At 36.4% G+C, this 72,089-nt stretch overlaps 2 protein-coding genes, 1 long non-coding RNA gene and 1 pseudogene across 5 annotated transcripts in view; 1 reads left to right on the top strand and 3 right to left on the bottom strand.

Annotated features, from left to right (window-relative positions):
* Positions 1-28,481: 28,481 nt before the first annotated feature.
* Positions 28,482-29,455, bottom strand: LOC113303505. The gene is made up of 3 exons (XR_003337544.1): positions 29,324-29,455; positions 29,165-29,238; positions 28,482-28,584 (listed from the first exon to the last, which is right to left on the bottom strand). It is a non-coding gene; the product is annotated as an uncharacterized LOC113303505 (long non-coding RNA).
* A 14,463-nt stretch (positions 29,456-43,918) lies between these two features.
* Positions 43,919-51,658, top strand: LOC113301489 (annotated as a pseudogene).
* Positions 49,276-51,040, bottom strand: LOC113301487 (auxin-responsive protein IAA33-like). 3 transcript variants are annotated; one of them, XM_026550262.1, is made up of 3 exons: positions 50,480-51,040; positions 50,230-50,389; positions 49,276-50,094 (listed from the first exon to the last, which is right to left on the bottom strand). In XM_026550262.1, the coding sequence occupies exons 1-3, from the start codon at positions 50,616-50,618 to the stop codon at positions 50,007-50,009; spliced, it is 387 nt and encodes a 128-aa protein (XP_026406047.1). In that variant the 5' UTR covers positions 50,619-51,040; the 3' UTR covers positions 49,276-50,006. The 3 variants fall into 3 exon arrangements, with proteins under 3 accessions (XP_026406047.1, XP_026406045.1, XP_026406046.1); XM_026550260.1 differs by having other exon boundaries at positions 50,230-51,040; XM_026550261.1 differs by having other exon boundaries at positions 50,226-51,032.
* Positions 51,659-70,865: 19,207 nt separating the features above from the next.
* LOC113301486 (protein furry homolog-like) overlaps positions 70,866-72,089 on the bottom strand; it is a 17,188-nt gene continuing 15,964 nt past the window's right edge. Inside the window, 1 exon segment of the mRNA XM_026550259.1 lies at positions 70,866-72,089. This exon segment is cut by the window's right edge and continues 344 nt beyond it. The gene's annotated coding sequence lies outside the window, so the exon portion shown is untranslated.

Here is a 72,089-nt window from a genome sequence, read left to right as displayed (position 1 = left end):
TCTTTCCATGCCAGCACTCTATAAACCCTTCAGAAATTAAAACTACAATGCCGGGATTTATTATAGATCTATTACGAATGCCCTTTTTATTTTGTTCCTAGATAGTCTATTGCATTATAGTTGAAACTTTAAAATAAAACATAGTATTCTTCACGAAACTTTAAATTAAAACATATTAAAAAACATGCGCATTGAGTACTTTTGGTTTAAGATGATCTCATAATCTATTTCCATCCCTTTTCAATAATTACGTTTCCTTTGAGCCTTTCGCGAATATCTTTGAAGACATCGTTTGGGAGTTCGGTGTCAAGGAACATCCTCATTGGTTCATCTTCTCTTTCAACATATTCCTTTCCCTTCATATAACACCCATCAATAGGGTTGCATTGGCCTTTGTGTTTTTCTCTTGATTCCGATAGTTCAACAGCTTTGTCTAACCATTGAAACTCTTCGCACTTTGGGTGATTCAAACACCTTAGAAAGATTCTTCCATTTTCAGCATCATCAGTTTTTGCAATCCACGGCGTGTCATCACAGTTTCTACACTTCGAATAAATAAAAGAACAGTTCATGGCTAGATGAGAAGGTGACTTGCAAATTTGACAACTGCAATGATGACTCTGTAAGAGAAGATTATATTAGTGATACGTCCTAGTAGAGAATATTTTAACTGTCCATATATTGTTAGTAATGTTGAATCTACTTACTTTGCAGGTAGAGCTTGATGGTGGTTTGCACATAGAGCTTGTTGATGAATCTCCCGTCACTTGTGAATATAGAACCGTGGTTGCTTGATCTATTTTTTGAGGCTTTCTTTCTTGAGAGAAGGATTTATGTTATTTGGTTGTCTCTTTCTGTATATTTTTCCAAAGGAATAGGGGGGTATTATATAGAATGACGCTCCAACGGTCTTATTTTTCGAAAAACTAGCCGTTTTTTTTTTTGAAATTTCGAGATGCAGGCATGGTCGCATAAATATACTCACTCCCGGTAGTGATGCTAGCGTTGTATGTTGGTGTTGAAACTATGCTGGCATTCACTGCAGATTATGCCCAATCTATGTAAAAAAAAAATCAAGTACCGTCATGGATATTGAATAGTGATCAATACCGGAAACTAGTGCCGGCATTCTTATCCATATTAACTTCAATGCCGGCATTCATAATTTCAAAAAGACTAGCAATTGTGGTTTTTCTCTATATAAAGAGAGCTAATACTTGAACCAAAACTCGTGTGTTCTTGAGACTCTTATGAAACCCTAAACCCTAAAAGAGTCATATATAGATATCTTAATATAGAACCTACTCCCACATACAACAAATGGCATCGTTTGACTCCGAGGAAGATTTAGCAATCACCCAAGCATGGTACGCCGCAACTCGTCCTAGAGTTATATATAACATTTCGGGGGAGAACATGTGGTTGAAGATTTTTAACAAATTTACTCACGATTATGGGAACCCTAAAGGAAGAACTGCTCAAAAAATCGAGCAACGCCACGACATCATCCTAGATGCGGTGGTTGAGTTTTTAAAAATTAGACAATGGATCGTGCACGCTACCCACAATATATTGTCCCCTCAACAACTCATAAGTATCTTTATGATTAATTCGACACAATCCACTCTTTTCAATTTTTATGTAACCAACTAAGTTTGTGTGTTGTTTTTGTAGCATGAAGCCGTGGAAGAGCGTTACTTACAGGAAAAAAGGGAAGCATTCATGTTTGATGAAAACGTTAACCACATGGTAACCAAAGTCACGGAGTACCACCAGATGGGTGAATCAGAGACGGATTCTTCATAAGAAGATTAATAAAGTTTTGTGGGTAGATATCTATGTAAATCCCCACGAGACTATAACTCGTCCACTTGGATCACCAAGTGGTTCAGAGGCTTGATGCACCTGCTAAGTGCATCCGTGCTTCCTGCAACAATGATTACATTTGAAATAAATTATAGCTCCGGCATACTATTTTAACATAATTCAATGCCGTTAAAATGCCGGCGTAGATCTTATATATATTTCTATGCCAGAATAGAGTGTCAAAATATAATGGTTTCTGTATATAATAAACCTTATTCCGACATTGAGTTTATATAAGACTCCATGCCGGCATGTGATGCAGACATTCTTGTAGTCCTCAGTTCAATACCGTCATTAAACATTCAATGTTCAACGACTATTTTTTAAACCATAAAGAAGTAAAGGAAACTGTCGGCTTGATAAATGGGAAAAGGAGCTGTTGTGTCCTCATCTATTTAAAGCAATGGATACACCCATTGCACTTGATACCTCAAAAAAAAAAAAAAAGTAAGCTCCAACACATATCTCCAATGGAAAATCCATCACCAACTACCGATTTCATTCTTGCCATGGAAAAAGAAAAACTTAAGATGAACAAGCAATCCACTCCGATAGGAAATCAATTATCATCCACCACCAACTCAATTGCCATTATACAAGAAAAACTTAAAAGGAAGGAGGAAACCACCAGGTCAATTGTCGCAATGGAAGAAGAGATACTTAAAAGGAAAAGAGAAGAAGAAGAGGCAGCAATAGAATCAAAATATCGCAAAGAAACTAAGGAAATATACGAACGTGTAAAACAAGAGAAGATAAAAGCGGAAGTTGAGGAAGAAACCGAATGGATTAAAATTTTCTACATAGTATCGGATTTCCCGGAAGATCACCGCCCTTTGGATCTTTTTTTGGGTCTTGTTAGTAGTGATCCTTATATGCCGAAGTTTGAGGACGGTAAGTGCAAGAAACACAAAATGGATTGCGGGGATGAGTTTGTAACGAATCGAACAACTGCCCTCATAAAATTATGTCGCAAATACAACGAGTTTCTCGCAAGATACAGAGGGAATAGGTTTCAAGATCAGGACGCATATACTAAGTAGAGAAAAGAGCGTTTTAGACATTTCGAAACTGCTTTGTTTATTGAATCTCGTTCCAAGAAATGATGTTAGTTGCAATTAGCTTAAGATCTTTCATTTTATGTGTTTAATGTTTTAAAGTTTAATTCCGTATGCGATTAATATGAAGGTCATTTTGGGTCAGTTTGCTTTAACCCTTCCGGCTAGTTCTTTTGGTGTGTATACCGGCTTAGAGTGTTAAACAACAGCAACACCGGCACTGGAACTGGCATGGTAGTCTGATCATAATAAAATGCCGGAATGCTGGACTCAAATTAAACTTATCCTCAGAATTTCGGCATTGAATTGTACCATCTATCCATGCCGGCATTCTGGACTCAAATTAGACTGATCGTCATAATTTCGGCACTGATTTGTACCATCCATCCATGCCGGCATTCTGACGGATAGAAATGTATTTAAGCGACGATGGTTACAAACTCCTTATTCTATTTAAGCGACGGTTACAAACTCCTTTATTCTATTTAAGGGACGGTTATCGAATGGAAAATGTTCTATCTTTCCATCTCTCTTTGTTTTTGCTTCTCGGCTCCTCTAAAAGAACTTCCAAAACCACTTAACTCCTTTATTTTGTTTCATCTTCTATACCAACTTCATTCAATTATTCAAACCCAAAGAATAATGGGTCGTCGTAAGCCTCCTGAAAAACCTATACCTAATCCTGAAGGGTCTATTGATGATGGTGGTAAATCGAAACCAGAAGCGCAACAAGTGCACGAAGCAAGGATAAATCAAGCATCTCTTGAACAAGATGATGATGAGGAAATAACAAATTTGATGTGGTAAGTGATTTCTATGTTGAATTGAAGATTTTTAGGGTTTATACCATGCTAGAAAACACAAATCGATAGTTGCATGTTTAGTCTTTCTACTACAGTAAAAGTAAAATTTGAAATTGCAATATAGTCAATTGAAATTCAGTTACAATTTTGGTTCGCCATAGAATTCAATTTGAATAAATTTGAATACCATGCCGAATTATATGTCTTGTACCACCTTTTATTGCATGGAAATACCGACATAGAAATCGAATTGCATACAATGCCGAAACAAGATGTTTGTGTTTAAAGTAACTTATAATTAACGTTGGAACTAGATTCCGGCTTTGTATATTTAATAAATTTCATGCTGATTTTTATTTCCTTCTTTTGTTAAAACTCTGTACAAAATTCCCCAACTTCCGGCATAGGTTATCTCTAAATTACAACGCCGGCACCGCTGCCGGCAGTGTCGTTATGTTTACCATCCATGCTGGTTTTGATTCCCTTCTTTTGTTACGTCTATGTATAAAATTCCCCAAATACTGGCATTGTTGTTTACTTATTTAGTATGCTGGCACAGTTGCCGGCAGTGATTTTATATTTACCATCCATGCCGGCTTACTGTATATAACTCAGTTGACTCATCATTCGGGAGACTACGGGGGACACAAGCAGCAGTGATGATGATGAGTGGGAAAAATTTGTACATCCTAAACAGGCCCGAGCAGGTGGCTCATCCTCACAAGCATGTGGCTTAGGACAACCTCATGGCGGAGATGAAGCCGCTAAGAAAAAGGAAAAGAAACCCCCAGCCCACCTTCCCAAAACATATGACATGCTTCCAGAGCGCACAGACGGGAAACGGTGGGGTGAAGCGAGAAATCCGCAACTCTTATTTGACTAAAAGCACTCTTGGGCTCGTTGGATCTATTCAACTTATGTAAGACGTTTGCATATTGTTATTATATTATTTATCTATGATCATGTGAATTTAAGATAGTTTGGTGTGTTTTTATAGGAGCACAAGAAATCCTTCCGTGTTAGCCGCCATCAATCAATGGATATATGGCCTTTGGAGTGGGAGTGTGATGTTGTTCAAGCATTAGTCATAGCATCTGGGTTGTATCCCGCGGTTGAAAATTATGTGGCCACTGATCAAGTCACGGCAAATTGCTTCTTGGAGAGGTTTTTCGGTGAAACTGATACCATGCATTTTCCTTTTGGAGAGATTACCATTATCCCTGAAGATGTCCAAAGAATACTAGGTCTAGAGGTTCTTGGGAAATCCGTTAAGGAAGGAGATAACTACAGGGATATATCTTGGACCAAGATATATGGCTAACTAAAAAGTTATTTGGGTGGGACAAGGAAATGACCAAAGCAAATATGTATGTGTCAACGAAATACCTTACAAATATTATCAAACCCGTCAATCTCATACGATTGTTTGGGAATACGAAGGACAAGGAATTGAATCCCAAACAAATTCAGCAAACTTCCGCTGCTTATCTGTTTTTCACCTTGGGCACCGTAATATTCCCTGACGCTAGTGGTAACAGGGTGCATATGAAAAACCTATAATACTTGGATCCCTTGGATAAGGTTCATGAGTATTCATGGGGCACTGCTTTCTTGACACATTTTTTTGCAGAGATGTGTAGAGCTTCTAAGGCGAATGCCCGTCAATTTAATGGGAATTTCACTGTGATTCAGGTATTGTGATCATTCTTTTATATTGTCATTAATTTTTTTAGTTTCCAAATATTTAGTTTCTTATACATTTCACTGGAACGATCTTTCATTGAAAAGGTGTGGTCTTTTGTTTCGTAACTACAAATCGTTGAAGATAATACATGACTAGAAACCGCAACAACCTATAGCTCAGAAATAATTTTTCGACAATAATTCGAAGCCCAATAACAAACGTCGGTTATTCTCCATGAGGCTGGTTTTGGACTCTGTCGCTGCCCAGGATGTTGTTTTTGACCCATATAGGAATGCAGAGGAGTTCACTTTGCAAGGCATGACAATGTTTCATTTTACAACGTCCCGTTATTTCATCCAAAATGATTTTTATGCACAACCCTTGCCGTGTAATGCGCCAACTTGGTTACAAGCAGAAAAATCTTACGGATACATCTTATCATAAATTCTTTCATGTCTTTGGTCAATGCCAAGCAAATAAGAAGCATACTCTGGTAGTTTACGACCCAACTCCCCTTCTCGCATATTGGAGGGAAAGGGAACTACGACAACTTGTGTTGGATAGGGTTGGTTGGGAATTGACGGAAAACGGTTATGATTCCGAACCAGACTTACTTAGAGGCCATTTGAAGTACTCGGATCCTTATATTGTACGCACGTCCACTGATGAAGTGCCTCCACAGCCAGAACCTCCCTCCACCACTCCGTATGAATTAACTGTTCCCGCACTTCAAAAGTCCCTTACTTTGTTGGTACGTAATTGTTGATCACTTCTTATTCTTTTAATATATATCTATCAACTTGTATAAGTATGAATACTAAGTACATGTTGAAAAATATGACAACAACGTCAGCGGCTAGGTAAATTGGGAAAGTTTTTTAACTGCAAGAACAAGAAAGGAGATGTTCTGACCCCTGAAGAAATGCAGACGGTCGAGGAAAATATAGACAACATTGAAAATCCAGAGGCAAAAGACTTGTGGGGCGAAAGGATGAAGAGGGTACATAAGAGCCAAGGACCGAGTGATCGAATATGTTTGTTAATGTTTCTTTTATGGTATTAGTTAGGTCTTGAACAATCTAGTGTTGTTTTATGTTTGTTTTTGTGTCTTGAACAATGTTAAACATTTGTTTATTTGTGTGTCTTGCTAAACCCTTTGCTTGTTTTGGTTTATGTTTTATTTGTTTTCGGTTTAGAACATCTTAACTTTGGACATGGTTTTTTTAAACAATCTAGTGTTGTTATTTGATTTATTATGTTGATAAACCAGTGTCAAATTACCTCTTTTCCGACATATATTGGGAATGCCGTCACTCTGAATTTTCAAGGTCACAGAAATTTCAGATTTTTTCTGACAGTACCGACATGGTCGAAAATAGTAAAAAAAATGCCGGCACTCTGAATTTTCAAAATCACATAAATTACAGAGTTTCAGCATTGAAGTTTTTTTGGCTACCATGACGGTAGTCTGTAATTTCCAGGCCCAAATATTTTTGTCAGAGTACCGGCACGGTTTGTAATTTAATTTCAATGCCGGCACATTTACTAATTTCTCTGGATATTTTTCTGAACTTCCGGCAGTGTTTCAAAAGTTTAGTTCTACGTCGGCACCAGTTTACGGCGTTGTAATATTGAAACATAATCATGCTGGCATTGGCATCAAAATATGATTTATTGTTTACAATTCACACTTCCAACAAAATGTTGCGTATTAGTGAACCACATATACTCAAATTACTCATCATCGCTACCATACATATGAACTTGTATCTTCTCACGGGTAATTGATAGGGACAACGCATCCCAAAATTGGTGATTCTCTTCGTACAATTCATTCATTCCTCCAAGTGATTGGGAGATATATCCTTGTTTTTAGTCAACGGGAAAACAGTGGAAATGGACAGTTTTCCTTGAGTTTCAAAATAATGAAATGATTCCCGTTCACGAATGCCAAAACAACTCTTCTCTTCTTTAGAGATCCTTCGCACTTTTGCCACTTTGGTGTATATGTTGCTTGGACGGTGGGGGTAAAATAATGAACAACATAGTTAAATGTATCTGCCACTAGATGCTCGCAAACCGCCATTCTTATCCAATATTGAATAGGAAGGAAATTTATCTCGTTCTCGGGCCCTAAGACTCGAGCATACAAACTATCAAACCCTTTTTCATCACCAAGCAATTGCTCATAAAATGTCTTCTTTTTCATAAGTTATTCGGACATCCTATTTCTAGCATATCGGCATGGTGTCATCCCTTTACTAAAAGTCGTCTCAAAGATTCCTAATTGTTCGGTCACGGCATGATAGCCACAATTTCCATCTCCATCGACATCATCCGTGTATATAATATACTCGCGAATAACCTCAGGAAGTTGCTCTACATAAGACTCTATTTTGGTATGGTAATGTCTATAAAGCTGACCTGTTTTGGGATCCTTAAACATATTCATATTATAATTTTTTAGCTTAATTATATCCAATCCATCCTCTGCAATCTCTACACTTCCAATGTCTTCAATATGTGATAGGAGTGGATACTTTCTTGGCCTACCCCTTCGCTTTGGAACTGAAACTACATCAACTTTGGTCGTGCCTATGGAGTTGTCACCATCATGTTGTTGTTGAATATATATAAGTCTCTTACCTTTGCTATAACTTATTTTTGGTGTGGCTTCGGAATTTTCACCTTGATGTACATGACTTGATGTAGGTTCCTTATCCGGCCTTCCCTTTTTGTTTGGCACCGCCATCTCATCAGCTATGGGGGTGCCTTCGGAATGCTCACCTTGTTTTTGTTTGTCACTTGATATTGGTACCTTTGCCGGCCTACCCATTTTCTTTGCAAACGCCGCTCCATCAACTATGGTGTGGCTTCGGAATGCTCACCTTGTTGTTCATTGTCACTTGATGTTGGTACCTTTAGAGTCCTACCCCTTTTCTTTGGAACCTCCGATCCATCGACTCTAGTTGTGGAATATGCATCCTCGGCTTGTTGTTCTTGTTCAACCGATGTGGGTACCTTCCTAGACCTACCCCTTTTCTTTGTAACCTGCGGCATATCGACTCTAGGTATGGCATCCGCTTCCTCGGCTTGTTGTTCTTGCTTCAATCGATGTGGGTACCTTCTTCGGCCTACCCCTTGTCTTTGGAACCTCCGATCCATCGGTTTTTGGTGTGGATACGGAACCTGCCATTTGTTGTTGACTTGATAGCGGTTCCTTCCTCGGCCTACCCTTTTTTTTGGAACCGGCGCATCCGTGAAACTTGCTTCCGAAATCTCACAAGCGGTTGGATCTCGTTTCTTACTTGCCTCGAGTTCACATTCACGTTGACTCATTTATTTTAATTATTTCCTTTGATTTCTCCTTGTTGTTTTGGTTTATGGTCTACCGGGAGGATCTCCCTTTGTCGGCTCTTCACTTTGTGTTGTCCATGGGCGAGTAATTAGCCTTAGTTGGCTCAACAATACTTGTTGGCTAGCCGAGTTGCCACATGAGTAATATTCGAAGAATTCCTTTGCTTCGTTAGTATCCCATGGTGATTTTCCGGGAGCTTCCGTATGGGGAGGGATGAAAGATAGTTGCTTCCAAAACGGATCAATAACCTCAATAGGTATCACTTCTTCATACCTCACAAGCATATGACGACATGGAATCCCCAATGAAGACATGTCGGGACAAATACACACATCTCCCGGTTTGCCGTAGTTTATCTCCTTTTGCATTGCTCTCATCATATGTTTTATTTCCCAATGAGAGACGTTGAATTCTATTCCTCGGAGAAACTTACCATATTGAAGATATGAAGTCATCCTTTTCATTGAGCTTTTCTCAAAAGCCTTCTTGATCCTATCGATACCACTCTTAAAGTATTGCTCCATTGCCTCGATGACCGTAACCACGTCTACTTGGATAGAATCGATGAGATCTTTAAATCTCCCATGAGCGGACTCCGCTATACTAGTTGTTTCATTCACGTAATGTCTATACCGGTTTTTCCATGCACGCACAAACTTTTCCTTGAACTTATCCAACCATTGATTCCGACAATACGAGACGACAGTTGGATAAACTTCGTTCCAATTGGAAATAAACTTGTCCAAATTCTTTTCGTACGTATCCTCGGTAAGAGACCAATAAACTTTATCCCAATCTCTTTGAAATTCCAACCACTTTTTATGATTTTCCTCATGTTTTTTATCCACTCGCTCTTTGATCTTACCTCTTTCATCTTCTTCTTCTTCGGGTGATAGTTTGTTCTTGCGAACGTCTTCCTCTAGTTGAACAATCATTCTCTTCTTAATATCCACCTTAGTGGGTTCAAACAAGGCATGGCAATATTTTACCACATTTTGACGTATATGATATGTACATAGGAAATATTCTGCATCCAAGAAGACATTGGATATTGCATTCATTAGTGCGTCATCTTGATCGGTTATGATGATTATTGGAAGATGATTTTCCCGGAAGAATAATTTCAATTTTCGTAATGCCCAATTATAATTATAATCCCTCTCGTTTTCCATTAAACACCAAGCCAATGTGAATGATACCTTGTCCGATATTTGCCCCACGATGTTGAACAATGGCATATTGTATTTGTTTGTCTTGTAGGTGCAATCCATCATAAGAACGCCATAACATGTATGAGCCAATTTTGCAAGAAAAGGATGCAAAATGAACATTTGAAGGGGCTTGTTGTCCGGCCCTCTTTTAATGATATGCGTGTAGTTGTGATCCCAAACTATCTTCTCAAATTCTTGCATAACGCTCCTCCCTTCCCATTCCACCCTTATAATACTTTCTTGTGCGCTATAAATCGTACTTATAGAAGACACGTTTGTCCGATCCTTTTCCTTGAAGCCTCTGAGAATTTGTCTTGGTTTGATACATGCTTTGGTCAATCTATTTACATCCACCATTTCATGAGGCTTTAGCTTCGTAACTAGGGAGTGACCAACAAAATCTTCCGGATCCGGGTGGTTATGACGGCCGAACCACACCGTATAATCCCATTCCTTGACCTTGTCTCTGAAATAGAATACAAGCTTAAAGGGGAAATTTTCCTTCCTTCTACGAGTCTTGTATACCCTATTAGTCTTTTTTGGATATACATAACCCTTTCTCGTGCGGCTATTATTCTCCTTGTATACCCCACTTCTCTCGCAAGCCATCTCAAAACGAATCTTTGAACCTTGGGTATTCCTCACCAACACACACATTTTCTTAAGAGCCTCCTTTATCCCAAGCAATTGCTTCCATTTTAGATTGTATTCCCTACATAAGGACAACAATGGGAGATTATAAGGTTCATTACAAGAAATCCATTAGTAAAGTTCAAGATACTAGGGGAAAAGTATACTTTGGTAACATACCAAAGGCATTTTATAGTATTCCGACGTATCCCGTCCAAGCGGTCTAGCATTTGTTGGATTAATATATGTCACAACCTAAGGATCGAATGAAAAGAAAATAAATTAGTTCCAAAAAAAAAATATTATGCCGGACCACAGTTCCGGCATGCTCGACCAAGGTCCCAGCATGGTCGAACTGAACCGAAACTGAATACCAAATTTGAAACGCTTTCCGGCATACAAATTTCATTTGAAATCAACGCCGGAAACAGAGGTGCCGGCATGCTCGTTATTTATGGTTCCACGCCGGTACAGAGTTCCGGCGCGGTCGGTAATTAATATACCATACCAGTATTTAGCTTTGGAAGACACTGCTTCCTGTATGTTTTTTTGGAGGTACCGGCATGGTAACGTTAGAATTGAACCATGCCGGTAGCATATTCCGCGGTAGGTAAAAAGTAACTTTTGTACCGGCATGGTGTTTTCAGTTGAATACAATGTCGGCTTGTCTTTCAAAATGGGGGATATTGTTGGCCGACATGGACATAGTATGAATACCATGCCGGTAATGGTACTGACGGCATTGTATTCATACTACGTCCATGTCGGCACCGAGCTATTTCAGCTGCAACAATGGTGGATTCAAAGAGAAAAAAATCAAATTTTAAACAATTGGTATCTTTACCTGAGTATTGGGAGTGCTTGTATATTGAACTAGTTTACTCTCTTGGGTTGGTTCTTCAAGAAACTCTCAATGCTCATAAAAATGATGATCTAAGGGTGTTGGCTCCACAAATACTTGCAATTGTGAGTTGTTGTCACTAGCAGAAGATTGAAGATATGCTTCTTGTTGTAGTTGAGCTAAAGATTCAGCAGCAATTCTCTCTTCACAATCATCCTCCATTTTCACCAAAAAAAGTTCCCTCTCAATTTTTCCCCTCCTTCTACTCTCACCTCACTCACCCAAATACAAATAAAAATACACACTAATCATTTATCAAATACTCTTATGAATTTACTAATTATAATTAAGCACTAAGCCTGATTAGTGAGGGGTAGATTAGGTATTAGGTAAAATACTTAGATAAGGGGTGACCCTGATTTGATATTTAAATCCAATTTTTGTCCTTTTCCTCTATCCCATAATTAATATAAGTATCCCCCAATCATGCGTTCTATATAAAACAGTTTGAAAAGGAAAAATAATTATCTTTAAAGAATAAAATATAGGGAATAAAAGATTGATTGCATATAAATTTAAGGGTAATTTTAGGTGGGACCAAAGCTTATGCTTTTGTAGCTTTTAAAAGCTCATCCTCTTCAGCTTTTAAAAATTGAGAAAAACATGTGTATTCTCAAGCCAGCTAGAGTGTATCACGACTCGAGAAACCTTATGGCAGAGACAAATATGAGAAAAAAATGGAGGTCAAGCTAACTATTGATGTTATAAGACCTCTCAATTTTAGTATTGAGGCTTTGAAACTGAAAAAGCGGGGGTCGAACAACACCACTCAATATTTCGCTTAGCAATCTGTATGGACTAACTCCGATATACTTTATAGAGAATCAACTAGACAGTCATACTCAATCTGGATAAAAGTATCTCAAGGAGTTAGTATCTCTCTCTTGATTTGATTTACTCGATCTAATAGAATCAGCGAGTCTTTAATCAAATACAAGGAATAACTTGGATGGTACCAAAGACCAATATCCAAGGATCAATCAATTTAAATCAACAACCAAAGGTCGGATATTCTAATTGATGATCTACAACGCACAACCTGTATTATTTCAATTATAAAGATAAACAATATAATGCGGAAATAGAAATAACACAGACACCAGAATTTTGTTAACGAGGAAACCGCAAATGCAGAAAAACCCCGGGACCTAATCCAGATTGAACACACTGTATTAAGACGCTACAGACACTAGCCTACTCCAATCTAACTTCGGACTAGACTTTAGTTGAACCCAAATCAGTCTTCCACTGATCTAAGGTACAATTGTACTCCCTACGCCTCTGATCCCAGTAGGATACTGCGCACTTGATTCCCTTAGCTTATCTCACTCCCAACTAAGAGTTGCTACGACCCAAAATCGCAGGCTTTGACAATAAACAAATTTGTCTCTCATAGACAAGTCTATCAAAGGATCAATCTGTCTCACATAGATAAACCCTAAAAGGTTTTGTTCCATATTTTGATAATAATCAAGGTGAACAGGAACCAATTGATAATTCGGTCTTATATTCCCGAAGAACATCCTAGATAAATCAATCACCTCATAACAATCTTAATTGTATGGTAGCGAAACAAGATGTTGTAGAATCACAAACAATGAGACGAAGATGTTTGTGACTACTTTTATATCTTGCATATCGGAGATATTAATCTCAAGCCAATCAATCTGATTGTACTCGTACGATACAAGATGCAAGATCAGATCACATAACTACGATAAAAGTAGTATCGGTCTGGCTTCACAATCCCAATGAAGTATTTAATTCGTTAACCTGGTTTTAGAAGAAGAAAACCAAAGGTTAAACTAGACACGACTCTAGCATGCAAACTAGTATCACACGTAAGGTGTGGGGATTAGTTTTGCAGAGTTGCTAGATGTCCCCTTATATAGTCTTTCAAATCAGGGTTTCGCCTTGGTCACAAAGCAAACAATATCCACCGTTAGATGAAAATATGATTTAGATTCAAGCTAATATTTCTCAACCGTTAGATCGAAAACTTAGGTTGTTATATACAAATGAAATGCACGCTTCTAGGTTTGTTAACCGTACCCAAACGTGTACATTGTTGGTTCAACAATAGTTAACCAAAAGTTTATCCATATGAGAATTTCATACCAACCATATTCTTCTTCACCATAACTAGTTCAAATGACTCAAACAAACTAGTTAGAGAGTTGTTCAATTGCAAGGAAATCTTATGTACTACACAAGACACAATTGAAGCAAAGATGATTTGATTCACTCGAATTGGTTCATGAACTTTATAATCACGGTTTGCAAATTGCATTCCTTAGTCTTTATAAGTTTAAGTTCAGAAATCATCTTCAGATATATAACCTTCTTAAGTTCGCACACTAGGTTCGTGGACTTAAGCAATCAGGCAGAGTTTACAAACTCTAGCAGAAAATATCGGCAAAGAATTTCCGCCGATTCGCGGACTGGGTTCGCGGACTGGCAATCACGCAACAAGTTTGTCAACTCCAACAGAATTTCTCGGGATGAGAAGTTCGGCAGTTCGCGGACTTGGCAACAAGCCATTCTTCCGGTTTCTCTTGATCAACAAAGTTCACAAACTTTGGTTCAAGGGATAGGACTTATGCACATATGTGTTTCCACAACAATACTTATGTCCATCATTGGTTATGTAATCTAAACTATCATTCCAAGCATTGAAACATTCTTAGAGGAAGTTATATAGTTGTTACACCATTTCTCGTCAAAGCAATTTTCAAAGTGATTGAAACATATCATGACTTACGTCACTAGGTAAAGATAAACATGGTCGAAGCGAAACACTTACCAACACATATTTCGAGATATAGATAGGCGAGGTATACTCGGCTCGAAATACCAAATGTGTATAATCTAACTCTATATATAGCATATGACTTTTTGTCTCAAGAAGTAGGAGATAGAGTAGATAGACTTTTGAGTGACAGATAAGTTCAAGTCTTCATATACCTTTTTGTCGAGAAGTTCCACCGGTTCCTTGAGTAGTTCTTCTTCTTGTATGATGAATCGCCATGAAGTCCTTGAGCTCAACTACACTTTCTATCCTAGTCTGAGACTTAGCTATGGTAGACTAGAAATCAAGACTTATAGTTTTGATCACTAACATTGACAAACATGCTTGAGATACCAATGCATGCGAGTTCGACCGAGCAATGCTCTAACAATCTCCCCCTTTGTCAATTTTAGTGACAAAACTATCAATACATATGGAATACAAAAAAGATAAAGAAACTTTAGTAGCTCCTATTCCACATGTCTAATCTTCAACATTCCTCGAAATCTTCGTCACTTCCAAGTACTCCAATGATCCCAAAGGTTGTAAGTTTAGCATCACCGTTGTTGAGGATCCGTAGCAATAAAAATGAGAAAGCATCGGTCTCGATCATTGTTATACAATGTCATAGTATTATTACACGGTGTCAAAGTCCAATTGTATCACAACTTCAACAATAATACTATGGTGATATGTATCACTCCCCTTTAGTCAATACTCCATCTCACATGGAAACCACTCCCCCTTACAAAATGATCCGAAAACCATATGTATTTTTAGTGTGAACTACATATTAATTCTCCCCCTTTTTTTCAATAAAATTGGCAAAGGTACAAGAACGGGATCATAATGAAATTTCCGTAACAGACATTTCATGACTAAAATAAAATACATACCATATAATTTAGATGCAATCATATAGCCGAAGCTAATAGCATTCATCAAGGAGTTTAAAGATACAAGATAACCCCTTTAAAATTCCACAGCCGCACACCCCTCAAGATATGACCATTAAGCACAAGTTCAAAAGAACTCTCCCCCCATTTGATGTCATTCCCAAGGGAACAACAAGAGCGACCTTAATTTCAAAAGAAAAGAATGATTTTTATTGGACACCAAAAACCATGAGAATGATTTTCTATCTCCAAAAACTCGATCAAATTAATCACAAGTAAACCCATGATTAATTTAATCGGAACACGCAATCAAATTAAACACAAAAGTGATCAACTTAATTGATTATGATCGACATAAGAGAACTTATGGAGCATACGACTAACATAACCATCAGAAAATGAATAGGATAGTCGTTCATATACTCAACATAAGAGGAATCTTATGGAGTATGAAAATACTCAACTAGATTAATTACAAGAGAACCCATAATTAATCTAATTGGAATATACAACCAAACTAATTACAAAAGTAATCAATTTAATTGTCATTTGTTTTGCTCGACATAAAAAGACTTATGGAACAATAACTAAATAACCAAACAAGATGATTAATTTAGTTCAAGAATGCTCAACATAAAGTACCTTACGTAACAACCAACAAAGCTAATAAAAAATTAATCAACTTGGTTGTATCGTGCTCAACATAATACACATTACGGAGCCTCGCAGTATTATATAAAATATGGATCAGTGAAGATCAATACTGTGGAATACACAAGGATTCATTCTATCTTCCATCACTATTTGCCTAACGATATTTAATAGACATAATCCTTGAACACAAAAGATTTTAACCTATCTTCTATCAAAGAATTGACATAATAGTCTTAACTTTTGTATTTGTCAAAAGTCTGTTCATTCTTTTATCAATACATGCATATCGACATATGAAAGACTTTACTTTTGACAAGGTATGGGACAATCATAGTTCACGGACGCAAACACACGTATCCCATAAGAGTTGCAATATATGACTTCATAAGGATTAATACTGCAAAGATCATCTTCCAAATAAATTTAGAATTTAAACCAATAAATCTAAAAACATGAAGATGAAAACGTTGGACATAGCTATGTGTAATCACAATAATGGGTATTCCAAACTCTAGTAATCCTTCTCAAAAGAATAATAAATTCTCATAAGAAGTTTCCTAGGTATCAGGACAAACTCGTAATACACATATAAGATGATTTGTCCTTTGAGGGTAGAATCAATCTTTTTCTCCCGGATTTACACCAAGAATAGCTACCAAAGGCGTATAAACAGATTTTCTTAACAAAGAAGAACATACAAAGTCATTAAAGACCATTCTCTACAGTTCACATAAGATGATTGTAAACATTCAATAATCTCATAGTAATGCATACTACTGCATGTTCCCATAGTAATGCATACTACTGCCTGTTCTTGAACTTCCTTCTTTGTGATTCAACAACAACATTCTTGTAAAAGCTACAATGATCATAGAAGAGTAGTACTCTAATAATACACGTGCCAAGTCCAAGAGAAGTGGAACAAGTGCAACGAAACTGAGCAAAACACTCAAAAACAAGAGACAGGACAAATACCGATCTTAACTCATCCAAATAAAATAATTATCATATCCATTTTGAAGATAATTTAAAGAGGAAGAGAATTCAAAAAGAATGAGATCATTCCGAGTTCGGACGAAGAAGTTACGTCCAAAACAAGTTTACCGAATATCGACGTCAAGTATGCATACGAGTTTGCAAACGAATTTTCAAGTCCGCGAACTTAAACCCCTGGATTTTGATTTTAAAATATGTTATGTATACCTGGTAGGTGTACCATGAAGTCCAAACATCCCGAACTACTATTTTCAAACCTAAACGTTTAAGAACCTTAAACACAGATCAAGTTAGGTAGAAAAGAACGATAAGAAAGGTATGTGTACCATTATAAGTTCTCTAAACAAATAAAAGCACAAATCTTTCTCAAGTTTATAGACATACCTTTTTAGATGAATCCAACTGAATTCTACAGCCTTACCGAACATAATCTGTGCGCCCCAATTTCGTGCTTCCCTCATCGTATACATAGCAGGGAATTCCTTAGTGAGGATGCACTTACAACACAATCAAGTTGTGTTGGGGTGAACAATGTCTTGTTCACCACAATTGACCTTTGGATTATCATGAAAGGGATCACTTTTAGAGCCTTTCACATCCAATTCCATTTTTCCAAAAAACCTGTTAAGTTCCAACATCATGGATACTGCCTTCTCCATAGTCATGGAATTTTCTGGAAGATCATTCATTCTCACACTCAAAGCATCATTAGCTTTCTTTGGTACCCACTTTTGAGTGCGTTTAGGAACAACCAGAACCTTCTTCCCATTACTCTCTTCAAGATTTCTCGTAAGAGAATTGGATTGACTATTCTTTTGCAAGTTAGTCTTTCTCCAATTGGGAACATCGGAGCTTGTCTTCGTCTTTACGAAGTTATCCTTTTGATAACCATTACGATTGTGAAAAGTCTTCGTATAACGTTTATAGGAAAATATAGGTTTATCACAACAACGATTCCTTTGCCTAAATGTTGGAAGTTACAACCTGTAATGTTAAGGGGATTAGCCTTAGCATATGATCTTGGTTTCATAACTTCCTGTGATGCCCAAACAAGAACATCATGAAGTTTCTTATTCCTTAGATGAAAACGACATCTCCTTTCCAGGTGACCTTTATTTCTGCAATAGTGGCAAACATAAGGAATATTCTTACCTCGATCTGTATGTGCTGACTTTGGAGGTTGATATTCTTTGCTCTTTCGAACCTTAATTGCCGGTGAAGGTATTTAACTTTTGCCATCGGTGGAAACCTTTTGTTGAGAAGAATCACTAGCCTTGACAAATTTTACCTCTTTGCTAATACTTGGAACATCTATTCCCTTATAGTCCAATCCTCGTGTGTCATGATGATTTTTACTTGCTCCTAGCATAGTGGTTAATTTGCTTGAACTAGTATTGAACTTTTTCAAGTCATCTTCCAACATCTTGATTTTATCAAGAGCAGCCGCTAAATCAGCCTCAAGGCGTTTTTCTCGAGCGAGACAAGCACTTTCTCTGTCATCAAAACTAATATGCTGAGAGTTAAACCTTGCTTCAGATTCTGCAAGTTTTTCTTCCAACAAAAAGTACTTTTGATAAATATTATCACATTCAAGTGACTTCATACGTATGTTTTCCTCAGAATCCTTGAGGATCGATTCGAAAAGTAAACACATGTGTAACTTCTTCTCAATTTCTTGTTTTCTCGAAAGAGAGGAGTCAGAAGAAGTGAGACATGAGAATTTGTAATCTTCTTCATCTTCCACGAATCCAAAAACTTAACATACTCTGAGACTTCCTCATCAACATCTATATCAATATATGAATCACCTTCATCAGAAAGTTCATCCAACTGTTCTTCTAGGAGAGTTTCCCAATCAACAGTTTTTGCATCAAGAGAATGTTTAGATATTGACTTAGATGTGATAGTTCTCTCAGGTGAATACAAGCTTTTAGAATCATCTGGTAATTTCTGAACTGGTACGTTATTAGAGATAGACTCGTCCATAATCAGATCACTACAAACACAGACTTATAAGGTCTTTAACGTGTTTGCTTGCTCTGATACCAATTGGAAAAGCGGGGGTCTAACAACACCACCCAATATTTCGCTTAGAAATATGTATGGACTAACTCCGATATACTTTCTAGAGAATCAACTAGACATTCAGACTCAATCTAGATAAAAGTATCTCAAGGAGTTAATATCTCTCTCTTGATTTGATTTACTCGAGCTAATAGAATCAGCGAGTCTTTAATCAAATACAAGGAATAACTTGGATGGTACCAAAGACCAATATCCAAGGATCAATTAATTTAAATCAACAACCAAAGGTCGGATATTCTAATTGTTGATCTACAACGCACAACCTGTATTATTTCAATTATAAAGATAAACAATATAATGCGGAAATAGAAATAACACAGACACCAGAATTTTGTTAACGAGGAAACCGCAAATGCAGAAAAACCCCGGGACCTACTCCAGACACACACTGTATTAAGCCGCTACAGACACTAGCCTACTCCAATCTAGCTTCGGACTGGACTGTAGTTGAACCCCAATCAGTCTTCCACTGATCCAAGGTACAGTTGTACTCCCTATGCCTCTGATCCCAGCAGGATACTGCGTACTTGATTCCCTTAGCTTATCTCACCCACAACTAAGAGTTGCTACGACCCAAAATCGTAGGCTTTGACAATAAACAAATATGTCTCACATAGACAAGTCTATCAAAGGATCAATCTGTCTCCCACAGATAAACCCTAAAAGGTTTTGTTCCTTCTTTTGATAATAATCAAGGTGAACAGGAACCAATTGATAATCCGGTCTTATATTCCCGAAGAACAGTCTAGATAAATCAATCACCTCACAATAATCTTAATCGTATGGCAGCGAAACAAGATGTTGCGGAATCACAAACAATGAGATGAAGATGTTTGTGACTACTTTTTATATCTTGCCTATCAGAGATATTAATCTCAAGCCAATCAATCTGATTGTACTCGTACGATAGAAGATGCAAGATCAGATCACACAACTACGATAAAAGTAGTATCGGTCTGGCTTCACAATCCCAATGAAGTATTTAAGTCGTTAACCTGGTTTTAGAAGAAGAAAACTAAAGGTTAAAAGGAGACACGACTCTAGCACGCAAACTAGTATCACACGTAAGGTGTGGGGATTAGTTTTGCAGAGTTGCTAGATGTCCCTTTATATAGCTTTTCAAATCAGGGTTTCGCCTTGGTCACAAAGCAAACAATATCCACCGTTAGATGAAAATCTGATTTAGATTCAAGCTAATATTTCTCAACCATTAGATCGAAAACTTAGGTTGTTATATACAAATGAAATGCACGCTTCTAGGTTTTTTTAACCGTACCCAAACGTGTACATTATTGGTTCAACAATAGTAACCAAATTTATCCATATGAGAATTTCATACCAACCATATTCTTCTTCACCATAACTAGTTCAAATGACTCAAATGAACTAGTTAGAGAGTTGTTCAATTGCAAGAAAATCTTATGTACTACACAAGACACAATTGAAGCAACGATTATTTGATTCACTCGAATCGGTTCATGAACTTTATAACCACGGTTTGCAAATTTCATTCCTTAGTCTTTATAAGTTTAAGTTCATAAATCATCTTCAGATATATAACCTTCTTAAGTTCACATACTAGGTTCGCGGACTTAAGCAACCGGGCACAGTTTAAAAACTCCAGCAGAAAATCTCGGCAAAGACTTTCCACCGGTTCGCGGACTGGTACTCACACAACAAGTTTGTCAACTCTAGCATAATTTCTCGGGATGAGAAGTTCGGCAGTTCGCGGACTTGGCAACAAGCCATTCTTCCGGTTTCTCTTGATCAACAAAGTTCGCAAACTTTGGTTCAAGGGATAGGACTTATGCACATATGTGGTTCCACAACAATACTTATGTCCATTATTGGTTATGTAATCTAAACTCTCATTCCAACCATTGAAACATTCTTAGAGGACGTTACAGTTGTTACACCATTTATCGTCAAAGCAAATTTCAAAGTGATTGAAACATATCATGACTTATGTCACTAGGTAAAGATAAACAAGGTTGAAGCAAAACACTTACCAACACATATTTCGAGATATAGATAGGCGAGGTATACTCGGCCCGAAATAACAAATGTGTATAATCTAAGTGTATATATAACATACGATTTTTTGTCTCAAGAAGTCGGAGATAGAGTTGATAGACTTTTGAGTTACAGATAAGTTCAAGTCTTCACATACCTTTTTTTCGAGAAGTTCCACCAGTTTCTTGAGTAGTTCTTCTTCTTTTATGATGAATCGCCATGAAGTCCTTGAACTCAACTACACTTTTTATCCTAGTCCGAGACTTAGCTATAGTAGACTAGAAATCAAGACTTATAGTTTTGATCACTAACATTGAAAAACATGCTTGAGATAACAACGCATGCGAGTTTGACCGAGCAATGCTCTAACAAAAACTACTATTACCACACACTACTTTGAATACTTATGCTCTCAATGGAACCAAATTTTGCAAAGTTAATTCTTGATCACCCCACCAGCTTTGTCCTATCCCTGCAACACCAAGAAACATAAACACCATCCCATATCAACCTACTACACCTATTTATACACCCAGATAAAATGACATGATCAGTGGTAAAGCACTAATTTACATACCCTGTTCTGATAAATATTCTACCATGGAATTTGAGGCAAAACTGAAGCATGCTAAGAAACTTGAACTTGAATACGCTATTACTAGTCTTGGTGCTTCCCACAACAACCCAATCATTTTTGGTACTACTAATTCTCCAACTAATGATATCGCTGACACAACCCCAATCCCATGTGTTATTGTCTGCCAAATCAGAAATAGGAAAATCATTCATGACAAAAAGAACCAAGGCATCTACAATAAAAAAAGCTCCTAATTGTAACGCCCCAAAATTTAGCTACTTAGAAATCCAAGAGACCATCTATATTCTAAGATATTAAGGATCTAAGACAGCTACAGTAGAAACTCTTTTAATTAATGCTCGATTATTTAATAAACTCTCTTAAATAATATTTTTGGTCGGTCCCGAGTCGGGGACAACGTGCCAAATCAATAATTCGCTAAAACTATAAGATAATACATTTTTGATTACCAATGTAGACCCCATATGAAATATAAATTAATAATGTATATATACGTATATTCAATACATTAATGATTTATGAAGACTTTTTGAAAAATGATTTAATTGTCTTCTGTTTTTTGTTTCTAAAATCAATATCGCACTGAATTTCATCTCTAATTTTTCTTATCATTGTAAGAATTTTTGGTTTTGTTTTCTTATAGCTCAGCAAGAAATTATTCAATGTGATTGCCTCTTTAATAGCCTCGTCTCGTGAAGAGGGCTCTATTGTAGAACTTTCATCATCTTCTTCCACATCTTTATCAGTTCTCATAACGCTCTCGATTATTTCTCCATCAGTCATCAACTGTGTAACTTCATTTTCTTTCGGATAATTTAGGACATATTCGACATTCGTTTAATTGCGATAGCCGAACTTCTCGATCAAATTTTGCAAGTCTTGAGTGATTTCACTGTCTATATGTTCATCCAAATTGTCTAAATTTGTGTTATCTGTTGATCGAAGTTTACAATGACGAAAGCATCAATATTTTCTAAACTTGTGATATGAAATTTATCTATATGTTAATAAAATATTAATTAATATATAAATGAATAATTATTATTTTATCGGTTAATTAATATCTCGTTTAATTAATAAATTTTGATGGTCCTGACAGCATTAATTTATAGAGTTTCTACTGGATTTAAGCATTAATTTAGAAGTTCTAAACAAAGATTAACTCAAACCTAAACCCTCTATGAATATATATATACAAGAATGCCTTTCCAATGATACATATACAATAGTGAGTTGGTTTGCAAATAGAACATAAACACAGAATAAACATATCATAAGCTAACCAACTAATGGACTCGACTCCACGAAGCTTCCAAGACTTGAACGGTTATCGTCACGAGCACAACTTGATCCGTCTCTAAAACTGAAAGTGGGAATTGAGTAAGTACATCATCCCTAAAGAGGTGCCCAATATAAATAATAATTAACTTTTAAATAATCACTAGCATGATTTGAAGGCAATGCAGGTTTTTGTTGAAAACTGATAAAACACAGAAAAACAGTAAAGCATATTGAGAAAATATTTATACTGAAAATAAATTGTTACCAACCAATCAGGCACACAACATAGCAATAATATAGTTGAGTGGCACGGCCCTTTGGAGTAGTAAGGTTGACTCTTGCGAATTCTTCAAAGATTATTAAAGCGCCCTTCTCTTAGTCGGAATTAAATTTCTAACCTTACCAGTACCTCACCGATACACGCACCCTATATAGTAAATACTCAAAGAAACAAATGGTGCTAACATCATATCCGACAAAAGAATCTATTATGGAATTTCCTACTCAAACCATGCGTCAGTCCAAAAATCATATATAAGATTCTCATTATCATTCTCTCTAAATATTAAAACACATTATAATAACTTTTTCAGAGAAATTTAGAAGAATAATAAACTTCCATGTATGAGACATGAGTTTCCCTATTGAAATAGGGAATACTATTGCGTGCCCTTCTGCACCTATATACTATTGCGTGCACTTACGCACCAATAGATTTGCTTAAAATAGATATAAACTGGGACACACATCTCATACCAATCAAAAGGAAGCATCCTTCCTTCAATACTAGCAACAAGTAAAGTTTGTAACCACTTTCCAGTCAATGGAAAGAAGCATATATTGAAACTAAGTAACTACTCCCAAAACACATATATTAGTTGTTTCTAAAGAACCAATCTCATCCCAAAATATAAAAGAAAATAGTTTTTATTACATAGATACATATAGTATGCTTACACATATTATATAGTAGCATTCCACACTACATAGATTTGTAAAACAATAATCAGCACAAGAGAGTTCGTTATCGATTCTCACCTCATTTGAGGACAAGCCTCGCCTACCTCGAGATCCTCAATCCACTGGTTCATCCTTTGAACCAATCATTGTTAATAGAGACTGACTGTTAATCATATAATCACTCTAAGAATATAGCCAATAGGCTGACACAATAACCATAATTACAATATTTTACAAGTTCACAGTTGATGCCTAAGTGAAATTACTAATGGTTCTATAACCTGACATTTGGTACCTTTGGCATAAGCCAGTATCTACTTATTTGAATAATTTCAATTTTAATGTCATTAGAAAGCTATTGAAAAACTCTACAACTTTGTGTAGGAACCGAAAGCTAATTCGGACCCTAAGTGTTCCAAAATATCAAAACTAAATTTCTGGCATGACCGGCCCGGCCCATCAAACCGGCCCTGTGACATTCCGTACCTTTTTCTCGGGTTTAAACAAACCCATTAGCGGAATTCCAAATATAGAGTACCAAACACTCCAATACTTGAGTTTCTTTAACACTTTTTAGACTTTTTACGTTGCCAAAATTTTAAGAACTACTAGGAATTTATTTAACCACATGGGTTACCTCATAGTAGTGATGCTAGGTGTATCTAATTATGGCTATGGAAACATTCTATATGGATACACATGTAATCTCACATAAATAGCATGCCTTGCGTGTGTCAATAAGGGAAAAAGAGAAAAAGAAAAAAAAAAGATAAAATTCACAATTGGAGATACTCTCACAAAATGGGGAATATAAAAAAACAAATATAAAATAAACATCATGAAGTAATTAAAGTAGCCCTTATCTAAAATATATTCGGCATTGCATATTGTCACAGGACCATGCCGATTGTGGCTTGAATCACGACCATTATTACCGCTTAACCTTCAGACCAGTGAATCATCAATAGCCTCCATCTTTTTCCTGAATCGAAACACTAGTTCCCCATTAGTATTATATGATCGATTTGAATCCATCGAAACCATAGCAATAAAATTAGAAGTAACAGAAACCTCATAAAAACCTTAAAGAATACTCTGCAATCTCTTATAACTCATCAAAAACCAAACAACTCAAAATTAAAACTAATTTACACAATTAAATCTAATGTGTCAGATTTTTAGCTGAACTTGATGTAATCATCAATAGCCTGCTTTGTTTTTTATCTGAATGTGAACGGACAGCTGAGTATGTTCAGTTTGATTAGATTTCCTCACCAGTGTTTATCGGTTAATCTTAATCTTATTGCTTTAGGTAGGCCAACGGTGAAACATGCAAACTAGTTTGTTTGGTGCATCTTACAGTACTAGAGTACAACATAGGTTTGATTAATTTATAGGAATTAGGTGTTCCTAGCTTGTTAAATTAGTTTGAATCTGCATATTACAATCGTGCCTCGTAAAAGTACAGAACTGCGTAGGAGTAAGTACGACAATAATGAAATTAAGTGTGTTCCTGGTTATACAATTATGTAGAGCATTTCGTCTCCTTATTTTATTTTATTTTATTTTATCATTCACTTGTTTTTTTGCCTGGATTGTATGAAAATTGATGTGCATCATTCTCTTTAACCATAGAACGAGTATATCTGAGGATGCGAAAATGCAAAAAACTGCATCTCATGATGACACAACAGATCACTTTTCGAGGTGATCAATATATATGAACACCTATCTGATGATTGTTTCGGCCAAAAAGTATATGACGATGGCAGGACAGGTCAGTGTGCAGGTGATTGTAACATTCAAAATGAAAGAGATTGCCTTAATTCATTCGAATACGATACTGTCGGTATTGCCTTCATTCTATAAACAAAACCGACAACAACAGTCGGCATTGAAATCATCATTTATCAAAGGCGACAGACCAATCAGTATTGAATTTATCCTAAAAACTATACCGACGGAGACACTGTTAATGAATCTGGAAGTGAACTTTTAGATTTTAACCCTAACAAAACAATCAAAACACAAAATAGTCGGAGAGGAAGAGTGGTCGGAGAGGAAGAGAAGTCTGTAATATAATGAAGGGGATACTTTCTTAGGTTTTCCTTTTCTTTTTAGAAAAAAATACCTCTTAACCAGAATCCAGCTCCATGTAACATTGAGTATCCCGAATTTGTGGAGATATACCCAATTGGAGGTTAAAAAAAAATAAAAAATTATGTTTTGAGGGATTTTTTGGGAGGGATTTTGTCACCCTTCCCTTTTCTGTATTTTTTTTTTCTTTGTACGGTAAATTTCATGGAATTTTGTGAAGGTTTTGGACTTGTTTTTGTAACCATGAAACAACCAAGGATGTGTATCCTTGCTGTTGCTGTAGGAAGTTGAATGATGAAGAAATTGTAGGTGAAGAAATTGATTGAGCTCAATGCAACAAGGAAAAACACACCCTCTCAAGCACAATATATTGCATATTAATTATTTGATAAAAGGCCTGAAAGAGGGAGGGGAAATTCCTTTTTCCTTTTTCTCTGGTTTAATTTCATGCTTCACTAAATCCTTATCTCTAATAGTTGCTGTTCTTTTTTGATTTTGAAGAATGGGTAGTTCTTAATCATCTTGTTACAGAGTTTAGTGATTTGATTTCTTTTGCTCATGACTTTGAAAATGATGAGCTCTTCAATTTAGGTTTGATATGTGTATTTGGGGATTTATATCTCTAACCATGTTTATAATGCGTCATGTTAACTTGTATAGCCGTCTCCAAGTTAGTAGGGGTATAATTAGCTTTTAGTTACCTAGAACATTGAAATCAGCTGCCGACATAATGATTACTTAACTTTATACCCATAATGAATATACGGAGGAATAAAAAAATAATATATAATCACGTCCTTCTCTCTTTGTGTTGCTCTCGGCTCTTCCATTTCGTCGTCTTCTTCCCTGTTTGTCTTCTCTTTCTCCATTTTTATTGTACCTTAAAAGTAAAACACTAATCTTAAGTATTCCGAATGATTTGATTCTTGATGAGTCTTACTCTTACCTTTTCCCAGTTACATCTCTTGTGAGAAACTCCATAACTTCATATGAATTTTTACCAGACATTAAGATACCAGATCAACAACAAAAGTGAAGGAGGAGAGCTACGATGGATATAATCAAGGTGAAGGAGCAGATCAAACGACGCATTAGAAAATGAAGATTTTAGCAACTACGATTTTTGAACAAAATTAATTTGGATGATGATCAAACAGCATGTTATTAATCTGTTTTGGGATAAAGGTGCGGATGAAATTTGATTATAGAAAAGTTAATTTTAAAAAAATTTATGCTTAGACTTTACTGGGTTCAAATTAGTCTCCGCAGAGACTTCACCGGGTTTCAGTCAATCTCCGAGAAAAGAAGGAAAGGGGCAAAAGAAAGGATTAAATGGTGACCGTATAGATTTCAAGTAGGCCCTTGAAATTTTCGTATGATAAAGAAAATCTTGGGAATCTGTAAATATTTAGTTTCAGCTAGTTGTAGAATAAAAAAATATATTTTTGAAAGGGTAACAACGGAAATAAACAAAACAAGTCAGATTCCTAAAAATCTCAAATACCAAAACAAAATTACAAATCCCACTGTCAAAATATATTATTCTATTTTTCCTTAAGGTGTATGCGGGGATACAAGTTAATAAGAGCCGTTTATAATAAGTAAATTAATGAATTGGGAACTAGCCGTTTATAATAAGTAAATTAATGAATTGGGAACTTCGTTTAGATGATGAAAATCGAATTTCAACTTCCTAGTTTTGTTTTTCAAACACACAAAATTGGTCAAAAAGACCAAAACAAAAAATTCATGGGTGAAATAGATTTTTAGGTTTAGATACTGTTTACATAGTCAAAAATTAGAAAAATACTGTTCATTTATCCAAAATGGATATTTGACTCAGAATATTTTTTATTTATTAACCTGAAGAGACAATTATGTCCATATCTTCTACAAATGTTTACTGGGATGGAGAAGAACAAAGAAATCTATAAAAAACAGAGTACAACAACAACAAAAAAACAGAATTAGTTTGCTCTGTTTTGCTCTGTTTTACGAGTTAATTGCAAGCAAAACAGAGTACTCAAACAGAGCAAAAAAACAGAGCACTAAAACAGAGCAAAAAACAGGGCAAAACAGAGCTTGTACAACAAAATACAGAGTACGTAAAACAGAGCTTGTACAACATTCAACCACTGTAACTGCAAATCCTTCCAGCTTCCCTGTAAGCAGTTATAAGACCACCTGCAGTTCACTGCCTTCTCTGCCAGGCCAAGTGCTATCAACAACTCCAGTCAAAATGGCTAAGCCTTTAACACCTTTAAGAACTGCTGAAGGTATTGATCTCACAGGTTTCAATCGAGCAGCCTATCCATTTAAGAGTAATTTAGTAAATTTAAATTGCCATTATTCTCCATTAACCAATACCTTTCACCCCATCAAAGTATACTTATGCTTCACATTTTAACTGCCATGAACCATCGTTTGATGGGGTTATTTGTAGGTCACAGGGTCCACAACTTGACTAAACCTTCAAAAAAGCAGCCCATGGAAAATGCCCAAGGGAGCCCTTTAGGATGATGTAGATCTTTTTCATTCAATAAAATGAAGAGGCAATGTACTGTCTCAACTATCAACACATGTTCAGTATAAACAATTACCTAGGTAAAGACGCATGTTGTCTCTGAAGTGGAGGAGTGCTTCTCTCACCGCTTTTACCATAATGCTCCTCCAAATGAGCAAACTGTCGTTTGAAACGATCAACTCCACTATGTTGGCATAAAATGAGCAAATGGTCAGTTATGATAACTACTCCTCTTGAGATAAAATATTTATTATAAATTATCAAATTTGATAACAAACCGACTAATAGTTTTAATAACTGAAGCAAAACTAATAGATTTGATCAGAAATTGCTTAGTTTGGCAAACCTCAAATATAGGTTATGGAGTGTAAGAATATAGTGTTTCAACAAAGGTCAAAATTCCAATGTACTGCAGGTGAACATGCAAAAACCTCATGATAGGTACCTAAAGATGTAACGATAAAATGAGCATGTTTATCTGCAATTATACTAGAACTGGTTTACCTAGAACCACAATGAGCATTAAGAAAATCAACATGCTTCTGCAAGTTATATCGAGGAAACATGCTAGAACATCTAATTATGTCGACAATTGTTCCAGCAACTGTGATATGAACCAGGATGATCACAATCATGACACGACTAATGTTCACTAATAGACAAAGTAAGAAATAATTGCACAACAAAAATCGTCTTCAAAAAGGGTGTCTCACAAAGAAGGATAATAAACAAAGTTGATCAGAGAATCTAATCACGTGGCGTACCTTGGGTACAGGAAGCTAGTTTGATCTGCACCATTCAGGTATTCCTGAAGCATTTGGGGATGATACTCCAATATCTGTTGATTTTAAGAAAATAGTTATATTACAAAGCATCTATTAAATGAAAGATGTAAAATAATTGAGATCAAGCTGTTCAGATACCTCTCGGTAAATTAATTCTCGTACATCTTCCTTCGACAATTTCGTCCTTTCAAACTCAAACTCAAATTTTGAGATGGGTTGCGTTGATGGTTCACGGTCCACATTTGCCAAACCATGAAAATATGGATCAGCTAATGCATGTGATTACAACCAAGAGTTAAAAAAAAAGAAGCATATAAATAATTTGGATGATACGTTTTTTTCATTCAAGGAATCAACTTTGTTATACATATTGAAATATATCGGTTATAAAATCTGACTTCTTCAGCAGTTTAGTATAAGATGAAACCGTTTTTGATAGACGCATTTATGTGTCTAATATAGCTCATTTGTATATATTGTTAGTGCTCAATTTTGTACTTATTTGGTTATTTTATTTATTTGTAGGTGTTTTTAGAAGAATAAGGATTTGCGGCGAAATTGGCTGAAAATGCGGCGTTTGGACCTCCGTTGATAGAGTACCGGAAGTACCCCAGAAATACCCCGGAGGAACCCCGGAAAAAGTGCGGAAAATGCCCCAGAGGACACTTGCTATACGGATCCTTGATTTTGGATAAGGGGTAACCTAATTACTAAGGGGTGACCCATTTCCAGGCAGCTGCTAAAGGGAGACCAGCCACAGATAAGGGGAGGTCAACTTCTCAAATTTAAAAGCAAATTTTGGCGGGAAAATGCATGCATCGTCTGGCAGATTTTGGTTCGATTATTGGAGGAGTTTTAATGCGATTAAACACCGGAAATCAGTTGGGATAATCCTGTTAGACCTAAACAGACCCTATGCAAGTGATTGGGCTGATCGAATTGGGCTGGAATGTCCGTGAGAAGCGATCAAAGTCCAAACAGAATATGTGTTCTCTGTGAAGTTTTCAAATATATTTAGAGATTCTGGGAGAGTTTTACGTTGAAGTAAAGTGTATCTAGTCTTGTTTAAGGATTAGGAGAATTTTGGAGCGTAAGAAATTTCCAGAAGACGCGTACAAAGCAACAGAAAAGAGATTTCTCTCTCAACTGCACGTGAAGAAAAAAGGGAGATAAACTCGGATTTAATCGAGTTATTTGGACTCTATTGGTATATAAAGGCTGGTGGGAAGTGAGAGAAAGTTTTATCAAGAGTTAGGGGTCGATTGGGAGGCCAGCAGAGAGGCGCAGGAGGAGTTGCAGGAATTGTACCTGCTGCTGCTGCTGCCATTAACAAAGCTCGAAGAACACGAAGAACACACCAGCATAGACAGTCGTTTATCAACAGTGTCAACGACTAGCGTCCGAGGGTCTTAAAACAGCAGCGTCAACAGCAGCCGTGAGGTATCGTTTTTACAGCAGTGGTATTCTATCGTTCTTCTCTGGACGCTTAAAGAGGGTCGTAGTTTCACTGTATTATATTTTTCACTCTTTTAATCATATTTTGAGCATCAAGTATGTATTTTAAGAACATGATTATTATGATTAGCTAAACCCCAATACTGGGATGATGGAGGAAGCTGTTTTTCAGCCATGTGGTTATTTAAATAATTCTTAATTCACTTTTTGCACCGATTTTAATTGATTTATGATTTCAATTAATTACTTGTGATTTTGTTTGATGGAACATGCTTAGTCCTAGGGATTCTTGATGTTCCATGCTTATCATATACAAGTAATATTTTATGGAATCTAATTTGGCAAAGATAGAGTTAATACTTGTTTTATTTTGAGCTATAATCGCCTAGAATTATTTTCTGAGCCACTTGAATATGAAACACATTGGAATCCTGAGTCCTGGTTCCTCTTGATCTTGTGACATATTGTGTATATATTTTTGTTTTAAAAATCTTTTCAAGTCCGAGCATCGAATCCGTATTTACCGCAATCTTAATATTACAACAGTTTTCATCCTAGTTTAAAATGGGTGAAACCAAATTCAACCCAATTTAGTATAGGATGAAAACCAATTGCATGGTAGTTTAAAATGGGTGAAACCAAATTCAACCCAATTTAGTGTAGGATGAAAACCAGTTTCATCCTTGTTTACAATTAGTGATACCTAATTCAAAAATCATAGATTCATCCTACCTATAGATGAAACTGATTTCATCCTATTTTAAAATGAGTGAAAGCAAATTCAACCCAATTTAGTAAAGGATGAAACCCATCCTTGTTTACAATGAGAGAAACTAGTTTCATCCTTGTTTAAACTTAGATGAAAACAACTTCAGCTCAACCCAAAACAGGATGAAACCAGTTTCATCCAAGCCTAATTCAATTAATCTCAAACTAGTTTAAGCAATTCAATCCAAACCATAAACATGGATGAAAAACAATTCAATCAAATTCAAAACAGGATGATACCCGTTTCATCCATGTTTAAGCAATAAGGAAAAATAAAAAGTCTATAATGCATTCATCTCATAGTTTTTGGGTTTAATACAGGATGATACCGGTTTTGTCTATAACAAGATGATACAAGTTTCATAATTATTTAGACATGGATGAAAATCATTTCAACCAAATTCAAATTAATGATAACATTTGGATCCAATTATTTCTGACTTGAAGCTTGTATGTAGAACAAAATCACTTCATAAAGTGTTTATGCAAAATAGCTAGATACATGCATATCTCTGAATCTACATCAAAAAATTCAGTTTTGTAATCAATCTAAACATCCAAAAGACCCTCTAATTTAGCCTTAATCTTTCGCACAATCTCATAGATTGACAAAACAAACTATCAATTCATAATGAATAAATGAAGAACTTGTAATCACTTACCTCGTCAAAGACGAATCAACGAAATTTATCATCACCAGATTCAACATGGAACCATCTTATTCATCTTCATCGATCGATTGCAATTTCTTCACTTCTCTAAAACAAACCCATCCATCGATCCCATCTCAAATTCATCTTCTTTGATTCTTACAGCCAAGAACTGAATAACACCACCACTAAATCAAACCAAATACCACCAGAAAACTTGAACTCTTTTCTCCTCACTGCCATCAACACAATCCATGACAGCAGCTTCAAGTCAGATCCCAAATTCGACACCCACAGCATCGACCACCAACACCATTATTCTCCAATAATCAATATCACACCCTACTTCTCCACAACTTCAATTATTCATCAAATCGCAGTAGCAAACCCTATTTCTTTTAAATCAATCGACATGAATAATATAATTTATCAGATTTAAATTCAAACGCAGATTTATTTTCGGTGAAACGGTGTATAAAGAAGATGAAGACGATGATACTTGTTTTGTTTGGTAACGGAGATGATGGAAAACAAGAAAGATGAGGTGCAGAAGTGATGGAAAACGAGAGCTTTCTTTTGGTTTTTTTAGATCTGATTTATGTTTGAGGAGACGGAGAAGACGAGAAGAAGATATCCCTTCCAAAAGGGTATTAACGTAAACTCCTCTCCATTGGCTATTTGACGCAGGCCGAATCCTAACTGTCTATTTGGCCCAGGAAACACCTAATTTTGGCTATATAGCCCATTTTCTGTTTCAAACATCCAAAACATACTTACTGTTGGAGTTATAAACTGAGATCCAACTGTTGGAGCTATAAACTGAGATCCGACCGTCGGATCTTGCTGAATTTTGGATATGTTGTTCTTAGATGTATCGGGACAACTCGGTTAAAATTTCAGCATGATCGATCTAGGATAAGGGGAAGAAAATGTTGTATTACAGAGAAGCACACAACTTCCTACCTTATGTGACAATCTCTATTGGATTCACTTTTGTATGGCTAAATGGTTCTTATTTCTTCCTTTTGGAATTGGTAACTTACTATCTTTGTTCTATATTTCTCATTTATGTTGCTGCTTGAACCTCTAGAATATACATTGCATACACTTGAAATTTTCATCCTACATATCGGCATGTTTCAACTGTTATGGAAGTGGCACATATGAGTGTTGACTGTTGGAGTGCGCTGTATGCTTAATAACTATATTTTCTTTTAAATTTACTAGTACGGTGCTACGGTATCTCATCCGCTATGGCTTTACGAGAATCTCATTTTTGATCCCTTTTGCATATTTGTATGTGAATGACTCTTCCATTCTGTGGTATCTAATATTTAGAGAGCGTATCGAATGTGGTCAGGCAAATGTGGCAGTTAACTATGTTGTCGTGGGCGTAAGGCGCCGCGTGGCATCAGGTGTAAAATCTCGAGCCGCAGCGTAGAATAATAATTCTCACAGAGGTTTATGTTCTTGACAAAAACAGATAGTAAGGATCTATTTCTTAACATAATTAGTTTTAGGATTTTAAAATATTAATGTATGACTTAATGAAAAAAGAATTTCAAAAGATTTTTGACAATGTTTTTTTTTCTTTTTCGGAATGAAATGCCTAAAAAGGCGACCCCTGGACGCTACTTTTTAAACCATCTCCTTACCCACTATGTGGCGCCCAAGTTCATAATAAAGCCACTGACGCCTAGGGGACGCCATTGACACATAGGCGGTTAATGTTAATTTAACCTTTTAAAATTAAGTCATGAACTCTCGTTAAGTTTTGGTATTCTTATTTCAACATTTTTAGTAGAAGTACTGTATACCAAATTTACTTTGTGATGCACTGTGTACTAAATGGTGTATCGATGTCCATTAACCTTGCTCATTTTCTGTGTACTTAAATGTGGTGTTGGAACTTATTCTTTTCGTCTTGTTCAGAGATTTATGAAAAATTTATTAGCCTCTGGTCAGACGAAGCTCTAGTGTTTCATGGCTAGAAAGGGAATCTATCTAGATGCTTGTTAATTATAATTATTAGCTAGATATGTATATCGTCACCTGGCTTGCATTCTTTTCAAAATTAAGCTGAGAAGGAAAGATCTCTTTCATAATAGCGCAACAGTTGTTAAATTTGAATCATCCTTAAATTACTGGACCTAGCCAAACTAGTTCAGGACAAATGGCGAAGTGGCATTTAGAAATGTGTTCTATAATTTTCATGTATGCTTAGTTACTTTGTGTGCTTGAGTATTCTTAAGCTATAGGTGCTTTAATGTTTAAGAATATATTCGGAGCCATTGACTTCGGGTGCAGTACTTGATTGAATGACCTAGATCATGGAAAAACGTTAGTATCTACTACTGTAGATCTTGTAGTAACCATGCATGTGTACATGAATGTTACATATGTACTTTATGTTTTGTAGTACCAGTACTGAGAAATGAAAGGAGCCTGTCTTTGACTGTCGAAATTTCTCTATGGAATTTATCTATCCAAAGCCTCGATAGGGTACTTAAATTTTTAGTCAAACTAATAGGTGCCATGAAACAAGAGGTACTTAACCTAAGGTCACCCATATGGGTAATGATGAGCACGAAAGTGCGACACATTTTCACTCATAAATACATTAGTTAGGACTCATTTGATCACTAATAAACTTGTTTGTGGGTATTTTTAGGAAATAAATGTTTTTGGAAGAATCGGCTCGAAAAACTGCTAAGGGCACCCCGAAGGACATTTGCTAAGCAGACTCCAATTTTGGCTAAGGGGCACCCAGTTACGAAGGGGCACCTTAATTGCTATTCGCACACCGGACTCGGATAAGGGGCACCCATCTTCTTCTTCGTTTGAATTTGAAATTGGCGGGAATAATTGAGCTTCACGGACCAGAATTAGGGTTTGTAAATTGGAGTTGTTAGAGGGAGACTAAAGTGTTGAAACTTTTTGGATTTTCTTTCCTAAGCCAAACAGGGCTGGTAAGGTCGTTGAAATCAATTCAGTTTGGCTGGTTAGTCGTGTGGAAGAAAAACAGAGAACTTTGAAAACCCGAGACTACTGATGGATTTTCTGGAAGAGTTTCAGTGAGACTCAATCACTGATTTCGATTGGGATGAAATTGAGAGGCCCAAACAATGCTGTCATGGCTGTTCGAACAAGCCTAATTGGGATGGATAATGGTATGGAGGAAAAAGAGAGGGAAGAAACTCGGATTCTTCTGAATTCAAGCCCTGAGGATTTGCCGAGTGTTTTTAGGGATTTTCTCATACATGTTGATTGTGTTGACCCTGTTTCGTCTAAACAGGGAAGGTATGTGGGTTAGTTTCGAAGAAAAAGGAATGAAACGTGCGATAATGAGAAAACATATTGGAAGAGATACACGGGGTTCTGTTGGGGTTGTTTTGGAAATTTTGAGCATGTTTACAGCGTGTTGACTCACTTTTGAACGTTAACCGAGTATAATGGAGTGTGTCTGCAGCAATTGAACGCATGAAGGAGGCAAGAAAGGGAAGAAAATATATTGAGGATATAATCTTTTACTTCCGAATCATGGAGGAATATTTGGAGTGATTGAGCGAGATTTCTTGGTGCTGTTGGCTATATAAAGGGTGCTGGTGTTGCAGAGAAGGGTATCGAGTGAGAGGGGTAAAGAACAGAGGGTTGCAGAGAAGAAGAAGAAGAAGAAGAAGAAGAAGAAGAACAATTGACGTCCACTGACTGTCACAGAGAACTGTCGTTAATAAATAGTACTCGTAACAGTCAGTTTGGCATGCTTAATTTGAATTTACAACAACTCTTGTAACGGTGATTTCTGTAACGATCTTACAGCGTTGCAGATTCATTGTATTATTAGTTTTTTTTTATAAAAACAACATTTGAGCTATGAATTATATTTTTGAGTGTGTTCTTATCATGAGAAGCTAAACCCCGACACTGGATTGACGGAGGAAGACGAATTTCGTACATGGGTGAATTTATTTTATTCTCTATTTGACTTTTGCACTAATTAAAATAGAATTATGATTTTGATTAATTAGTTATCATTTTATTTGATCGGTCATGCTTGCTTAAATGTTTGATGTCCCATGCTTACGATTTATAACTAATATTTTGATAATCTACCTTGGCAAAAATAAGAGTCCATGTCGTTTTATTTATTGAGCGATAATTGTTGAGAATAAATAATTGAGCCCTATGCTATGAATTCGGTGAACTCCTAGTCCTAGTAACTCTCGCTTTTGCTTTCTATTTTCATTAAACCTGTAAATTTAATCTTCACAAGTCTTAGAGTTCGAATCCTATTTACAATAACGACAATAAAAATCTAATCATTTTGGCGCCGCCGAGGCGGATTTGTTTTTAGATTAATTTTTAGGTTTTTTTTATACAATATTTTCATTTCTTTTTAGATTTTTTTTTTCCTTTTTATGCTTTTCTTTTTGTATTTATTTTCAGGGACATTTTGAGGATGATGACTCCTTCTGGGGATACGTCATCTAAGATGACGCTGGCGGAATATAAGCGTAGAAAGTCAAATTATCAGGAAACCTCATCTGAGATGACGTTTGCTGAATATAAGCGTAGGCAACGGTAGTTTCTACTCCACATGTGGTAAGTGAAGAATCACCTTTAACAATATATGAGAAGTATTACAAACACATACCGCCTAGTTTGGAACAAAGATTGAGAGTTCTTGAATGTTAAAGATTATATGTTGATGATGATGAATCTTGTAGTGACTCTCTGTTCCAAACAGAACATATAGATGACCCTGTGGATGATTGTGTGGATGATTTTCCTAATTCCATAGATGAATCCATCCCACAAGATAATTCACCCAACTTAGAGGTTGTTTCTAGACCCCTGGACTTCCAAAAGTTGCCTAATTTAGGGTTAGAATTGCGTGCTTCTAAAGTGTTGTTGGATTACTTTTCATCTAAGTACCCAGAGGACTTGCCTATTCCTGATATCGTGCATGAACCAATTGATATTTCCCCGGTACCAATAGTATCCCCATATTTTGTTATATACTCACTTCCATGTGAAGTAAAAACTAGGTTTGGGGGTAATCCTCTACTTCAGACAGTTTCAATGTCACCATATTTTCATAGCATAATTGTGAAGCTGTCGTTTGTAAATACTGTATTTTGGGTTGATCCCCAAATTTTCAGGCTGTTAATTTTTGGGGATCCATTTCTGTACAGTCCAGTAGGTATATTTATTTTATTTTGGTTTACTTTTTGCATTTCTCATCTTAATATTTGCGTTGGATGACTCAATTACATTGAGGACAATGTAATGTTTAAGTGTGGGGGAGTGGTTAAGTTTTTACTTTCTTGTTTCAGGATTTTTTCTTGCAAATTATGATCAGCTGTAAAAAAAAATAAAAATTGTTGTTAGGGTTATGACCAGCTGTGTAGCGGGTCTTGGATTTTTTTTTTTTTTTTATGATTGTTAGGGTTATGACCAGCTGTGTAGAGGGACTTTTCTCTTTTCTTGCATGTTATGACTAGATGTGTAGCGGGTCTAAAAAATAAAAGAGTTTGTTGTTAGGGTTATGACCAGCTGTGTAGCGGGTCTTGGAATTTTTTTTTATGATTGTTAGGGTTATGACCAGCTGTGTAGCGGGTCTTTTCTCTTTTCTTGCATGTTATGACCAGATGTGTAGCAGGTCTAAAAAAAATAAAAATAAAAATAAAAAAATAATATTTATATGACCAGCTGTGTAGCGGGTCTCTCCCTCTCTCTCTCTCTTATTATATGACCAGCTGTGTAGCGGGTCAATTTTCTGTTTTGCTCGAGGACTAGCAAAATGTAAGTGTGGGGGAATTTGATGAGCACGAAAGTGCGACACATTTTCACTCATAAATACATTAGCTGTGACTCGTTTTATCACTAATAAACTTGTTTGTGGGTATTTTTAGGAAATAAACGTTTTTGGAAGTCGAAAAACTGCTAAGGGCACCCCCGAAGGACATTTGCTAAGCGGACCCCAATTTCGGTTAAGTGGCACCCAGTTACTAAGGAGCACCCTATTTGCTCGCACACCGGACTCGGATAAGGGGCACCCATCTTCTTCTTCGTTTGAATCTGAAATTGGCGGGAATAATTGAGCTTCACGGACCAGAATTAGGGATTGTAAATTGGAGTTGTTAGAGGGAGACTAAAGAGCTGAAACTTTTTGGGTTTTCTTTCCTAAGCCAAACAGGGATGGTAAGGTCGTTGGATTCGATTCAGTTTGGCTGGTTAGTCGTGCGAAAGAAAAACAGGGAACTTTGAAAACCCGAGACTACTGATGGATTTTTTGGAAGAGTTTCAGTGAGACTCAATCACTGATTTCGATTGGGATGAAATTGAGCGGCCCAAAAAATCCTGGTATGGCTGTTCGAACGAGCCTAATTGGGCTGGATAATGGTATGGAGGAAAAACAGAGGGAAGAAACTCGGATTCTTCTGAATTCAAGTCCTGAGGATTTGTCGAGTGTTTTTAAGGATTTTCTCATACATGTTGATTATGTTGACCATGTTTCGTCTAAACAGGGAAGGTATGTGGGTTAGTTTCTAAGAAAAAGGAATGAAAGGTGCGATAATGAGAAAACAGATTGGAAGAGATACACGGGGTTCTGTTGGGGTTGTTTTGGAAAGTTTGAGCATGTTTACAGCGTGTTGACTCACTTTTGAACGTTAACCAAGTATAATGGAGTGTGTCTGCAGCAATTGAGCGCATGAAGGAGGCAAGAAAGGGAAGAAAATATCTCGAGGATATATTCTTTTACTGCCGAGTAATGGAGGAATATTTGGAGTGATTGAGCGAGATTTCTTGGTACTGCTGGCTATATAAAGGGTGCTGGTGTTGCAGAGAAGGGTATCGAGTGAGAGGGGTAAAGAACAGAGGGTTGCAGAGAAGAAGAAGAACAGTTGACGTCCACTGACTGTCGCAGAGAACTGTCGTTAATAAATAATACTCGTAACAGTCAGTTTGGCACGCTTAATTTGAATTTGCAACAACTCTTGTAACGGTGATTTCTGTAACGATCTTACAGCGTTGCAGATTCATTGTATTATTAGTTTTCTTTAATAAAAACACCATTTGAGTTATGAATTATATTTTTGAGTGTGTTCTTATCATGAGAAGCTAAACCCCGACACTGGGTCGACGGAGGAAGACGAATTTCGTACATGGGTGAATTTATTTCATCCTCTATTTGACTTTTGCACTAATTAAAATAGAATTATGATTTGAATTAATTAGTTATCATTTTATTTGATGGGTCATGCTTTCTTAAATGTTTGATGTCCCATGCTTACGATTTATAACTAATATTTTGAGAATCTACCTTGGAAAAAATAAGAGTCCATGTTGTTTTATTTATTGAGCGATAATTGTTGAGAATAAACAATTGAGCCTTATGATATGAATTCGGTGAACTCCTAGTCCCAGTAACCCTCGCTTTTGATTTCTACTTTCATTAAACCTTTAAATTTAATCTTCACAAGTTTTAGAATTCGAATCCTATTTATAACAACGACAATAAAAATCTAATCAGGTAATGGGTGCTAAATAACGTTTCAAGAAATAGACTTGTTTGGTGTTGACCTTGCTTTCACTGTGTTGAATATAGATATGGAGTATGGTTCAGATGTACCTATTGGTATCTTTATTTTCGTAAATGTTGTTTTGGTACATTAATCGGTTTTGCATTTCTTTTAAGTGTGATGTTAACTCGAGTTAGCATTTCTATTTATCCTATATATTGGCTCTCTACATATTGTAACTGAGGTTATATGGTTTCTGAATTTGTTTAAACTATTGCTTGGAATGGGTTTTGTATTCAGGAACTTCACAGGTCCATATTCAATATGTTGTAGTTGGGAGCAGAGTGTACGACATAAGCAACTACTTTGAGCAGAATGGAGTGGTTAACCACAGCATATGGTTTACCCAGCTTTTTATTGGTGTTGGTGTGTACATTAATCGTATACGATAATTAGAAACAATTTCTATGTAACTATTCTGTCGTGTTTGTTGGTGAAAAATGACCTATTGCTTTTGGTGCATATCATATGCCACTGTTCAAGTACAATTGGGTTGCAATGACATGTCTTAGATTATACTTTACAATTATCCTAGACTATATTGCACTATAAATGTGGTTGGTTTAGTCTTGTAATTACATATGGTTACTTATTAAATTATGCACGCGTTGATAGTAAAATTTTCACTTGCTTTTACAATTTGTGATGTATATTTCTAGTTTGTATATTAGTTAAGGTATTATGGACACTTCGGTGATGGTTGTTTATTCTCTTGGTGAAGTCTCCTGTGTATGCATTATCGTGTATTCTACTGTTTATTTTAAGTAGCAGGTATAGGTGTAGGTATAGATATAGACATGGACATCATGCCAGTAATTGATAGCTGGGTATAATTGTTACTATACAATTCAGAATATCCACTGCAAGAAATAATTGCTACCTGAAAAGGTCAGGTAGTTCATATTATTTACCAAGAGATAGTTGTTATAATCGTAAGTAGTTTATACTATTTAAGAAAGGCAAAGTAACGACGAACCACGGTCGTGCTTGATCCCTTCGAGCAACGGAGAGGGTACGCAGGAAGCCGCTATGCGGTTCAGCACAAGTCTACATGGTTGTTCATATCATCTGAAAATGTTGGTTGCTGTTTTGGCAGTTCATACCTTCTGTTCGGGGATGATTGCAACCTTGACATAAGCAACCGGCCTTATAAATTATTGGAGTTGGAAACTGGACTTCTTTCATTTTTGGAAACTGGCCATTGTTAGAATCGGCAACTGGCCGCGTATAAATTATTGGGGTTGGCAATTGGCCATCTCCCATTTTTTGGCAACTGGACATTGTTAGAATCGGCAACTGTCCGCGTATAAATTATTGGGGTTGGAAACTGGCCATTGTTAGAATCAGCAAGTGGCCGTATAAATTATTGGAATTGTCAACTAGCCATATTAATTGTTAGGATTGGCAACTGGCCATATAAGTTTATTATTTTTGGCAATTGGTCGTCTCTCATTTTGACAACTGGTCGTCTCTAGTCTCTCATAATTGCAGAATAAATGCTAAGTGTGCTTGGTTGTAATGCAGTTTGGGTAATCCGAATTCGAATTGCTCAGAAGAATTTGAAGATCTGCTTATTTGAGTGGCGTATCGAAGAGTGCTAAGCGCGCTGAAACCCTGTTCGCTGGAAGTCCAGATTTTCTGATCTGTCACATGCCCGCTAACTCATCCAGATCAACCCATGACCCGATTGAATTGGTCTGACTCGTGTTGAGTCAGTCACTATCACAAACACTTGACATAGTTTTAAGCATGTTTAGTTTTGATACAACTTGTACACAACACAAAGGGTCAAGTTTCAGAGTCTCTAGATTTCTCAATTCTAATTCAAAACTAACACCTGATAGCTATTTAGAAAGGTGGCGGTATCCTCTACAACTTTGTCGTTATCACCGGAAGCCAATTCTGATCCTAACATACCTAGAAAAGTTGATTTAAATACTCACTCGCCGTTGTTTCCAGAATTTCAGTCACAACGGGTATACTTCTAAATTTCATGAAAATTTTTGTATAAATCCAAATCAACCAAACTCAGTTGCTATAAAAAATGAGAGATCCATCTACAAGTTTCATGTTTACCCAGGGACTAATTCATGTTTTAAGATGACCATAATGATGCTCAAACCTAGGGCAGAGACACTCAAACCGCATGAAATCATTATCATCATGATGTTATTCATATCTTAGTTGATTTTATTCTATTTCTAACATCTAAAGACCACCCATATCATAATAACACATTAAAAACTAGCAAAAAGGTTACTTTAGCCAAATAGAACTCATCATGAACACCACCATCATTGTCATCATTAACTTTATTATTATCTTCCATTCTTTCGTCGTCAAAAACTAATGAGCTGTATATGGCTAGTATTACCATAAAATATCTACCTTATTAAACCTCTCTGGTTTTTATTTTTTCTCTCGGACACATATATTCTCTCTATTATCTATTCATCTTATCGGACAATCTCCATGATCAATATTCTTTATCTTTATCTATATTATTCTTAGTCTCCTGTATTCTTTGCATTTCTTCATTAAAATTTATTTTGCACAGTACTACTTACTTAAGGTTTCTCTCATTTAATCTTAACTCTAGCTTCCCATTTCTCAAGAATTTGATGGAAATGATATATCCATCAAATTCTTCTCCTACTCTTTGTTTCTCTAAAGATATAACACCATCTTCTTCCCCTCATGCTAACGCGTGAAGGAGATAAATATAAACCTAAATTTGATTAAATTCAATATATAAGAATTTTCTAACACTTCCATTACACTCCTCATAGGAAGCTATATGTAGATGGGCTTGTAATAACGATGAGTTTTTGTAACTAGCTCTTGAGTAGTCGGGCTCCACTAGTTTCTCATATTTAAACGGTCCAATGCTGAAATCAAACTAGATTAGCTGAAGTGAAACTCTGTATAATCATCTTCAGGTTGTCGTATTGTTTTCATCCGGTGTCCAAATGACGCGTTCAAGTAGTCAATTTTGCATAATTTTTCGAGATCTATCTTTTGGAAATATTGGTTTATCCAAATCATTATATTATTTACTAAAATAATTAATATTCAATTTTTATTTATTAGGTCAATATGCGGCGTGATCGGTAATTGACTAGCCTAATGGCGTTGATGTGCTTGAGGATCTTTACACCTAATCCAAAAGTTGCTGCCAAAAATCATGGAAAGGAGATAGCTAAGGGGTCAAATGCTATCACTCCCTTGGGTATTTTCCCTCCTACTTAACCCTAAAAACATTTCTCATTTGAATCTTTACCAACTTTAACCTAATTCAAAGAGAAAATGGATGTTGACCTCAAAAAGGTAAAGAAAGAAGCATGGAAAAACAAGAAGAAGCCTATCTTTTCAGTTCAAGCAATGATGATTCGCAGGAAAATGGAAATGTTTGATTAGAGCCAATGAGGAAAAAACCACATTATCCGGAAGAAGAACCTGAAACCCTCAAAAGAAACAAACATGTTGTTGATAAAAGGTTGGAAATGCACATAGATGGGGAGAATTCTTTGGATAATAGTATCCTAGGGAGTTCAGCTAATGATATTGGGGTAATATTCATTCACTCTCTTTCTATTAAATTCTTTATCAACATTTTTTACATGATCAACAACATGTTTTTCATAATTTAAGGCTTGATAAGTACGTTATCTTGCAACACAGAAACTATCTGACACACTATGAGGCTACTATTAGAAAAACTATTTTCCATTACCTAATTGTATCATGTTTTTGACAATTTTTCACTACTCTAGCATGGAACTTCCAAGGGCTAGGCACAAGGGTACCAAAAAATATCTTAATGACATGCTAAACAAACTAAGTCATGACTAATCATTTTTTTAAACCAAATTAGAAAACAAAACTTAAGGAAAATCATGTCGGATATTAATGTCCAAAATTATTGGTTTGTGGAACCAAGTGGGGCTAGTGGTACTGTTGATGGCCTAGCATTGATATGAAAAAGCAATTTAACCACTCAGTTTATTGACTTTTATTTGAACCATATCAATGTTATTGTCACCTCTTCTCATAGCCCCTTGAAAAATTTATGATTTTTCTAGATTTCACACCTAGGGGCACCCCATAAATGGGGATTTTTTTTTAGTCGGCGCTGTAAACCATGCCCGACTGTAATAAAAAATATCTCTCAATATGTGGGGTATCCCCAAATATGCTTTTTTTTTTTTTTTTTTCTTTTTCTAAAAGAAAGGCTTTGTTTGCGGAGGACTTGTGTCTCTCTAGCAAAAACAAGATGCTTGGAATCCGATTCCGAACCATTCGGGGAAAAGCAAACCAATCACTCATAAGAACAACTGGTCCAACAACAAAACTCCAGCAAACTCATCTTCTCCGCATCCCATTCCCTCCCTTTAAGAAACCATCCTTTTCTCTCTCCAAACTCAACTATCACAAGATCGTTTCCTTCAAGTGTTACCAATCAACAATGGCTAATCCCTCAAATGAGATCTCAACTAAACCTAATATTACTCACGTCATTTTTGACATGGATGGTCTATTACTTGATACAGAGAAATTTTATACGGAAGTTCAAGAAGTTATCTTAGCTGGTTATGGGAAAACATTCGATTGGTCATTGAAAGCTAAAATGATGGGCATGAAAGCTATTGAAGCAGCTAAAGTGTTTGTTAAAGAGACTGGAATTAGTGACTCATTAACTGCTGAACAATTTCTTGTTAAAAGAGAAGATATGTTGTTGAATCTGTTTCCTACTTCAGAATTAATGCCGGGTATTTTATTTATTTATTTTATTATTTGAATTCCTTTACATTTCTATGAATTGAATTAGATTAAATTGATTTTTGTTTATATTGATGTTAAAATCACTCGTGGGTTTTCAATGGTTCTTGTTTCAATAATTACTGGTTAGAATCGTTTTTCAGTGGTCTTATGTTTGATCTATAAGTACAGTGTAATTCAGGGTGGGGAATACCATTTTAGTTGAAAAAGCTTAGAATTATATGTTGGAATATGTAGGGTGTGACAATGGAGGGTTTGCTGTAAAAATTTAAGTGATCCGAGTAATGCTGTAAAAATTTAAGTGATCCGAGTAATGAAGTTATATTGGTATCTGATTCATAATGTCAAAATTATGTGATGCATAGTAGTGTTTGTTTGAACACTGATAGGTGATAGGTACATAGACATTCTTGATGCGTTTTGATAATCGGTATCATCTATATGTGTATTCTATTATGTCTAGGTTCATGGTGTTTTATGTATCTGTAATTCTTTGTTGATTTCTATTTTGTAGTAGTTATATTCTTTTTGTTGAGAAAGAAAGAGCGTACTTAGATAAGGGAAATGTAGGAAAACCAGATTGGTGTTATTGGAAATCCCATTTCTAGATTCCAATCCAGGAATGCATTCCCAGGATTGTGATTCCGTTCCTGTCATTGAAACTTATCCTTAGGAATGTGGCTTGGAATTGTCATAGAAAATTTGCTAGCGACCATGTTTACCTTGGAAACATAATTTTTGTTACTGTCTTGGCAAAACAACCTAGATACATGCTTTCATGTAACTTTGAATCCCAACTCCAAAATGCTGCATTCATTGGTTATGGAGCTTAGACACAAAATTAATTCTACTACTTCTGAACTTTCCTAAGTGTGAAAATACGAGCACGACTGTATAGCGTAAAAAAAGCTTGTAAAGCTATCAGAAGTAGTAGCAGAGTAGCTGCTAGAAGTGTAAGAAACCGCCATGAGTTGAACACATAATTCTTCATAAATTTTGTCACTCTGACCTTCCAGTTACCATCATAGTATTTCTTTATATCTAGGATCACCTTATCTAACAATGGCACTTTAGTTATTCTCACTGATTTACTCATTCCGTTCCACAGGTTAGCCACCTCTTCATCACTTTCAAGCGGTTCAAAAGGATCCCACTTTCTCTTAGTAATTTTGCATCATCTGCAGTGTCTATAACCCCATTCATTAGTTCAGTATAACGGGTAAAAACTAACGGCCCAGATGCAGTGGATGCTTCATAAGCAACTAAATTTCTTAATATGACCTCACTATTAATGTCCAAACTAACAGCAGGGAGGAAAAGGGTAACCGTTCTCTCATCAAATCTGATGGTTTCAATGTTTCCGTCTGTGGCTGAAAAACGAATGCCCGACTTGAAGAGTTCGGTTACAGATGGGATATTAATCTCCTCAATCAGTGGCGGTTCGTTAAGGTTTTTGGTTGGACCATCACTTTCAGGTTTTATGTTCTTATTTTCTTGATAGAAGAATAAATGCTGGATGGGTAGTTTGAACAAGGAAAAGCAGGGGAGATGAGTGAGGATGGTCCATATGGCTACTAATGTAACGGGTTTAGAAACAGTGGCATTTTGAAGGAAACTGATTATTTTTCTGTTAAGCTTTTTCAGCCACATCCATATCTCATGCATCAATGTTTTTACATTACCAGTCCTGGCAAAGTAAGATTCCTTGTCGCCTTTAGTTGTCGTCGCCCCATTGTCACTTTGATCATTATCAGATTCTTTTGTTATTGCAACTGAAGACAATTCTTCTGGTTTTCTTTGCACGAGCATATAGTATAGACAATCTAGCAAGTGAACACGCCCCGTGACTGAAGCTTGACCATTTGATGAGAAGCAATCGTCATCCTCCAACACAGAATATCATCTGCTGTTTCTAAGGATGAATATTGGACCTCTAAGATCTTTCTGAGTAAGAATAAAGGAATTTGATTTTCGAGCATCATGACATCTCTTAGGATCGCATTATGGGCGGATCTCCTTCCCGAGTAGTCAACCAAATGTAACATCCTAAATGATACTTTTGGTAGGAGTTTACCTTCTTTGATGGCAAAAATTTGAAGAAATTCGAGTAAGAATGAAGCATCAACAGCCATGAGCCATGCTAGAGTTTCGCAGTTAAAATCGATATACTTATGGTAGCATGAACGAATTCTTAGATCGAGTTTTGTCAAGTGACCTTCAACTAGGTGTTGGAATTTAAGCCCATCCATCAGTTGTTTCTGCCTTCTCTTGGCTGCTTCAAGTTTGTATCTTCCCATCTCATATAGCTCAGGTCTCCAATGATGGTAGGGACCAAGGGATATTTGCTGAGGAATGTAAGCGTCTGGTTTGTAGGCCTTAAGGCTTTTGGGGACATTAGAGATGCAAACAGAGATAGTGTTGGTATCCTTGTCATCTTCAATGTCTCCTTCTTCTAGGATTTCTCTTATTTGTATGACCCATTGGTTTAAGTCTAATTTAGGGATTGACATTGATGAAGTTATGGTTGCTTCTGGAACAGGAGGTGACATGTGTGCTAAATGATAAAGAGGAGTAGTTTCATGGGTGCAAAACATTTTTTTTTGTTCTTTACTTGTTTGCTCAAGCTTGAAAGAAGTTAGGAGACTTGAATACTGGTTTAAATGTTATTAAGTGCTAGTTTATCTGTTATGCATGTAGAGGTAAAACTGTAATAGGGTATAATTAATTCTGAAAGTTGGAGTTTTGTTTTGGAAGAACAAAATGCTTTTTAATTTTTTTAATGTTTGGCCATAAAAGTTTTATAAAATAGGTAATTAATTAACATTTACATTTTCCGTTTCACTGATATGTTGTTAGAATACATGTGTTAGCAGATTTCTCTGATTATATCTTTATTGTTAGATTTTTTTTTGTGTCAAATTTGGCGTATTATTTCTCAAGGACTCTATAACATGTTTGCGCCAATGTCAAAATTTGACAATCCTGAATGACTTAAACCTACTGTATAAGCGCCACATAAATTAGATGTTGATAACAAAATAGCTATGTAGTCACTTGACTTAATCTCATATATGCTCTTATTAACCAATTTCTATTTCATTTTTACAGGGGTTAGTCGTCTAGTTAACCATCTTAAAGAACATGGGGTACCAATTGCTGTTGCTACAGGGTAATGTTTGTTTGCCCTTGTTTTCGTTATTTTCTCCTTTATTTGCGTACACAGTTCGATGTTCTGCGGCCTTTGTATGAAAACTGAACTCATGCCTTCTTTGAAATGAGTCGCATGATACTTCAGTAAATGAAACTTTTATTTTTTCAGAAACTGGTTTATCAACTAGACAAATGATAGAAAGAATGTTTCAGAAATCATGAATATTATTGACCCAATTTTCTTGTCTTCTTTTGGCAGTTCTCATAAGAGACATTTCGAACTGAAACACACAAAAACATGGTGAAATATTTTCGAAGATGCATCATATAGTTACGGGGGATGATCCAGAAGTTAAACAAGGCAAGCCAGCCCCAGATGTATTTTTAGCAGCTGCCAGAAGATTTGAGGTACTCCTAATCTGAAATATTAAAAATTTAGATTACAATTCTCTCTTAGGTTAGCAACTGATATTCTGCTGCTTTTTTTGATGGCATTTCTTTAATTTGTTAATTGTCGATTCTGTAAATTGTTCGCAACAATTTTTTCCATGATCCAGGAAAGCCCAGTAGATGTGACAAAGATCCTAGTCTTTGAAGATGCGCCTTCAGGAGTCGCTGCAGCAAAAAGTGCTGGAATGTAAGTAGCTACAAGCTTTATTATTCCGTTCTTATTGAACGTGTTCCAAATTTGATTTTGGTGGGAGCCTGATGCAAAATTCTATTCGTTACGGACAATTGAAAGCTGTGAAACTCAAAGGCTTTACAAAGTTCTTCAAAGTTGTGTGATTTGCTCAATTACCTAAACAATATTGAATTTGCATGTTTACAATTTGCGTGTTTACAATAACTTCAGAAAACATATTATTGGCTTGTGCTGAAATTATGTTGATGGAAGCACTTTGCGCTCTAATATTTCATATCCTATGTAGCAGTAAACATGTAAACTAAGTATGAATCAGACTACTGATCAAGTACGAAAAATTGAGTGTATTCAAGAGATTCTTTGACAGTTGATGTAAACTACTAGAGAGCACAAACTCCCAACCTAATTCCTAATTACTAGTAAAACATTTCTTTGCTTGGTGATTGGGTGGATACCAATCAAAGTCGTTTGGGAGTCTGAATCTTTTCACACTTTTCAAACATGGTTTAAACCCAAAACCAGGAACTTGGTTGAAGTTGCTTCATTTCCGTTTCCGTTTCGAGAACAACCAATTATAATGCTAGGATTTGTTCGCCAACTGCCTGATGTTTCGAGTAGCAGCACTAATCTTGTAGTACTATGTTACAACTCTTATGTCAGACATACGACATATAAGATAAGCTTGGGATTCCCCCTAAATGAACCAGTTCTTTGTAGGAACCCAATAACGCAAAGAAAGAGATTTCCGAGGTGTGCACAGTTTGGGGCAAGGAAATGTTCTTACTTCACAGCTTATCACATTTTGAAACAAAATGAAGTATTTAAATTAAGTAACCCGATTCATTTGGGTTTCAACTTTCTAATGTTATCAGTTTCCTACTGTCATGTGCAGGTATGTAGTAATGGTTCCAGATCCGAGATTGGATGGTTCTTATCAAGCTGCTGCAGATCAAGTTCTAAGTTCCTTGTTGGACTTCAACCCAAGTGATTGGGGTTTGCATCTTTCAAGGATGCCACAAACTAAAGTTGCAGCTACAGTATTTGGTAAGATTTAAGCACTATTTCTACAGGCCATAGTATGATCAAAGACCTTAAATTTGAAATATATTGATTGAATTAGCTGAAAAGGCACTGTCAGTAATTCATCTGCCCTTATGAACAACATTATTTTAGTTGAGTTTAACAATTTTTGGATATTCCTTATACGGGGATGATTGGCATAACACACTTAAACTTGAATTCCATAGTTACAATGTATGTTTTAGGTTTAAATTTGTAATGATTTTCCACAAGAATCTGTCTTTTCATATGTCATCATCCTCGATAACTGTTCGACCAGTGGTCACTTAATATCCTTCTTGGTTCAGCTTAGACTGCACTCCTTAAACCCATTGTTTCTTTTTCAAACCTTGAGTTTGAGAAGTCAAATTCAGATCTAAACGATTATTGATACCAAACTTTTCCTTAGGTAGTCAATAAGCCATGTATGTGACACAATCTGAGGCAATTTAGTATTTATATTGTCTCTGATCCGAGGTAATGAAGTTGAACAAACTTCGTATTAAACTATTTTTATTGTCTCTGATCTGTGTTTGAAATTCATCTGAGTAACCACACTCCAAATTGTGTTCATATGCATAAAACTCTTACATTACAAATTGCTAACCCACTGATGTTAGGTTTTTCGTGTAGGTTTACGTACGTTCCTTGCTTAATTCCATATTATTGTGTCTTCATATGTATAACTAAACATGAAAAGCTAGCAGTGGTCTTAATTAGTACTGTTACAATTAGGATTCTACTCCTCCCCATCTGCCTCTCCTTGATTTTTCTTTAACTGGAATTATCCGAATTCTCTTTGCTAGTCTAACAAAATCCCTGCAAAATTTCAGAAGTGTAATTTAAATTCCTCCAAAACTAAGAAATAGAACTAGTAGTAGTATACTAAAAGCAAGAACTTCAGTATCTTATAATTAAGGAGTTGTTAAAAAAGGATATTAGGTTTGTACTTGCTTCCAATTAAGATCTCCAGCAAGGAGAAGGTCATCTTCCATATCTTCATAAGCAATAAGGTGACCAGGAATGGCATTAGAGAGAGAAAGCAGTTGTTCCTCTTTACTAGTACTATTGTTGTCAATGACGAGTGTTGAAAGATGATGATCTCCTATTACACCTGCATCGACAAACATTTGACGCAGAGCTTTAGCTAGACTATGATAATTTGAATGTTCATCAAGACTTATACGTTGACATATTGAACGACCTTCAAGTACTACGGTCACTTTTGGAATCACTTTCAAAAGAGTTTCATCTTCTTTAATTTGCTGATCGTCGAATTCTACACTATGAAAACCATGAAAGTTTTTAATACGAAGCTGCATATTACTATTACTTAGAAACATAGCTTTTCGATGATGATTATGAGTAATTGCAGAACTGACGGGCCTTGCGTAAAATCCAGAACTCGGGTTAATGTTATTCACGGTTCTGTGATGATGATCATCAGAATTATCTGTATTGAGTTTCGTTTGTAGTATCGAGTTTCTTCTTTTTAGTGAATTTTGTTGTTGTTGTTGATGATGGTTGGAAATATTAATTCAAAATATCGGGAATTAAACCTAATAATTAGGTACTGTTATACGTGTGATTATGGGAGACCTATTATTTGGGATTTCCTATTATTTAGGTAATGTTGAACGTGATTTAATATAGGAAATGGGAGCTAAAGTTTAGGAATTAATTGTTAGTGGGTTAATCAGTGGTTAGTGATTTAGTCTAATGTAAATTCTATTTAAGGATGTTTTTGTTAATGAAAATATGCAGAAGAAGTTTAATCAAAATGTAGTACTGATTTTTCGTGTGTTCAATCTCTCTCTTACTCCTCTATGTGCTATGTTGGGAAAATCCCACAAATGATGAGACTCAAATGAAGTATTATTCATGACCTCGTTTTTCTGATGAATTTTCTTATTTTTGGGATTGGTTGGAAGATTCATGTGGAAGCAAGTTAATTCTAGAAACTGAAGTTTAGACTTTAGAGAGAGACAGGGCAGTTTAGTTAAACTTGTTAGGTCATTATATATAGCCTCAAAATGGCTTGTGACCGTTTGTCCACTGTTTACTTTCTTGACCGTTTGTCCACTGTTTACTTTCTTGAGAGTGTAAAAGATGGTGTCTTTAAACTTTTTTCTTATTTATCGGGAGGTGGACTGGTGGAGGAAAAAAAGGCGTGGTGTAAGTTTCATAGGAGCGGCAAAGGAGTTAAAGGTAGAATTTTTTTCTTTCTTTCTGAGAACTGAATTGAATTGAAAAACGTCCCTAGGCTGGAGAGGCGACCGCGCTACGGTCGGCGAACGTCTCGCGAGTTTGACCAGGTTTGGTCGGGTTTTGTCCTGTCAGTTGTATTTTCATATTCTAATCTTATTTTATTATCTAGATTGGCTTTGGGGAGTTATCCTTGTGACAATGAACAATTGTCTCTTTTTCTTCATAGGTGTGATCAACATAGATCCAGTTTTTCAAAAAAGAAATTTTGAATCGGCATTTGTTTTTCCTGTTCCCGGTGGTATTGAGATGCCCTATATCTGTCTTTCCAGGATAATGGATATCTCCAGAAATTTTTTTCAGTCCAGTTCTTTTTTTTTTTCTTTCTCTTTATTCTCTCCACTCGGACTAATCTCCCTACCATCCATCGTAGAAGAAGTTGTACCAAAATCAGTGTGGTATCCAAAAAATCTTAGCGAATAATCTTGAATAACTTTTCACACAACAGAATAAGAATTGGTTCAACATGACATGTCCTGTCTATTCTTCTTCCCATTAACATGGATCGATGAGATTGCTGAGACAATATTTGAAGAAAAGTTCAGCTGTAACAAATCCACATGGTGATTGATAATCGAATTTCATTAGAACACAGTGAAATAACATGTGGCATAAAGTTGCCATTGATGATATCAATCGAAAGCAAACCAGAAAATCATAAATCATAAAGTTGCCACTAGATTTGCTCAGTAGCTTTTAAATCTCAAATCAAAACCCACGTAATTCTAGATTAAAGTTAGACTTGATTGGATTACCAAATATATTTGCCAACTGTTTTCAGAACAAAGCGCAATCGAGGAGGACAATAGATTGTGCATTATGCTTCAAAGACAAAGATGATATGCCTTTGTAACATTGTAAGATTTTACATACATATTATGGAAAAGATAAGATTACATTTCTCAATATATTTAATTCCCTAGTTTTTAACATTTCTTACACCATTTATAATTTAGGCACTTATTTCAAGGCAGGACAAATTAGAAAAATGTGTAAAATAATTACCAATTTTGTTAAGTATTTAAGAGATTAAACAAAATCCATATTTTAACTAGTAAACTAAAACGTACGATTTATAAACATGGCTCACAATGCAGCTGCAGACTCGGTAGCTAAAGAAGTAAGGATCAAATGACTACAACATGCGTCAAAAACACTTGCAACAACAAGTGCAAAAAGAAAACATTATTTTTAATGTTTTTGATAAAAATGAAATTGTTGACCCGATGTACTATATTTCTTAATTAATATATTATCTTTTTTATAAAAATAAAATAAAATAAAATAAAATAAAATGTAGGAAGTGCTCTACCGAAATGTAGGGTCTCATATGTGACAAACCGGAACTCGGTTTTGCTTATAAGTTTGCAAACCGGTCCGCGTACCATGACTCACCCGATTCACGAACGACTCATGTATTTGTACTTTGTGCATTTACCGACTATGTCGATTGTGTTCAATTGCAGTTAAATTATTTATATGAGATAATCTGCATTTGTTCAATTCTCTAAAACAGTAGACTCATTTGATCACATGATTGTGACTCAAGATTAATGTCTTTGTGTTCATGAAAATGAGTGTTAAGCTTTTAAGTTCAAATCGGCTAGTTTCGGCTAACCATGTTGGACATAGTCTTTGTACACGGTTCGGTTACGGTTACCTAACCAGAGTGTATATCTTGTTTATGTGAATAAGATTCAAAGTTTTCATCTAACGGTGAATAGTGTTTGCTTGGTTCCAAAGCTATCTTAGCTTAAACCTAAAGCAACCTATGCTTTGAAGTCTATACAAAGGGAACTCTTGGCAACTGGGATCTTTGAATCTTGACATTATTTTTTGGTGTGTCCTAGTTGTATCTAGAGTCGTCTTCTCCAGAAACCCTCTTAGGGTTTAGCGACTATCAAAGACTTCATTGGGATTCGTGAAGACGGGTCTAGTTATCTTTTATCTTGATAACTTGAGTATCCTGATCTTGTTCGATTGTTGATTTATCACTTGAACAAGATAGATAGAAATCACAAAGTTCTCTTCGTCTCAACTTTGTGATTCCGCAAGTTTTATACTTGTGAGGTGAATAATAAACTACGATGCACATCGGGTTGCATAAGTTTGGATTTTGAGGATAGCCAGACTGTGTCAAGTTGCTATCGATTCCATCACCTTGATCCTACGTTTGATTTGATCATCCGTTTCGATCATAATCAGGAAATCCATATGCTTAATCTGTGGGAGGAAAATTTGGTTTAAAGTCTACAATTGAGTTGAAGCAACTCTTAGTTGGTTAGACGTCATCTAAGGGAATCAATTGCGTGGACTCCTGATGGGATTCAAGAGGCGTAAGGAGCGCGACTGTACCTGAATCAGTGGGAGACTGAGTTCGGGCTCAACTATATTCCAGACCGAAGTTAATTGGAAGTAGGCTAGTGTCTGTAGAGACTCAATACAGTTTGGTGTTCAATCTTGACTAGATCCCTGTAGATGGTGGATTTTCGACAAAGGCTAAAATCGTAAAACCATGATTGTACATGCTCCTGATCCAGCAATCAAATGAGTATTGAGACTCATGTCTCTCGTCGAAAGCATGAAAGCTCGTGCTGTAAAAATCTCTGACTGAGAATTCTATCTCTCAGAGCACATGTATATGTGCAGTCTCTCAGTTGAGGCAACGACATATCTCATAAATACTGAGCAATTTCAGTAATTACTTCCATATATAATCGAAAAATTAGACGGCTCCTAGACAGCTTGCCTGCTATTATAGAGCCATAACGTCTTCAGGATGTAACAATGTTTTCCCTGACTATATAAAAGAAATATGACGCTTCAACAAGCTCATATCGCTCAATTCATGAATAATTAATGCTCCTAGACGATCGTACTAGTATAGAGTCATCAATTAATTATTCCTAAATTATTAGACTCATTAACTGAATCCCTGGAAAATATTCTACATTATTCATAATGTTTCGTTACTTCAATTCATGGCTCTTCCCAACAGAATTCCATGGGTTAGTAATAAATATTCGATGTACGGGCGTCTGAGCAGCTATCGAGTAAGCCCCGACTAGAATGGTGCAAGTGTATTCAGCAATAATGCGCAAACGAGCACCTGAATGCACGAACAAGCATTCCAAAACACGAAGGAACGATGAACCTATGCAAAATAGGAAGAAAAAAAAAAATAAAATATTGGCAAAGGCGTCAGGGAACTGGGCCCACCGGCCGGCCAGTCACGTCGTGGCCAGTCCCATGCCTAATTTTATATTTTATTATTTTTCCCTGATCTCATGAAAATCCTTTCATTTGAACAAATCTCCTTCATCTCAAGAAAACTCCCCAGCCTCATGGTGTTTCCTCGTATCAAAGAAATAATAAAATTTAGGAAAGGTGTCGCGGGACCGAGCCCACTAGCCGGCTGGCCATGCCCTAGCCGTGGCCGGTTCCATACCTCATGATTCCTTATTATTTTATTATTTCCGTCATCCCATGAAAATTCCCCGATTTCATGATATTTCCCTCAACTCATGAAAAATAATATAAAATTAGGAAAAAGCTCACGGGACGGGCTCATTGGCCGGCCGGCCGGCCACGCCTACACGCTCTTGTATCATTATTTTAATATTATTTGTTTCCCTCATCTCATGGAAACTCCCTCACTTCAAGGAAAATCCTTAGTTTCAACAAACTCCTTGATTGCATGATATTTCCCTAAAGTCATGAAAATATAAAATTAGGAAAAGTGTCATGGGACCATGCTCATTGGCCTGCTGGTCATGTCTTAGCCATAGCCGGTCCCATATTTCATGAATCCCTATTTTATTATTATTATTTCCATAATCTCATGGAAATTCCTTGATCTCATGAAATTCCTCAGTTTTATGGTATTTCGCTCACATCAGGGAAAATACATAAAATTGCATAAAATTGGGAAAGGTGTTGCGGGACCGGGCTTGCTAGATGGCCGGCCATGCCCTAGCCGTGGCCGGTCCCACACATTGCAATTCCCTATTTTATTAATTAGTTTTCATCATCTCATGAAGATTCCCCAGTTTCAGCAAAACCCTGAATCCTTCATATTTTCTCAAAATGTTGCTCAAACGCGCATTATAAAATATCGAAACTCTCAGGACTGAGACAAAGACATTATGGTGACACGGGCATGTATCCTTGACCGACCAAGGCCGGACCCGAGGCTTGCAAAGATCCGGTCCCACGTGTTTTAACAATTTTGACCCAATTTGCTCAATTGCTCATATTGGGTCCAAACTCTTCTCAAACAACTTGGAATTTGCTCAAACGACCATCAAATGGTCCCATGACCACAAAGGGCCGGTCTCATGGCCCCTTGGTCGGTCCCTCATCTCTCCATAATCAGGTTTTACTATCTGACGCTCGCACGAGCACTATTTTAATAAATGATTAAACCAGCATTTAATCATCTTTTCACCAACTGGTCTTTAAGAGACTTTGGTAGTTCACTCATTTGAACATCCGGGCGTTACATGGTCGACTCGTCATCCCATGTAGTCGGTCCCTCCTTCAATGTGGTTGATTTTCAATAAATCATCAATTGATCAAAATTAGGGTTTCGAATCCAGAGCTCTGCAAAAAAAATAATTTCGAGCAGATTCAAACATTAATAATTTTACGTGATCCCGTGATCAACATTTTAATAATTATGCTCGGCTCAGATGCCAGCATCTTAAATTAGCATGTTGCTCGGATGAGCAACATTTGCTGAATATTGGTTCAACTATCAATGTTCAACGATTCAACAACATTTGTTCACCTTAGGTTATCAACATTTATCCGATACCTTTGTCTCAACAGACATGTTCAATTTCATGAGTCTCAGAACATTTGCAAATCACTTTCGATTTAGCGATACAAGGACTCATCGTCCCATAAAGTCAGCAACTGAATCCACAATCACGAGATGTCAATCGTGTCACATGGTGGATAGTAACTAGGGTTTTGGTCTGGCGGTCTACGGCACGTGTGTTCATGCACACGACGAGAATTTTATCAAGTCGTGCAATCATTTGGAGGAGTTAGCAAAGTAGTGGGTGGAAAATTAACCAAGTCTCCGCACGATGAGAAACTGGTTTTAACCACGATTTCCACTTCCCCACTCTTTGACTCCAGCAACTGTCACACTTCATGGGATCAAGGTGTTTACAATTCTAGCAATATAAATAAGTCTATGGATCATGATTGAAGGACAAGAAGATAATCTCTCGTCAAGCAGAAAACACGAGATTAACAACTGAACGTCTGAGAAATTACTCTGAACAGAGCAAATTCAATCAATCAGAACTTATTTTATTTCTTCTCGAAAAATACACAACCCACCTACAATCTTCTATCACCATTGATCTCACACATTTCTCAGCTTCCCTCCTACAGATCGACCCATCCTCTCTTGTGACCGAATTGACTCTAGAACGACCATTGTCTTGGTTTAGGCTGGAGTCCTACAGATTGATCTCTCGAACTAAAAGCACCCCATTCTTGCAGTGCATATGTGTGAGGTTAAACATTTCGCTCGGTTCAAGGAGTCTCCTTCGCACGGTCGTCTCCACAATCCCGTAAAAACCAGCAAATCGTTTTTCCCCATCTACAGATTGGCGACCACATTGGGAGATCATTCTCTCGGTTGCAATCTCACATTTTCACAAGATGGTTGATCTCAGGTATCGCACGATTGCGGATCCTAAGACAAATGATGCTAGCACTAGCAACGACATTAACGATGATATTCCAGAAACCATTCCTGCTTCCAACAATGGCGGTGGTAATGTCACTCCTCCTCAGCCCAACGCCGGGAATCATCCTCTATTCGGTCGACATCCCGAAGAAGTCAGAGAAAATCCTCCTACCATAGGTGATCTCATGAAGGTGCAAGAAACTCTCTCCAGAAATCAGACTGACATGGCTTCCACCCAGAAGGAATTATTCAATTATCTTAAGACTCTTACTGACAAGGTGTCAGAGAAAACTCAAAAAAAGGGAAAAGGAAAAGAAACATCCTCAGATGCTGACTCTGAGGTCGTTCCGTTCATACAGTGGATGACAATGAAGTCCGAAAAGCTGCAGACGATTCATCAGCAAAGGAATCATCAAATTTCGTTACTCGGGAAGATTTGGAACGCCTCCTGGAGAACCATGGAAAAGACAAGACACCACATGTCGGCCACCAACCTCCGTACCATGTTATTACGCAAAGGATTCCACTACCAAAAGGTTATGTCTTTCCAACATTCACCCTTTATGATGGAACAGACAATGCTCGAGAACATGTTTCTCGGTTTCTGGAAGCTTTGGGTGAACATGAATATAACCATGTTGTCCGCCTCAAGGAATTTTCAAAATCTTTGAAAGGCAGAGCATACACCTGGTACAACAACATTGCACCAGGAACTACCAAAAGTTGGGGAGAAATGATTAATTCTTTCTATAGAAAATGTTTCTTCGTTTCAGAGAAAATCACTCTCTCAGACCTCGGAAGGATGTTTCAAAGAAGCAACGAACATCCCAATGATTATGTGAAAAGGTTTAGGATTCAAGCTCTGGACTGTCATGATCCAAATGTCACGGAGCAGCAACTAGTGGACTTGTGCATCAATGGAATGATCCCGGTCTACAGAGCTTTACTGGAAAATCTACGCTTTCAGACCTTCTCAGAACTTCACGAAGCAGCTAAGAGATCGGAAACTACCGCACCCGCTTTACTAGAAAGGACTAAGGCTACAAAAGCTGAGGAACCACGAGAGACTCGAAGTAACAGGCGTCTGATCAACAATAAATACAACCTCCATCCTTCCACAAATGCTGTTGCGGAAGGGAGCAAACGGAAAGCCGAACCGCAACACAAGCCTGCATCTTCAGCTCCTCCAAAGACACCAAAAAAGGGTAATCAAACCCGGGATGCACAAGCTCCAATTCAAAATGCAGATCAAGAGGCACCTGACTTCCCCTTTTCCATCGAAGAGGTGATCGAACTCCTGGATGTCTGGATCCAAGATGGTGCAATCAAGTTACCATATGTCAATTGCAATCGATTTTCAACCTCACCTTGATCATTGATCAGAACAAAAATCACATATAGGCTTATCCGTGGGAGGAAAATTGGTTTAAAGTTTTCAATTGAGTTGAAACAACTCTTAGGCTGTAAAGGACGTCAGCTAAGGGAATTAATTGCGCGGAGTCCTGCTGGGATTCAATAGGCGTAAGGAGCGCGACTATAACTGAATCGCTGTGACGATAGATTCGGTAACAACTACATTCCAATATGAAGTTCTGATAATAGGCTAGAATCTGTAGCGGCTTAATACAGTTTGGTGTTCAAATCTGGACTAGGTCCCGGGGTTTTTCCGCATTTGTGGTTTCCTCATTAACAAAACTTCTGGTGTATGTGTTATTTCTTTCCGCATTATATTGTTTATCTTTATAATTAAAATATCACAGGTGGTACGTAAAATAAATTCAAGTAGATAAGTCCATCACAATTGTTGGATACGACTTGATTGATGTTGGATATTGATCTTTGGAATCGTCTTATCTCATGGAATAATCAGGTTCACGGATTTGTCTCTGTTTACATTCTGATTGTAAGAAAGAAATATAAGCTCTTCATACAATTCCTGATTGAGATTCATTAAGTTGAACTCTCAGAATTGTATTCGAGTTTAGTCCATACATGTTGCCTAAGAAAAAGTTGGTGGTGTATTTTAGTACCCCATGTTTTCAGTGTGCTCGGAAATCAGTTATACATGCTGCATCATTAGTCACTTCTTCCAAGGATACATTTCATGCAGGTTTAGTTATTGGTGGTGGTGGTTTGATGTTGTTGATTGAGTGGCGATTGGTTTATTTAGGTATTGGTGTGAAGATGAGTTATTTTACTTTCAAAGTTTGTAGAACATGGTTTTTCGATTCCTGGAGTAGGAATCTCATTTTGAGGTTGTTGGTTCCCAGTGGATTCAAGTTTCAATAGGGATAGTGATCTGAACTTGCGGGTCTTAGCTGGTGGTTAAGGGGGGTCCAAAGTCGGGGGGTTAGGGAATGAGGAAATATTTTGGTGGATTTTTCCCACTTTTTTTTTTTGTAAGTTCTCAGACCCAGTACAATAGGTGGGTTTGGAGTTGGAATTTGAATTGGTTCCTTTGAGTGTTGGTATGTAACCTTTACAATGAGAATATCATTCTCCCTGATTATCTAAAGGTTAACCTAAGCATCTTTATTGTGAAGATAGTTTGTCAACCGTTGTGGGTACTGGGTATAAATAAATTTTCGAGAGGGATAGGATTTCAGGTAGGAGGGTAAGAAACTAAATTTTGTCTCTATGCTTGTGGGGCCTCGGGTTGTTCTCGATCAGGACATGTTGATTGCAGTGGGCTTTTTCCTTTGTATAGTGTGACCCATTTACCTGTACTTTAGACAATAATATTATAAACATGAACCATAATATTGGGCATACCAAAATATTCCAAGGCATACTGAATGAAGACAAAAAAGGTTGTGAAATAGCAAAATCAGATAACCCCTTAACCCAATTTTTTTTTTAATGGCAAATGATGAATGCCAAATATTGTATAATTTTATCCCTTTTTGTTGGCATTTAACTCATCTTTTGTGCAGTAATTCTACATTTTATCCCATATTCTGTATTTTCATTGTTTTCAAGAATAAATATTTTTCTTACTTAATTTTGCATTTTTAGGTAATAAATAAAGTCTGGATGACTTGCGGAGCGGAAAAGAGCTGAAGAGTGGTGAAAAGCCGGAAGAAATTACGCAAGGAAGCCGCAAAGAATGGAGCGCACGTCCAAAAAGCTAGGAATGGGCTCAAGAAGGAAAAATTGTTCTTAAAGAAGATATGGGCTTGGCATACCCAAGGCCCAAAACCCTTACCCAAACCCATTTTCCATATCCATACCCGCTTCCATTCTCATCCGTTAGATGGGATTACATCGAAATCCTACGGCCGCTCCTTCGTATATCATCAAAATCTGAAGTCTTTGACAAACACCACAGCGCCTAAATTCCAAGCCTTCAGATTAGATTGTAGTTGAATCCAACGATCGCTTCTTTGCCTGCGCATCAAACCCAGATACTTCCGCTTAACACTACAACACCTAACTCCATCTGGTGTCGTCAATTTTGTTGTATCTCATAATCCAACGGTCACCACATACCTCTCCATCGTAGCCGTTAGATTCAATCTATATGGGATCATCCAACGCTCTTTACTTGCTGTTCATCAAAGTTCGCTACACCCGCTCAACACCCGAGTACCCAGAACCCTATACCCTAAACCAAACAGCACCTAATCTCTTCTCCATCGACTCCATCTTCCCTCACCTCCGTCTGCAACAGCCTCACCTCCACCACCTTCTCCCTGCCACAACCACCTCGAGCTCACACACTGCCACCCTATCATCCTACACGCGATTGATAGCTTCCCCCATCCTTCTAGCCCTTTATCCCATCAACTTATTACCTAACCTAAACCCTAGGTTATGGGTTGATGGATTAACGTGTGCTAGAGAGAAATTGAAGGCATGGAGAGGTATAGGAGGACAAATAGAAGCATGGGTCGACATCAAACTGGAGTGGTTGTGTCAAATTGGGTGAGTAATCCCTAACCCTAGCCTCAACTGTTTTGGGGGGGGGGGGGGGGGAGTTTGGGGAAAAATGTGTAGAACTATAAATTGAGCGCTGGGGTGTTGAAGAAAACTGTTCTTGGACTAGCCAAGTAACCACCCAATTTGGGTTAGGTTCACTTCTAATTTCTAATTTCAAATTCCAAATCAATTTAGGGTTCTTGTTTCTAATTTCAGTTTTAAATTTCAATTTTACTTTCAATTTATGTGTGTTGTTTAATTTATATCATTGCATGTTTCAATTCAGTTTTAGTTTAAGTTAGCTTAATTTGCATTTTCAATTCGAAATTAAATTTTAGTCTGTGTTAGTTTAATTTAATTTGTTAATCTATGTTAGTTTACTTTTAGTGTTTCAATTCAGTAATTGTGTTCAAATGCTTTGTTTAATGTTCACTGTTTCAGTTCATGTTTGTTAGTATTGTGCCTGTTTTGTGATTCATGTTTTAGTGCCACTGTTCATGTTAAGTATGTTCACTGTTAGTGGTGGAAGTTTAGGTTAGAATTCTTGTAAGTTGAGCTAATTGAGAAATGGAGGAATTCAGTGCTCATTAGCAAGCTTCTTCTCCTTCTATTCCATTTATGTATGCCCTGGAACATAGGCAGGCTAGAACCTCCACCTAGCTCCATTATGGGGCAAGGATTTAACCAAAAACAGCCACTGCCTAGCATTTTTTCCTGCTCTTCTTTGTTATCTATCTGTTTTTGTGGCTTCTTATCACTGTTTTTATAGCTGTTTTTATAACTGTTGTGTGTCAATGTTAGGCTAGAAGCCTTAGAGCATTGTGTTGATTGAGCAGTGGGGAGAAACTAGTGCTCACTAGTGACTGTGAGCAAGCTGGTTCTCTTCCCACTCTAGTAGTATGCCTAGGCTCACCTTCACCATTTCACCTTCACCATCTCCCCTGCCCTTGGCTTAGGCCTTGGTTTACTTCCATTGTTCTTGTTTAGTTTCATTGCACTGTCACTTTTCCTCATTCCTTCACTGCCACTGTTTTACTTTCACTTATCCTTCATTTTGTTTGCTATTTGCTCCTGCTACTTCAACTACTCCTTGTTCTGCTGCTGCTACTACTTGCTGTTGTTGTGCTGCTGCTGTGCATTGCTTGTGCTGCTGCTGTGCACTGCTTTCTTTTCCTTGGTGCTGCTGCTGCAACTGGGCTGCTTTTTCTTTTCTGTTTTCATTTCACTGTAAATAGCATTGCATTGTAAATAGCATTGTCTTCTCTAGCTTCCTTTGCCTCATTAGAGCCATTGTCTTGGCTTGTTAGCTTACTGCCCTGCCTTGGCCATTGTCTCTTAATTGCATTCTGTTTTGCAAAGGACCAGCTCATTGTAAGGCCAAAGGCCCAGTCCACTGTTGAGTCAACCAAAGCCCACTTCATTACCAAGCTCAGTTCACTTCAAGAATATTGAGCCCAGACCACTTGAGTACAAAGGATCAGTTCACTTCATTGGTACTCAAAACTCATTGGTACCAAAGCCCATAGCCCATTGTTATCACCTTAACTCAAAAGCCCAATAGCAATTTAGAACCCAAAATAGCTAGAAACTACAAAACACACCCAGTCTCTGTGGATCGACCTGTACTTGCACGAGCTACAACTGACGACCGTGCACTTGCGGTATTACTGTAGGCCCGCGTTTTTATTACGCTTAATTTTATACGCTTTTCCGGGCTCACCAGCAAATCTGCCCTTTACGTATTAGTGTTAATAATCTTGATTAGTGATTAAATATTTTGTTTAGTGATTAAAATAATTTTCAGAATTATAAGAGTTGTTTAGATGAAAAATTTGAGGAAAAAAAATCAAAATTTTGGTTTGGTTAAGAAGGAGAGAAAGAGAAAGAGAAAGTGAGAAAATTTTAATTCTTGATTCAATGGAGGATGAGGAGGGTCATATATCATCTAAAAAACCTAGGAAAATGCACATCAACTACACCAATGATTCCCAAACCATTGGAGGATGAAAAGTTTCGACTTACATTTATGAGCCGAACCGATCCCTTTATGAACAGTTCGGCTAACTGAAACTGTTTAGGTATGCGCCGAACATTTGCTAGACACTAGTTCGGCTTGTATAAAATTTTCCTAGAAAGCCGAACCTATTCCTGAGAGTTCTGGAATAAAAAATGTTAATGGTTCGGCTTATATAATGAAAATCGTATCAGCCGAACTGTTCATATACACTTTCAGGCTGAAAATTTGAAGAACCGTTCGGCTTAAAAAACAACAACATTATGCGCCGAACTTAGGTTCGGCTCAAAACGCAACTAAATTATGCGCCGAACCTAGGTTCGGCTCACAACTCACCTAAATTATGCGCCGAACCTTGATCTGAAACCTGGATATTGACAACTAATGAACAGTTCGGCAAGCTGAAAGTGTTATTGTTATGAGCCGAACCAACTAGTTCGGCTTGTTTAAAAATATCATAATGAGCCGAACCTAGTCCTGTGTGATCTGGAAGAAAAATTATGTGAGGTTCGGCTCATAGATGTAAGCCGAACTGTTCATCAATGGGTTGGTTCGGCTCATAGATGTAAGCCGAACCTATTCCTGAGAGTTCAGGAATAAAAAATGTTAATGGTTCAGCTTATATAATGAAAATCGTAGATTTTAACCCATTAAAATCAAGTAGATTTTATCTTCATCTTCAAGAGAATGAAAATACGAAGATAACGCAAAAAGAATGAGGTCATTCCGACATTGGACGAAGAAGTTATGATCAAAACAAGATCGAAAGAATTCAGTTTACAGCGGGAAGTTCGGCTGATAACTCATCAACACGAGTCAGCCGAACTTAAAGCCTATAAATCAATATTTTCTAAGTGTTTAAGGGTGTATAGGTCATTGCATACCCATTAGACACCCCTTATCAATACACCCTGGTTAGGAAAATGGCTTTGTATGCCTATAAAGTTTTTGGTATGCCCAATATTATGGTTCATAAACATGTGCCCCATAAAGTATGCGAGCTACCTAAATGAATCTAAACTTATGGTATGGAGATCGACCCGCCAGTGTGGGGTCCTGCATGTGCATTTCATATGAAACATTATTTTGTAACTCTGTGGTGGTATAGTTACGTACTGCGTCAAATGAAGTTGCACAATATCCAGGGACTATGGATGACGGTCTGTGCGTTTTCTTAATAGTTAAAGCACCCGAAAACATAATTGGAGCATGCAGATTATGGGGAAGTGGGTACCAGATGAGTCGAGATTGATTCATGATAGTAGATAATCGAGTTATAACTAGTTTGATAGCACTATTCTTAGCTTGGATCGGATTCGATGAAACCCTGGAATTTTCAGGAAAATAATGCAGATTTTCATCATGGTTAGTAGTGCATGATTGTTGGGTTGATGATGACACTTTGAATTAAAGTGTTGATGATGATGAAGTAAAGGTATTAAGGTTTTCGGGGTGCGCGTTTTGAGCTTTGATTCGATTATTCAACTGATGGTAGGAGAAATCATGAAACTGGGTACCTTGTAGTGCATGTACACAACTCAAAAAACTATGGAAGTATTCCGCAGTATGTCATGTAAATCCACATCTAAAACATACCAAGTGAAAAAGCGGGGGTCTAACAACCACACCCAATATTTCGTTTGGCAATCTGAATAGACAAATTCCAATATTCTTTCAAGAGAATCAACTAGAAAGTTAGACTCAATCTATAAAAAGTATATCAAATAGTTTTATATCTCTATCTCTTGATTCAATCCGCAGTCAACAAATAGGGATTCACGAGCCCGATTGAATATAAGAGGATTAACTTGAACTGTACCAAAGACCAATGTTTAAGTGTCAATCAATTCACTCAACAACCCTAAGGCCGGATACAAGAACTGATTGATCTTAACGTACAACCTGTGATATTTCTATTATATAAATAAATAAAACAACACAGACACCAGAATTTTGTTAACGAGGAAACCGCAAATTCAGAAAAACCCCGGGACCTAGTCCAGAGTAAACACACACTGATTATAAGCTGTTACACCAATTTCCTACTACCTATTCGGACTAGATGTAATACCTTCTTCAACACTTGTAGAACTCCTAGCAGAATACCGATTCTCTTTAGAAATTCTTCACACAAATCTTCTAGCAGAACCCGAGGCTCTCTTTAGAAGATACCACAACACGATTGATTTTGTTTGCACAAAACACCGGTTTGATTTTCCTTTAGATGTGGATCAAGCTTTTGGAAATCTTGTGTTTGTTTTGATAAAAACACTTACTAGGTAAAAGTAATATCAAAAACAAGCTGATTAGGATTATTATACTCTTCAATAAAGGAAGAGAAACCTAATAACTCTACAACAAGAACAACTAGAATAAATATAGAGATATCTTGTTTAAAACTTCTCAAGAATTTTACGAGATGCCTCAATAGAAGTTTTTCTTTCTAGTATCCGATTTCGACTAACAAGTGTTGGTATACGATCGGAAACTGAAATCTATAAAACCTAGGGTTTATGATCAACAACTCTTGAATGGTTTTATATCAGAAGAGAAAACCTTAGAATAGACAAGAGGTGAAAAACCTAGATTACAAGTTGTATAATCAATCACGAAGATTTAATTCAACCTGGCTTTGTGATCCCCAATACAAAGACTTTATCTCACTCTTGTTCACGAAGAACAGAAGACATGGAAACAACCTGCAAAGCTTACGCCAATTTTCCAAAATGGATGAAAAACGTGTAAACTCACGAACCCTTTATTTATAATGAACAATAGCTTGGAATCTAAGCAAAGCTATTTTCCTTTTTCAAGACTCTCCTAAATATGGGAGTCTTTCCTAAGTTACAAATATTATGCATAAATAATTAATTAGCAAATATTTATTTATGTGATAAATCACATTTACTTAGGCAAGAATTAAAAGTTATCACAAACACTTTAATATGGTAATCAAATATGTTTAGATTGATAGCCATTTTGCTTAGACAAGGAAACATCACCAACTTGACCAAAAATAGCTTTTAGTCACGTAATTGGGCTCAAGTCCATGAACTGTTACAAACAGCCCATGAATTGTTTCCTACTAACGAACTTTAATAAATCACTCATATCTTCATCGTTATAACTCGGAATTGAGTGATTCTTGGCTCGTTGGATTCATAAGCTCATTCACTATAACATGATATTCTTTATAAGGATAAAGGTTATTATCCCCAAGGTCATGAATCAAATAACCTCAAGTATATATACATAAATGTACATTTATCGTCATTGGAATTGTTCCATAGAGTGAGCATTTATCTTGATAGATTAGAAAGGTACAATTGAACAAGAATCCAAATGAAATAAATCACATACCTTTGTTGATGAAGTACTTGTTGATGTCTTCTTGTAGTCTTCAATCTTCAATCTTCATCCTTTAAGGATAGCTTCGATTCAACTTCTTAGACCTAATCTAGTCCGAAACTATCTTTAGTATGATAAATCAAGAATGCATTTGGCAACTAAAATTGACAACTAACTTGATATACCAATGCTAGTGGGTTCAACCGAGAAGTGCTCTAACACCAAGCATGTTAAGATATTCATATAAAAATTGAACGCATGTTAGCTCTTGAACATCAAGGAGAACTACCGGTATGAAAGGTGTCTGTAGATTCATCTCCACTTTTCCTTTTTGGGGGGTTGGTGTTGATGTTAACTTCCTAAACCCCTAAGAGATCTCTAAGAAGGCTCTGATACATATTTTGTACGTCCACCAAAAACACATAAATATGGAGTTGAAGTCAGAAACTAATGTAATGAAACATGCAAGAGGGTTTGCTTTATATTTGCTCCAATCTTCAAAAAGTACTACTTAGGTTAGAGATTACCCGAGTCTAATATATTTAGAATCACATCATTGTTAGTTTATTTTGTAAACGACAATTAGGTATAGTTTCAAAGTGGTGAAATATAAGGGATGCCAGTGTTTTTTCAGTGCTAGTTTTAATCCAAGGTAGGTAAAATTTCCCGCAAGAACTGAGAGACCGAAATAATGGTTTTGGTTTACTTGCATGAGATCGTTCATTCTTTCAGCGAGTTTAAAAAGGGTAGTATCCATATGCTTTTATTTAGATGGTTATGGAAAGTAGTGGGTAACTTTGTACGGGAATCTTCAACAGAAATGAGGTTGTTTGCCTTTTAAGTTAATTTTGTTGTTGTGTGGTGGCCTTTTCCTGTGAAGATTGGATAATGTTGTTGTTTTGATTTTTATTGAAGGTAAGATAATGTTGTTGTTTTGCTTTTTATTGAAGGTAAGATAATGTTATTATTTTGCTTTTTATTGAAGGTAAGTAAGAGGAGAAGATATCGAAATTGTAGGTTGATTCTCGGAAGAAGATAAAGGGGTATTAGAAGTGGTATGCGTGTTTTCACTTGGTAGAAGTGTTTGTTCCACGGAGATAGGGAACTTTTTAGGTGTGATTATAGAAGGTGGAGGTGGTGATGATTCCTTAGTTGTCGATGATGGTAGCAAGCTATGAATGTTGTTCAAATGGATATGAAATTAAATTGGAGACATGAAAGATGATGGATGGATTTATAGAAATTTAATCTACTATCTTCATCTTATTATTTATATTTTATTTATGGTATTTTTAGTTCAAAAATAAATAATTTAATTACTAATTAGGGTAATTTTAGAAGAATCTAGAAGTTTATCTTAAGAGTTTTAATAAGTTTGGAAAGTTTCCTAAAGGTGTATAGATACCCTGGGAAATAAGTATTTTCATATTTTTGTTAAACTTAGGATCTGTTCAAGATCGAAAATTAGTAGATTATTTTGATTAGTAAAATTATATTGTTAAATTGTGTTTAACTTTATTTTGATTTTTATTTATAGTCAGATTCACCCCGACGTATAAACAATTACCTTACCTATAGTTATAACTCTTTAGAGTTGCGAGGTCTGGATGATTGGTTCATAATCGTTATTCGTAAGAATAACTTGAAGTCTGAACAATTCATTTTATTTCTACCGTTCTATCGGTTACTTTGCAAATTTCTACTTCGCTGCAAGAATTTATCATATCTTCTAACGCTTTCGATCTGTAAATGAAACTAAAGGATGGTTTAGAACGACTAAAGGAAAAATCTGCAGACCCCTTTAATAATTATGAACCCACGTTCTCAGACAATAAAGGTCCTTCCATTGAGTCGTCTACTGCAACAACAATGAAGAAGACTGAAAACCCTTATGCAAGACCAATGAATGATATTTGCTACCGATGTAGGCAACCTGGACATCTTCCAAACGAGTGTCCAAAAGGGCATCAAACTTCTCTAGTCGAAGGGGAGGAAAACAAGGTTAATGAACTGCGTTCAAGTGAGGAATCAGTTGTTTATGCTGATGATGTGGAATCTATTCTCCTGGTAATAAAAGTGCTACAATGTGATGGTACAAAAAAAAAGGTACTCCTGGATCCAAAAGTTGATGAAGCTACTCAAAGAAACAATTTTTTTGAATTTTTGAATTCAACGGCATAATTCTAGAAAATGTATGCGACTTTATTATTGATAGAGGGAGTACATAAAATCTTATATCGTGAAAGCTAGTTCGAGAAATAAGTTTACCGACAGAACCGCACCCCCGTTCTTATCGTGTCGGCTAGATTAAAACCGGGTTAGAAACCAGAATTGAATGAGTCTGCAAGATTCCAATTGCTTTTGGAAAAGTGTATCGTGATGTTATTATCTACGAAGTGATAGATATGAATTCATGTCATGTTCTTTTGGGACGACCATGGAAGTATGATGTGGATACTCTATTCCGCGGCAAGTCTAACTCATATGAGTTCTATTGGCAGGGAATAAAGGTGACGCTACTACCAACCAAGCGACAACCAGTTAGAGGGGAAAAAGGAAAGCTTCCAAATAAGTTTCTACACGTCGATGCTACTAGTGATTATGTGGCTGTTAAAGATCATGAAAAACTCGGGGCGAGTTTAGTCGCAGTGGGAGAGTCTAATATGGGACGTATCCAAACACGTCACATTGGCTAGTCGAGTTTCCAAGTATTGCAGGATTTTGCATATCTCTCCCTGTTTAAGTAGGGGTCGAATAAAATGAAAGATAATAGATCATATTAGATATTTATAGATTTGTTAGGATTTTCTAAGTTTAGTAAGAATCTAATTGTTAGGGTTTGGTCGTGCTATAAGTACCAAAGAGTCTGTTCTTTTCAGAGCAGTTTGAGGCTCATTATCTTGATAATATTATTGATTAAGTTTGGTTATAAACCATTATCTATCCTTAACTCTTGGATTAGAATTGTCGTAGCTCCTGGATTGGGGTGAGTTAGTTTTTCTAAGGAGTGGATTTTCCTTGTGTTACTGAAATTTTCTTATTGCTTCCGTTGTCTCATATCAGGTAGATCAACGTCAATCGATGCTATAGCTAATTGAATAACAAAACGAAGTTTGAAAGGAACTGTAAGACTTCATTGGATAAAATTTTACAGCCTCCATCTACATAGAGGAATTTATATTTATGGTATGTTATGCGATATGATCTTTTGTATTCTATGATGATTGTTGAAGAAACACTAATGCTTTAATAAAATAAACCAACTCTAATATTTTTAGTTGAGTTTCACTTATGTTGATCTCTAAAGGAAGAAGAAAGCTCCTGGTTAAGACGCTAAGAAATGTTGCCGATTGTTAAAATTATTTGTTTTGATTTTAGGTAAAGATCAAACATGGTTACCTTTTTCAAATTAAAATGAAATAAAAACTAATTTAATAAATTAGGATAACTGGTTTTTGAGGAGAACCAATAGGATTTCTTTGTTTTGTGCACACCCTTTAAAGGAGTGTGCACAAATTTGCACTCAAGTTTATTTTAAGAGCTTTAATAAGTTTGGAAAGTTTCCTAAAGGTGTGTAAATATCCTGGGAAGTAAGTATTTTCATATTTTTGTTAAACTTGGGATCTGTTCAAAATAAAAAATTAGTAGATTATTTTGATTAGTAAAATTATTTTATTATTGTCAAACTGTGTTTAACTTTATTTTGATTTTTATTTATAGTCAGATTTACTCTGACGCCTAAATAAATTATCTTATCCATAGTTATAACTTTTTAGAGTTGCGAGGTATGGATGATTGGTTCATAATCGTTATTCGTAAGAATAAATTGAAGTCTGAACAATTAATTTTATTTCTACCGTCCTATCGGTTATTTTACAATTTCTACTCCGCTGCAAGAATTTATCATATCTTTTAACGCTTTCGATCTGCATCAAAAGAGTGTAAAGAAAGATTATAGAAAAGGGACCATAGATGAAACCAAATCCCAAACACTTGAGCCAAATTATTATTATTTTCCTGTAAGAATGGTTAAAATGACACTGAGATGATTCTCATTTGGTATTGAGATCAACGCTGAGTAAAGATATAGATGAACAATCTAACTTAATGAGCAAGAACAATTAGGCATACTTTGGGTATTTTGACTTTGGTCAACGAGAGGGCCAGTCTTGAGAATTGACCACACTACTTTGAGTGGCCTGGTTTTATATATATATTTGGGCTGAATCCAGCGAACAGTAACATAATTTCTGGAAGTGCTCCCATGCACGTAAAAAGACCTTCGCCAGTAATAAATATGAGGATAGATAAGTATCTTTCTTGAATTAGTTTTGTCTTATAAATAAACTACGCCACTTTAATGTAGTTAGTTAGTACCAATAGTTTAATTTAATGAAACACACAAAATGAAATAGGGATTGAATTAGTTAGCTGAAATTATTTTCCTAAATTTATTCCATGCATTCAGTTCTTGTGAACCCACACTTTCACTATTGGTATCTTCTTTTAAGTAGAAATAATATCTTCTTTTTATAGGAAGTTAAGAAGATAGTTTGGTGGCATATACTCTAATTTCTTAAAAGGGTTATACGTCCAATTAAGAATGGGTGTAGAAAGTGAAATAAGAAATTTCATCAAGGTATGCCTGATAGTTCTTGCATCACTAACCTATTGTCACTTTATCTCCAAAATCATCCCAAAAGGATTCCAAAGACTATTTTCAATACTTCCCGTTATTTCCATTTTCCTTTATCTCCCACTTTCACTTTCTTCTGTCCATTTTATTGGCATCACCGGTTTCTCAGTTTCATGGGTCGTTAATTTCAAACTTCTCCTCTTTGCATTCAATCATGGTCCTCTATCAAACCCATCACTTGACCCATCATATTTCTCACTCAAACAGTTCATTTCCACTGCTTGTCTTCCTATAAGAATCAAACAAAAAATACAATCAGAAGAAGCTATCCATGGTCAAACCATTAGTAGAAAAAGCAAATTTTCATCAATACTTCTCCTAATGAATTGCTCAATAAAAGTTTTAGTAATGGGTCTACTAATACATGTTTATAGTTACAAACAATACATACACTCCTTCTTTTTATTGTCCCTTTACATTTTGCACTTGTATTTCATCACAGAAGTCTATCTTGTCGTGTCTGCTGCCCTTGCTCTATTTATTCTAGGATTAGATGATCTGGAACCACAATTCATAGATCCATTCATTTCAACATCACTCCAAGATTTCTGGGGTAGAAGATGGAATCTCATGGTTACCAATATTCTATGGCTCACAGTATACTTGCCCATACGATCCTTTTGTACGCATATTTTAGGTAGAAAGTGGGCAACAATACCAGCCATACTATTAACATTTTGGGTCTCAGGGCTAATGCATGAATTGATGGTATATTATGTCACGCGAGTATATCCTTCTTGGGAAGTGACTTGTTTCTTTGTGATACAAGGGATTTGTATAGCTTTGGGAAGTATAGTGAAGAAGACAAATTTGGTATTCTATGATAGGTTTCAATTGCATCCATGGATATCTGGACCTTTGATTTT

This window comes from Papaver somniferum, chromosome 8 (genome assembly GCF_003573695.1).
Source record: "Papaver somniferum cultivar HN1 chromosome 8, ASM357369v1, whole genome shotgun sequence".
Lineage (NCBI taxonomy): Eukaryota > Viridiplantae > Streptophyta > Magnoliopsida > Ranunculales > Papaveraceae > Papaver > Papaver somniferum.
Note: the sequence above shows the minus strand (reverse complement) of the source record. Positions and strands in the feature narration are given on the sequence as shown.

Coding starts and splice junctions, on each gene's coding strand:
- LOC113301487 (XM_026550260.1), bottom strand. CDS start 50,618: ATGTTTCTAAGTAATAGTAATATGCAGCTTCGTATTAAAAACTTTCAT. Junction 50,095..50,229: donor GCTGGAGATCTTAATTGGAA/GCAAGTACAAAC, acceptor GAAATTTTGCAG/GGATTTTGTTAGACTAGCAA.